The sequence below is a fragment of the Lagopus muta genome, chromosome 23 (genome assembly GCF_023343835.1).
Source record: "Lagopus muta isolate bLagMut1 chromosome 23, bLagMut1 primary, whole genome shotgun sequence".
Taxonomy (NCBI): Eukaryota; Metazoa; Chordata; class Aves; order Galliformes; family Phasianidae; genus Lagopus; species Lagopus muta.
The window spans coordinates 1,527,775-1,596,721 of NC_064455.1; the positions used below are offsets into that span (position 1 = coordinate 1,527,775).

General features: G+C 55.0%; 2 protein-coding genes across 4 annotated transcripts; one reads left to right on the plus strand and one right to left on the minus strand.

The window, feature by feature from the left end:
• Positions 1–15,041: 15,041 nt before the first annotated feature.
• Positions 15,042–36,972, plus strand: SCMH1 (Scm polycomb group protein homolog 1). 2 transcript variants are annotated; one of them, XM_048968930.1, is made up of 15 exons: positions 15,042–15,155; positions 20,422–20,505; positions 21,190–21,258; positions 21,976–22,046; positions 22,317–22,551; positions 24,922–25,010; positions 25,313–25,556; positions 29,437–29,669; positions 30,105–30,231; positions 31,096–31,296; positions 31,808–31,993; positions 33,575–33,706; positions 34,980–35,183; positions 35,436–35,569; positions 35,898–36,972. In XM_048968930.1, the coding sequence occupies exons 2-15, from the start codon at positions 20,481–20,483 to the stop codon at positions 36,021–36,023; spliced, it is 2,076 nt and encodes a 691-aa protein (XP_048824887.1). In that variant the 5' UTR covers positions 15,042–15,155; positions 20,422–20,480; the 3' UTR covers positions 36,024–36,972. The 2 variants fall into 2 exon arrangements, with proteins under 2 accessions (XP_048824887.1, XP_048824888.1); XM_048968931.1 differs by lacking the exon at positions 33,575–33,706.
• Positions 36,973–37,361: 389 nt separating this feature from the next.
• On the minus strand, positions 37,362–51,588 carry CTPS1 (CTP synthase 1). 2 transcript variants are annotated; one of them, XM_048968935.1, is made up of 19 exons: positions 51,480–51,588; positions 51,194–51,363; positions 50,234–50,404; positions 48,061–48,161; positions 47,297–47,413; positions 45,973–46,056; positions 45,579–45,659; positions 44,687–44,838; positions 43,199–43,331; positions 42,444–42,532; positions 41,866–41,960; positions 41,278–41,340; positions 40,674–40,717; positions 39,958–40,054; positions 39,779–39,834; positions 39,598–39,694; positions 39,199–39,343; positions 37,602–37,692; positions 37,362–37,479 (listed from the first exon to the last, which is right to left on the minus strand). In XM_048968935.1, exons 2-18 carry the CDS (start codon positions 51,357–51,359, stop codon positions 37,608–37,610), a joined length of 1,776 nt encoding a protein of 591 aa, XP_048824892.1. In that variant the 5' UTR covers positions 51,360–51,363; positions 51,480–51,588; the 3' UTR covers positions 37,362–37,479; positions 37,602–37,607. The 2 variants fall into 2 exon arrangements, with proteins under 2 accessions (XP_048824892.1, XP_048824891.1); XM_048968934.1 differs by having other exon boundaries at positions 51,194–51,371; positions 51,480–51,586.
• Positions 51,589–68,947: the final 17,359 nt, after the last annotated feature.

The following is a 68,947-nucleotide window of genomic DNA, read 5'->3' on the forward strand; positions in this document are numbered from 1 at the left end:
AGTTTAAAACGATTCCCCCTTGTTTTATCACCGTTAGACCATGTAAAAAAAGTCACTACCCACCCATCCATGCCTCCATCCACCCATCCATCCATCCTTTCATCCATCCTTTCATCCATCCATCCATCCATCCATCCATCCATCCATCCATCCATCCATCCATCCATCCACACACATCCACACATCCGTCTCTCTCTCCCTCCCTTCCTCCATCCATCCATTTCTCCCTCCATCCACCCATCTCTTCATCCCTCTGCCCACTCCTCTACCCACCCATCCGCCCATCCTCCCCCAGTGCTGCCAGAGGGAACAGCCCCATTACTGCACCCAGTTGGGCTCTGGCAGTGCTGGCAGATGGCTCTGGAACTCTCAAAAATGCTTTTCTTAGAGGCGAATAAGCAAGTGTGCAGCAAAGACTTGGACTATGCACAAAGCAAGCGCCCAAATCCCACCGCTGAAATGCACGGCTGGACCTCAGAGAGCATTCCCAAGTTGGAGACTACATTTCTCAATGCTTTGCGATGAACCAGTGCAGAGGATCCTGACTGGTGTGCATTTCCTGACTGGCTTGGGGCTAGGAGGAGGAGTGGGAGGTGATCCCACAGCCCTGGAGCTGCAGTCCCTGCCCAGGTGGGGCACACAGCCCACAGTGACCCCGGTGTCCTTGCCGGGCTCTGCCTCCTTGTTTCCAGTTTTTCACTCACAAAATGCAGTCCAAAAAGGTGTGAAAATTAAACTCAACCCTCTCTATTTCTTTGTTTATTATTATTCTGATTTCCTGGAAATTCACAGTCTGAGTGGGTGCAGGATTCCCCCAGCACACCAGCAGGCAGCACAGAGCAGCACAGCAAATGTCCACCTGCCCAAAGCCAAACAGGGCTGAGCAGAGCTGGGTGTCCACAGTGCCCCACACCGCCCAGCCCTGCCCAGCCACCACAGTCCTGCCCCACAGGGAAGGTGGAAATGGGGGAAAAGCAGCTCCAGCATCCCCCAGGTCACGACTGTTTTGATCCAGGAATTAAAACGCTTTTTCCCTGCTGAGAAACCCATTATTCTCCATATCAGCAGAGCTTCCAAAGCACTTTGCGGGAAGGATTGGATTATTGTCGGATGACGAAACTGCCTGGAAAAGTTTCGGGGACAGATCCTTGGCGTGCATCAAAGCCAAGAGCACCGGATCCAGCGACGTGGATGGGGAGGAGAGCCCCAGCGAGCAGAGCACACAGCAAGCAGGCACAGCACTAAGTTCCATTGAAGACGTAATTCCAAGCACCCGACATGGCAGCATTTCGTGGGCAGGCTGATGGAAAGGGGCTCGGGGATCCAGAGCACGGGTGGTGAGGAATGGTGTCAGAAAGCACGCGTTTGCTTTATTGAGAAGAGTGGTGAGATGCCCATAAATCTTTCCAAGAGCATTTCAGGTGCTTTTATGACTCCTGCAAGGGATTTATTGCATATTTTCAGGGGGAAAAAAAATGTAATTTAAAAGGACGTTGTCGAAGCACTTTTTATGGCTTTTATTTATTTTTTAATCTCTATTGTTTGCAAAGCCTTCCTCGGAGGTGGAAAACGCAGTTCTGCCCCAATTCTGCTTCCCATTCTTAGGACAGTATGACTCTCCCCACCCTTCCCCATCTCCCCACCCTCTGTCTGCAGGGCTGTCCCACCACCCCACAGCCCCCTCCCATGACCCCTCCTGGGCGGCTCCGCAGAGGGGAAGGCACTGAGCAGATGGATCGGCTGCTTTGGCTCTTTTCCCTTCCTTTGACATCACTGCTGGCCCCTCCAATTTTGCTTCTCATGGTTTTTTTTATTATAATTTATTTTATTTTCTCCTTGTCTCCCCCCTAAAACGTGGTTGTTATTCCTTTAAACGCCTGGTGAAAGCTCATAAAGCTACATAGGAAACGAGCAGCAGCGTTCTTAGAAGGAAGCCAGTGCCAGCCAAGCTGAGAAAATCTGGCTTGAGCGACGCAGAGAGAAGGAAGGAATGGAGGAAGGAAGCCAACCAGCAGGGAAGGTCGAGTTCCAAGCGTCCAGAAGATCCACCTGGCCACAGACAACCCGTCGGGGCGCACTGGGACGTTCAAGGCGCGCTGCAGCGGCCCCATGGCCGACAAATGCAACCACAGTGAGCACAGGGCGTCTCTCCTGGCTCTGATCTCTCTCCTCTATGTGCTCGTGCCCAACTCCTGTTGAGCCCCCAGGAGCTGGAGGCATTGCCTAAGGGAACGAGGTCACTCCTGGAGCACGACTCCAAATGCTTCCTCCATTGGTTCCTGTTGCCTTTTATCTCCGCTCTGATCCACCTCCCTGCGTCTTGCACAGTGTCATTGGAAGCTGAAGCTCACAGTGGGCTCAGCAATTAGTGGTAGCACAGAAATATAAGGCAAAAACAAGTCTTGCTAATGAGCTGACACATTAAACAATGAGTCACACTTCCATAAGGAGCCCAAATCGAGTTATAACCCTAAATAAACAAGCTGTGAGAAACAGTTTACAAAATATGAATGTGTTACTTATTTAACTGCTGTTGAGAAGCTGCGATCTGAACCCTGAGATGTATTTAAATATCTGAAATATTCCACGTGCGGTTCGTCGGAGCGGCGCCGAGGGCTGCGCAGAACAGCTGGGGCTGCACAGGGCTTTGGGTGGTGGATTCCCCACCAGCATGGTGCAGGAGATGTCCAGCACGAGGCTGACAGCAGGAGCTGCACCCCTGTGACGTGATCGCTTTTACAAGGAAGATCTGCCTGCTGCAGATGCAAAGGGGCAATGTGACACTTTCCTCACCAGGCCCCACGTTGCACGCCTTGCCAAGGTGCAGCCAAATCCCAAAACTCTCCCCTCATAACGGTGGTGAGAATTGAGCAGGGCCAACAGTGCCACAGTTCTGGCTCGGGCCTTTGCTCACGCATTGCTCAGCTCCTCAGCTTTGCCTGGGTAACGTCCCACCCCAGGGGCACAAATCTGTTCTGCTTCTACTGGTGCTGCGTGCCTGTGTTCCCAAAGTGCTTGGGATGGGATGGCATGGGGATGGGATTGGATGTGACAGAATGGGATGGGATGGGATGGGATGGGATGGGATGGGATGGGATGGGATGGGATGGGATGGGATGGGATGGGGTGAGGTGAGGTGAGGTGAGGGTGTGGATGGGGATGGGAGTAGGATGGAAAGGGATTGGATGTGATAGGATGGGATGAGATGGAAATGGAATGGGGACAGGATGGGAATGGGATGGAATGGGATAAGATGGGACAGGATGGAAAGGGGATGGGATGGAATGTAAATGGGGATGGAATAAAGTGGGATGGAATAAGATGGGATGGAATTGGATGACATTGGATGGAATGGAAATGGGGATGGGAGGGGAGGGGAGGGGAGGGGAGGGGAGGGGAGGGGAGGGGAGGGGAGGGGAGGGGAGGGGAGGGGAGGGGAGGGGAGGGGAGGGGAGGGGAGGGGAGGGGAGGGGAGGGGAGGGGAGGGGAGGGGAGGGAAGGGGAGGGGAGGGGAGGGAAGGGGAGGGAAGGGGAGGGAAGGGGAGGGAAGGGGAGGGAAGGGAAGGGAAGGGAAGGGAAGGGAAGGGAAGGGAAGGGAAGGGAAGGGAAGGGAAGGGAAGGGAAGGGAAGGGAAGGGAAGGGAAGGGAAGGGAAGGGAAGGGAAGGGAAGGGAAGGGAAGGGAAGGGAAGGGAAGGGAAGGGAAGGGAAGGGAAGGGAAGGGAAGGGAAGGGAAGGGAAGGGAAGGGAAGGGAAGGGAAGGGATCACTTGCTCAGAGGAAGGTAATTGATATCCTGGAAATGCCCCTTTGTCTCCAATGTCTGCTGAGGAGCCTGGGCTGATCAGCCCAAGAGATGCTTGTGTGGGAGAAGTTGGTGTTTGAGCACTGGAAGCCTTCCATACACACTGTGGTTGGACTCTGCCAGACTTGAGCTCCATCCGGCCTCTGGACCGTTTCCAACCAGGTCAGCAACAGCTGCTCAGAGATGCAACGCCAGCACTGAGCCATCCTTCCCCATGGTGCTTTTCTGTCTTCAGTGATTCAGAGACTCCAGCACTGCCCACTGCATTCAGGTCAGTCCCGCAGTGCTGTGGCAACCATCACTGCCCTGTTGTGCAGGGATTTGTCCAACCTGCCTCGCCGGGCATCTTTGGTTTTTGTGACACAGTGATGGCAGTGAGTTTCATGGTGTGATCACTGCTGGCCACACGCCGGAAGGTTGGCTGTGGTTTTGGAGTCAGGGCTTTCTAGAGGTTGTGGAAAGTTTTCAGGTGCTGAGAAAAGCCACAGTAATGATACAAGGGCTGGAAAAATACACCTTGTGAGGGGATGTTCAGCAAGCACAGCACACTCCATTGCAAGAGTTCAACAGAGAAGATCCCTCTCCTGGTGCTCCTGCAGCGATGTCTGGGGCTCAAACTGCCCAGCAGCATGGGAGAACTCTGACCTGGGTAGCAGTGGAGATCAGTCTTTCAATGGGATGGGATGGGCCATCCAGCCTACGACAGAAAACATGTCCAGACCAGGCAGGAAGGTCCTGAAGGCAGTGCAGACAGCCACAGCCTGTCAGCAGGGCCTAAATTACCAGAATTTCAAGAATTTTGGTGATGGCTCACACCAGAAAATGCCATAACCATCGGTGTCAATGGTGCAGTGTTTCCTTTTGCCTCCAACCCCAGAACCCACAGCGCTGCAGCACCATCAGAGCTCTGCCATGCAGCACAGCACGAGCCAGCACTGCGTGCACCCACACTGTGCCCACAGCCTCACTGTCCCCAGCAGTTCAGGAGCACTGAAGCCAAGAAGGGCATCCAGAGAGCCAAGCAGTGCTGCCCGAAGCCCATTGCCCATCCCTGGCAGGCAGCTCCAAGGCAGCACGCACCTCGCCTCTTAAGCACACGGTGAGAAGCAGATCAGCACGAGACATCTCCTTAAGCTCATCTGGGAATCGCTGCTATCAACGAGTGCTGCTTTCCCAGTCAAAGATGATTTACTCTGATCTGCACTATTGATTTTATTGTGGGAAATGCGGTGATACCTTGAGAGAGGGAGAGACAGAGGTTTGACTTATGGGAGCGCGTGGGGAAGGCTCCCATCCCCGTCGCTGCGACGGCCTTTTCTGCATCTGCACCAGAATTATTTGTAGTGTTTTATGCACCCATCTGCTCCCTGCATGCTCTCTATAAATCTCGCTGGCTCTCTCTCACACACACATGTTTGCTTTCCATGTAGATTACTTATGATGAGAGTCTAATTAGACCCGGGGAAGCCTGCCTACAGAGTGAGCCTGGGGAGAGCTTAATTAAAGTCAATGGAGAAAATTATAGGTGAAAAAAAAAAAAAAATTAGGGCAGAAAGGAAAAAATATCAAGAATGAAACCAAGGGGAAAAAAAAAAAGAGAAGGAGAAGCAGGGAATGAAAAGCACCAAAAGCATGCACCAGCAGTGGGCTCCCAGAGCTGGTGGTGCTGCAGGGCTGGGATCCAATGGGGTTCCCAGTGGTGTTGGGATCCCACAGAACACCCAGTGGTGTTAGGATTCAAAGGGGTACCCAGAGCTGCGGGGATCCCATGGGGCATGCAGCAGTGTGGGGATCTCATGGGAAACCAGAGCTGTGGGGATTGCATGGGCACTCAGCAGTGTTGGGATCCAATGGGGCATCCAGTGGTGCTCCAATGGGGCACGCAGAGCTGTGGGGATCCAATGGGGCACGCAGAGCTGTGGGGATCCAATGGGGCACCCAGCTGCCCCGCAGGGCTCAGGTTGGCTGGGCAGAGAAGGGCACTACCCAACTCTGTGACTTCTGGTGGAAGGAGAACAACTCTTTCAGAAGGACTTGATTTAAAGACCACAAATGATGGAGAACCCGCCACATCCCTTGGCAAATTGCTCCGATGGTTAATTACACTCCCTGCTTAAAAGATGCATCTTCCTTCCAATTTCGGTTTTTCGAGCTCCAGCTCACAGCCATTGAATCTCATTACATTTTTTATCTCCTAGATTAAAAAGCCCTCCATTATCAGAGCTCTCCTCCCTCCGTCAGTACTGATAGATGTGATGGAGCTGTCTCCGAACCTCGCCACAATCAGCCACACCGCTCCACCTGCTGCCACGGCCCCCACTGTCCCACGTCCCATGTGGGTCCCTGGGCACGACCTTCCTGGAGAGATGATAAACCCTCAGTGATGCACAGCAGAGAGGGTTGGGTTGGGTTGGGTTGGGATGGGTTGGGTAGGATTGGGTTGGGATGGGTTGTGTTGGGTTGGGTTGGGTTGGGTTGGATTGGGTTAGGTAGGGATGGGTTGGGATGGGATGGGTTGGGATGGGATGGGTTGGGATGGGATGGGTGAAGTGCTGACGATCTCATGGACCGTGTTCCAAACTCCTGATGCCTCAAACCCGCAGCATCTTGTTAAACCTCATCTGGTTCCTGTCTGCCCAACTCTCCAGCTGTCTAGGTCTCTCTGAATAGCAGTGCAGCTTTCCAGTGTCAGCCATTCCTCCCAGCTTCATATCATCAGCAAACTTGCTGAGGATGGATGCTATTCCCTCATCCAGGTCATTGATGAAGATGTTGAACAAGACAGGATCATCAAGTCACCATGGAACCTATCAGATCCCAGCCCCCCTGCCGTGTCCCCCAGCACATCCCCACAGTCCTGGTGCACACAGGGATGGTGATCACACTGCTCCACAGTGTCAGTGCATCACCATTGCCACTCTTTCAGAGCAGACGTATTTCCTGATGCTCGGCCTGCAGCACCGCCGTGCCGGGGTGTTGGATGTTCTCTGCCAGCTTCTCCATGCCTCAGTCACCAATGTCTCATCCCCATGGGTAAAACCTGCAGGCAACACAATGCTGGCAGAGTGGTGAATTATTGGAACTGGAATGCATCCTTCATTCCTACGCCCTGTGCAGGAGCTGCCCATCTCCACACACTCACATTCACGACGAGGCCAGTGGTGAGGGCAGCTGTGGGGAGATGTAAACCACCAGGCAAGGGTCCCCTGGGGCACTGGGGCCAAACCCCCTGCTTGTGTCCTCTGTGCCATTGTCCCCACGCTGCTCAGCACCAGCACCCGCATGTAGACAGCAGGAAGAGCCTCAGTGGGATGTGAGATGCCCACTCCCACCAGCAGACCTCCTGCCCCCCACACACCCTCTGCCTGGTGATCACCGGACACTTTGTGAAGGCTGGGAGCAGTTCCCCACACACAGCAGATCCAACCCCTTCCCAGGGCTCTCCAGGCCCATGCCTGCAGCCCAGAGCATGCTAGATGGGAACGAGAGTTTGGGGGGAGCCTGAGTCTGAGCTGACTACGCCTGAAGGAATGCTCTGTGTGATGTGGGGTGGGCTTTTGGGGTCCCCTCTGCCCAGCGCCCACATGTGGCACTTCAGTTGTCCTCTTCCACGTCACAACCGCCAGCATCGCTCCTTGGCCATGGCCCTATGGGGCACAGCTTCACCCCACAGCCCCAAACCCGCACCCCACAGTGCTCCCAGCCCTATAGCATGAGCATCCACAGGAAGAACAGCCTTGGCACCCGCAGATCCACTGCAGGAAGACAAACCAGCACAAACACATTGCATGTGGGGAGGTTACGGAGCGGTGCTCCCATCGCACGCCCCGCGCGTGTTTGTCTTCATTAGCGTGGTAATTCATGGTATGGCCTCGCTAACGTTCAAATCAGAAGGAAGAATATTAAAAAAGAAAAAAAAAAAAAAAAAGTAATTATGCTTTTCAAAGTAAGGCTTTATGGGTAAATTGTATGCAAATCGCCGTCTAAATCAGGGCGGCATATCTTAAGCGGATCTAAAAGTTGCGAAGGCCTCCAGCGCATCATTGATATGTAATCAGCAGAGATGTATGATTCTGCTCCTCACTTAGGCAAATGTGAGTGGCAGTGCTCCGGTCGGTAATTGCTATTTATCACAGCGGCTGATGCCAGGAGCTGTCATCTGGCTGCGGGTGGGACCGGCCCGCCATCCATCAAGCTGCTCGGAGGCGGCTGCTGCACCACGGTGCCACTCTGGGCTTTCCAGGTGCTCTGAATCCCCCATCGCAACCTGGATGCCGGGACGTTCAGGTCCTGCTGGATGGGGCCGTGCTGGGGGAGGCTCACAGGTCCCTTCTAACAGCTCTGACCCTGACCTGCAGTGATTTTTGCTCCTGTGCCGCTGTGTTCCTTGCCATAGCTCAACAAAATGCAAGGCAGAACTCATCCTGAGATGAGGGAAGAGATGTGCTTCTCTTGCCAGGCCGCAGCTCCGGTTGGCTCCTGTCCAGCAGAATGTTCATCTCTGAGTTGCAGCACGTGGGACCATCCCAGCACAGCACTGCAACACACAGCACCCACCCAGAAAACCACACCTGTAATCTTCCCCCGCAAAGTCTGCCCACAGAGCCTGCAAACACCCCCTGGGCAGTTAAAGCAGCTAACCGACCCGGCTGCGTGCAGGGCTGTGGCAGTGGAGCAGTGCACGGCTGTGGCTCTGCTCACACCACTGTGTCCTCACAGCCCTGCAGCCACTCACCCCCACACGGCCCTCCCTCCTCCTGCTGAGCTCCGTCAGGGAGGCAGCAAACTGTTATGTATTTGCAAGCCCCATCATCCTTAAAAGCAGAGTGATGCACGCTCCAGATGAGAAAAGAGCCTCCATCCCATATGTTAATAGATAGCATTAGGGCAATAATGAAAAGCACTTGAGACAAGTAAGCCCCTATCAAACGCTGAGTAATAGAGATGCACAGAGTGAATCACAATGCACCTCCTCTGCAAAAGATATTAAGACGTCTGCTTTAGTGCAGGGCCCATTCACTCCAACAGCTGCTCCGTTCCTCTGATTGAAGCGGGACTGAGCAGCACTTTTCCAGCCATTTCCACACACGCAGAGCTTTGCACGCTGGTCTGCAGCCCCATCCTGCAGCACACGCAGCACGGTGAGGGACGCACAGCGATGGGCGCGGAGCTGAGATCCCACTGCAAACTCCAGCTCCGATCGCACCGCTGACGGAAGGCGCCGTCCTGCAGTCGCAGATGGGCGCTGGGTGCGGGCTGCTGATGGGAGCGATGAGTAACTGCAGCAGAGCCCTGTGCCAGCACTGTGCAGGCCGGGAACATGGAGTGCTGCCCGGCACGGGGCTGGGCTCCTCCACTGCACAACCTGATGGGATAGGACTGCACTGAGAGCCTCAGCACAACCCCGGCTCAACGCCGTTCCCATTCCCAGCCCCACCTCCAACCCCACCCCCAACCTCAGTCTCATCTCCAATCCCACCCCCAACCCCATCCCCAACTCCATCTCTACCCCAAACCCCAACACCATTCCCATTCCCAGTCCCAATCCACAGGTGCAGCCTCACCTCCAGCCCCAACCTCAACCCCAACCCTATTCCCAGTCCCAACCCCAATGCCAACCCTGAAGCAATCACATCCCCATCCCCATCCCCACCCCATCTCCATCCCCATCCCCATCCCCATCCCCATCCCCATCCCCATCCCCAATCCTAATCCACCCCCAGTGCCATCCCCAAGTCCATCCCCAACCCCAGCTCAAAACCAATAACCCCAGCCCCAACACCATCCCTACCTCCAACCCCATCCCCACCCCCAGCCCCAACTCCCCCCCCCCCCCAGCCCTCCACATCCCCATCTGCCAGGTCCCCACGCCTCCACCCAGGGCACAGCAATGCGCCCTGAGCAGAGCAGCATTTGTCACCGTGCTGTGAAACAAAAAGCCGACAGGGGAGGTTGGGGGGGATGGGAGGAGGGTCAGGGACCCCAGGTGTGCAGTGGGGAATGAGAACCAGAGGAGTGGATGCGGGTCATGCAGGAGCTGGGGGGAGAGGCACCGCTGTGTGTGGGACAGTGGGGCAGTGGGACACATTCTGCCTGCTCTGTGCTGGGCTGCACTGATGCCCTATGGCCATGGAACTGCTGCTCCACAGCAGATGGGTCAGCAGTGAGCGTGGTCCGCTTTGCCCTGCTAATTATGGCAGGTGGGGCTGGTTAATTGCCTGCACACCCAGCACTGTGGGGCGGGAGCTGCTGCACATCCCTGGCCCCAATGCAGTGCTGCCCAATGTGGGGCAAGGGCACAGCTGGGGGCACCTCCCAGACCACTCTGAGCACATCCTGGTTGTGTCACATTGCCTCGTTGTGTGGCATTGCGTTGCGTTGTGTCACATTGTGTTGCGTCCCACTGCATCGCGTTCCATTGCGTTGTGTCAAGTTGTGTTGTCTTGTGTTGCTTTGCATCGTCTCCTGTTGTGCTGTGTTCTACGCGTTGTCCTGTGTTGTGTTGCACTGCAATCTGTCGCACTGCGTTGTGTTCTACTGTTGTGCTGTGTTGCAGAGTCCTGCTGTGCTGTGTGCATTGCGTTCTGTTGCACTGAGTTGTGTTGCATTGAGTTCTGTTGCACTGAGTTGTGTTGTGTTGCGTTGTTGTTGTGTTGCACTCAGTTGTGCTGCACTGAGTTGTGTTCCATTGCGCTGCATTGCTCTGCATTGCATTGTGTTCTATGTGCTGTGCTCTGCTGAGGTGTGTTGCATTCTGTTATGTTCTAATGTGTTGTGTTGTGTTGCATTGACAGCCCCACAGTCCCACAGACCCACACCCCCAGTGTCCCCACTTCTCCCATTGGCCCCACCGCTCCCAGAGCCCCATTGCTCCCAGTATTCCCACTGCTCCCACTGCTCCCAATGCTCTCATTGCTCCCACTGCTCCCAGAGCCCCATCGTTCCCAGTGTCCCCACTGCCCCCACCCCCCCAGTGCTCCCAGTTCCCCATTGCTCCCAGTTGCCCCCATTGCTCCCAGTGTCTCTGCTGCCCTCACTTCTCCCGGTGCCCCCAATGCACCCAGTGCCCCCAGTCCCGCTCCCCCCTCCCCGTTCCTCCCAGCACGGACGCGCCGCATCCACGGACGCGCAGCGCCCTCTGCTGGGGCCACGGGGCCGCCGCCGGAGCCGCTCGGTTGCCACGGAAACGGGGCCGGACCCAACAGAGATGGCTCCGCTCCCCCCTGTATCCTGCATCCTGCATTGTGCATGCTGCATTGTGCACTGTGCATTGTCCATTGTGCACGCTGCCTTGTGCATTGTGCACGCTGCCTTGTGCATTGTGCATTGTGCACACTGCGCTGTGCATTGTGCATGCTGCACTGTGCATTATGCACGCTGCATTGTCCATTGTGCACACTGCATTGTGCATTGTGCATGCTGCATTGTGCATTGTGCATTGTGCACACTGCACTGTCCATTGTGCATGCTGCATTGTGCATTGTGCACGCTGCACTGTGCACTGTGCACTGTGCATGCTGCACTGTCCATTGTGCATGCTGCATTGTGCACTGTGCATGCTGCACTGTCCATTGTGCGTGCTGCACTGTGCATTGTGCATTGTGCACGCTGCATTGTACATCCTGCATTGTGCACGCTGCGCGCTGCACACCGCTCCCCTGGGGACACGAGGAGCGCTGACACCGTGCTCTCCCCGCTCTCCCCGGCGCTGCCACGCACGGCCGCACGCCCCCCTCCCCCCCGTGCTCTCCCCTCGGCACAGAGGGCTCGTTTCCTTTTTAAGCACTGAATGTGCGGATCAGCAGCGGGGAGATGAGCTCCGAACACAGGGAAGGGGGCTGGGGGAATTGTCCTTTGGTTCTTCCAGAGCGGCTCCGCTCCAGCGCGGCTGCGTGCCGACAGCTGGGACGGGAACACAACCAGCAGCGCTCTGTGCTCTGCCCCCTGCAATGTCCCCTGGGCGGTGCAAGAAGCTGCAGGCAGCACGGCGTGCAGGCCAGGCATGGCACTGCAGACGGTGCTCGGTATCGGTGGTACACAGTGCACACACAGTACACTGCGGGGCAAAGCACAGTGCTGCAGGCAGAGTGGTGCTGCAGGGAATGCATGGTGCTGTGGGCAGTGCACGGTGCTGCAGGCAGTGCCCTGCAGATGCACCATGCTGCAGCACTGCATGCAGTCTCTCTCCTGACTCCACAGCTCAGGACTGTTGCACATTTGTTCCACTCGCAAAACCCCGACTGCTGTACTGAAGAGGAAGTGAGAAGGTACCCTGAGGAACAAGGAGGGTGTGCTGGTAGTGGGGATGCTGAGGAGGTGGAGATGCTGAGTGCTTTGGTTCTCACTTCCAAGATCACCCCTCTGGGACCCCTGGACTCCGGGGGGAACAGAGAGAGTCAGGGAATGGAGAGCTGCCCTCTGGGTGAGGGGGGATGGGAACAGTGTGCAGGTCTGCAAAAGGGGCAGGAAGGAGGATCCAGGAAACCACAGGCTGTCAGCCTCACCTCTGTGCCTGGAAGGGCCACAGAGCAGTGTGTTCTGGGTGCCATCTCCAGGTGACTGGAAGAGAAGATCATCAAGAGTAGTCAGCATGGGTTCACCAAGGGGAAATCGTGTTTGACCAACCTGGCAGCCTTCTATGATGGCATCACCAGCTGGGTAGGGGCAGGGAGAGCAGTGGAAGTCATCTGCCTCAATGTCAGCAAGGCTTTTTGGTTTTGTCCCCCATGGCATCCTGATAACGGAGCAGAGAAGGCTTGGAGCATCCCCAGGGAGGGCTGTGTGACCTGGAGCTGCTCAGCCTGGGGAAGACTGAGAAAGAATCTGATTAGTGCTCATGAATATATTCAGTGTGGGAGACAAAGGCACATGGCCAAGCTCTTCTCAGTGGTCTGTGGGGACAGGACAAGTGGATGTCCCAGCCCCCCAAAGTCCTGCCCTGTCTGATCACTGCCTTTATTTACAGACTGCTGTGGGGGGAGAGGCAATGTGGGTTGTGCTTTGATCTGAGGACTGATCCTGTTGGTTTTTCCTAAGGGCATTCCATGCACTGTGGTCCCACAGGATGGCTGCAGATCAGCCAGAAGCTGCTTGGCCCTGGGCAGGACCCTGAATATTGCAGAGGCTGCACCAAGTGCACACTGCAGCCAGGACAGCACTAGCACTGCTGCTGTGCTGCATCCTGCCACCAGCAGATGGAGGTCAGCCACCCGTTCCTGCCATGCAGAAGTGGGCATTAACTTCCCCAAAGGAAAAGAGAGAAGCATCATAAATGAGCTGAGATGTCTCAGACCTTCCTGCAAGGGTCCCATCCCATCTCATCCTATCTCATCACATTACATCCAATCTCATCCCATCCCATCCCCATTTTATCCCATCCCCATTCCCATTCCATCTCCATTCCCATCCTATCACATCCAATCTCATCCCGTCCCCATCTCCATCCCCATCCCCATTCCATCCCATCTCATCCCACTCCCATCCCATCCCCATCCATCTCCATCTCCATTTCCATTCCATGCCATCCCATCTCATCCTATCACATCCAATCTCATCCCATCCCACTCCATCCCGATTCCCATCCCATCCCATCCCACCCCCATTCCATCCCCATCCATCTCCATTTCCATCCCATGCCACCCCATCTCATCCCACCCCACCTCAACTCATCCTATCCCAAACCATCTAATGCCACCCTACCCCATACCCATCCCATCTCTATCCCTCCTCATCCCATCCCATTCCATGCCACCTCATCCCATCTTATTCCATCTTATTCCACCCCATCGCTGACTCCAAAGTGACGTTGCCATATCCCTGCTGAAATCTCTCTGCTGTGTTCATTCCTCCTCAGCCATCTTTTACATTCACTGCTGACACGAGCAGCTCTGAAGGTGACAGCGGGACCCGCAGGGGAGCCAGCAAGCAGAGAGTGGGCAGAACCTGGTGCTGTGTGTGTGTGTGTGCCTGCCCCATCCCTGGAGGTGTTCAAGGCCAGGTTGGATGGGGCTCCGGGCAGCCTGGGCTGCTATGAAATGTGGAGGTTGGTGGCCCTGCGGGGGGTTGAAGAATCGTGATCCTTGAGGTCCCTTTCAACCCTGGCCATTCTGTGATTCTGTGATTCTGAGGTGTAGGGGCTGGATGGCTGCAGGGAGCTCACACAGACAGAGCTGCAGGATGGCAGGGGATGCCTTTGGAGTGCGTGGCTGTGTGTGCTGCAGGGCAGGGGAAACCCAGGGAGAGCTGGTGCTCTGTGTGCGGGTGGGTGGGAGAAGAGGAGGCTCAGAGGAGACATCATTGCACTGTACAACTTCCCCTATGAAGACAGGCTGAGGGAGCTGGGCTTGTTCAGCCTGGAGAAAAGAAGGCTGCTGGGTGACCTCATTGCAGCCTGCAGTACCTAAAGGGAGCGTACAGACAGGAGGGGAATCAACTCTTTGAAATCATTGATAACAGCAGGACAAGGGGAAATGGTTTCAAGTTGAGGGAGGGCAGATTGAGGTTGGATGTCAGGGGGAAGTTCTTTACTATGAGAGCGGTAAGGTGCTGGAACAGCTGCCCAGAGAGGCTGTGATGCCCCGTCCATCCCTGGAGGTGTTCAGGGCCAGGTTGGATGGGGCCCTGGGCAGCCTGGGCTGCTATGAAATGTGGAGGTTGGTGGCCCTGCGTGTGGCTGGGGGTTGGAGCATCGTGATCCTCGAGGTCCCTTCCAACCCTGGCCTTTCTGTGATTCTGTGAATGGGGGTTGTGATGAGGAGGGGTTTGGCCTCTTCTCCCAGGCAACAAGCAGGACTCGATGCAATGGCCGCAGTTTGCAGCAGAGGAGGTTTAGGTTGGACATGAGAAGAACTTTTTCTCTCATGGTCAGGCGCTGCAATGGCTGCACAGGGAGGTGGTGGAGTCGCCGTCCCTGGCAGCGCTCAAGAGGCGTCTGGATGAGGAGCTGTGAGATCTGGTGCAGTGCCTGTGGCAGCGGTGATGGGAGGGCGGCTGGACTCGATGATCCCGCAGGTCGTTTCACGATTCCATGATCCCATGCCGGGACCACAGAGCGTCAGTAAAGCCGGAAACCTCAACCAGAGCACCGAGCCCAACCGCAGCGCCCGCGCTGCCGAGGCCGCGTCCCGCAGCCGCCGCTCATCCCATCGGCCTCAGCGCAGCGCCGGGCGCGGAGCGGCGGGGGGCGCCATAACCCGGCGCGGCCCGGCAGGGGGCGGCTGAGCGCCGCGCTGTCCCGGCGGCCGCCGCGCTCCCCCCGCGCCGCCCCCCGCCTCACTGCGCAGCGCAAACATGGCGGCGGCGGCGGAGGCGGCGCGGCGCTGAGACGGAGCCCGCAGCGCTCGGGGCCGCGCAGGTGAGGGGCGGCGGGGCGGCGAGCCGGGCCGGGCGGGGGGCAGCGCGGCCGTTCCGCGGGGCGGGGCGGGCCCGGAGCGCGGCTGTCACGGCGGCCCGCTCTGCACGTCCTGCCCGCCCGCGGCCCTCCCTCCGTCGCTCGGCCTGCCGTGCTGCGGAGCTTCGTGCCGCTCCCTGAGGCCCCGCAGCGTTGGGTGCGCGGCCCCGAGAGGTGACGGCGCGGGACGGAGCCGGGAGCGGCGCCGCTCAGACGCGGCTCTGTGCCGTGACCCCGCGGGGAGCATCCCGCACTGCTGCACCGGGGAGCGACGGTCCTCCTCCACAGCCCCTCGGGATCCGCTGCTGGAGGGGAGAGTTGGGTCGGGGGTCAGGCAGAGTTCGGGCCGAGGGCCGGGCTGCGTTTGTGCTGAGGGTCAGGCAGGTCGGGGTTGGGATTCGGGGCAGGGTTGGGACTTTTCACGCACAGCACGGTGTTAAAAAAAAAAAATAACCGCCCTGGCAGGCGAGCTGCTGCCGCGCTCAGGTTTGATCCCTGCGTTCTTCAAAGCCGCTGCGTGGAACTGCGGCCTCCTGCAAGTGCTGGGATGGCCGTGCTCAGATGTGCTGCAGGGCAGCAACCATCGCAGGGCCTGCAACCGGCTGCCAGCCCGGCTCCCAGCGGCTAACGCAGGCACCCAGCGCAGGCCCCGGCTTTGATTTTTGCCTCCTTTTCTGTTGACTGTTGTTGTTTATAGCGAGCAGCGGGCGCTGAGTGGCTGCGAGCAGCCATGTGGCAGCTCCTCCTCAGCAGCAGCGGGAAGCCGCTCCCCCGCCGCTCCATGGCTGCACTGCTGGCACGGCCGCAGCCTCTCCTGTGTCAGATGCTGCACGCAGACCTTCGTGCTGTTGGGTAAACCGTGTGATGGGATAATTAAAAGAGAGCAAATGAGCACGAGTGGCACCCGCTGCAAGCCGTAGAGCCGTGCTGGAGCCCAGCCAGCCCCTCTGTGCTGCCTTCCTGCGGTACTGTTGGGTAGTGTTGACCTCTGAGTCACCGGCCCAGGAACTCGATGAGTTCTGCAGTGTGGTTGGTGTGTCACTGGGAGATGCTGCTGGGGTGCAGAGCGCCGATGCTATCTGTCAGCTGGCTGCTGTCAGCAGCCTGGGCTCGTGTCCTTGCCTTACGTTTAGTTTACAAGGATCTATAAAAGCTGATGTCAGTGCTGGGGCACGGCGTGCCCGGAGAGCAGCTGGAGCAGCCGCTCGGCTCCTGGGTGAGCAGCAGCCCTTCTGCTTCACATTTCTTCTTGCACACATCCTCCCGCTGCCCAGGTGCAGCACTCAGCCATCCCTGCTGCGTTCCTCGGGGCTGCACCTTGCCCTGCTCGTGCTTTGAGCCTGTTCCTTTCTGTCACGCATTCCAGGGCACGTTTTGCTCTTTCCATCTCCACGGCTGAATTTAACCTCTTCAAAGGCTTTTTTCTCCTACCCCAAGCTCTGTTGCTGTCCTCATTTTGTACAGGCCTTTTTTTATATTCTGCAATATCTCTGCCCTTCTCTGCATGCTGCTGCTGACCCGTGCTGTGGTCAGGCTGGGCACAGCAGCACTGCACTGCATGGGGCTCAGTGACCCCGTTCTCAGTAGGTCTGAGTGCTGCTCTGGGACAAAGGAGTGCAGCTCTGGTGTTTGTGTGCATACTGAGCAGTGGGTTTGTGGCGAGGGAGCTGGCAGCACTGTGAGCCCCAGCGTGCTCCGTCTGGAGGAGCTGCTGGCAGCACCCAGTGCAGGGTTCCCAACAGCATTCTGTTTGCACTGGAGCTCTGATCACTTTCCTGCCTTTTGCTTGCTGCAGAAGTTGAGCTTGTGATGAGACGAGCAGGTTTGGAGGCGCGAGTTACACATATATGTATAAAAACTTCCCTGATCCGATGGCCGTGAGAAATGGGGCAAGGTGTGCTGGGTGGAGCAGCAGCTCCAGCTCCTCTTGCAGGATTGGTGGCCTCCTCTGTTTGGCAGAAATATCCAAAAGGAAAACCATCCCCAGCAGCAGGCAGCAGGGCTGTCTGTTCTTCTGTCCTCAGTCCCGAGCTGGGGCTCTCAGCATTGAAATCCCACTGAGCTGAAGGAGAATTCGAGGGATGCAGCACTGGTGACAGGGGACGTTCAGACTGGATGACCTTGGAGGACTTTTCCAGCCTTGGTGATCCGGTGATCCTGTGCCTTCAGGGAGGGGCTGCAGTTGCTGCTGTGCTCCAGCCCTGCCCCATTGCCGGGGGTTACGCTGATGGCTTTGCGGTTTGGCTCGTGCTCCTGCACTCTGGGTTCTCTCTGCCCGCTGTGCTGCTGGCACAGCTTTGGCAACACTGCTGGCCACGTGTGTTCAGTGCAGCCGTGTGCCTCACCGCCCTGCAGCCGCTCTGTCATTTCACACTGCTGTCAGCTGGGAGTCTGTGAGTGCTGCTGAGCTCTGCTGGCATTAGAAACAATGCGAGTGCCCAGCACGGAGTTTAATGGCTGGCAGCCAGGCTGAGTGAGAGCACCATGTCTCAGTGAGCTGCTTGGCAGGCTCTGAGCACGCCTCCATCGCTGCAGGACGGCCTGCTGGTTGCTTGTGGCCACAAATTCTGTTTGTGTTGGTGTCTGCAGTCTCACGGCGCTGCGCACAGGATGGTGGAAGGCCTCATGGTGCACTGCGTGCTCTGCACTGTTGGTTATGTGAGCAGGAGCTGCTGGGTGCCGAGCTGCCTGCTCGTCCTCTAGGGGTTCCATTGCTGTGGTCTGCCATATCGCTCCTTCTCCTCTGGTTAGGAGTGCACAGAAGTTCTGCTGAGCACTTGCTGGATTGCTCTGTTTGCAGCGCAGGGTGCGTCGCCTCTCGAGAGATTTGAGTTCCTTCAGTCGCAGCTGAGCCTGGAGTTCTGCACAGGATAAAAATAGCAGGCGGTAATTAATGCACGTCCTCGGCGAGCCCAGCTCTGCTGCTCTCTCCTGACATGTTGCACTGCTGCAATTTCCTCTCCTCCTCTGAGGGAAGAGATGAATTAATCTCTGCACGGGTAGGAAGGAAAACGAGGAGGTCAGGAGCGGGACGGGAGCAGGGCTGTGCAGCGGGACAGAGCAGGCTCTCCCTGAAGTTCAGGTACATTCATTTCATTAATTACTGCTGCCAAGCTCTCGTGCACTTATCCACCACCTGATACTTTTTTTCCCCTATCTCCCATCCCGTAAGGAGCTTTGTTTTTAACCAGGAGATGCCCCGGCAGAGAGCGAGGCTGATGAAGCAGGTTCTGTCACACAGAGCAGTGAGGGCTGTGCTGCAGGCTCAGCGATGTCAGCATCCCACAGCACAGGGCTCCCGCTCTCCTGGAGCACCCAGGGACGTGTTTGGGACGTGGCACTGTGAGCAGGGTGCTTCTCCCAGCCGCCTCAGGCTGCCCATCAATCAGAGCTGCTCTTTGCTGCTTGCTTTGCTGTCTTTCTGCTTTTTGTTGTTACTCCTTGAAGCTGTTCCCTCCCATTTCTCAGCCTGTTCCTGGAATGCACCATGTGTGTTGGTTTTATTGAAGCTCGGTGGAGCAAGGGCTGCTCCTGGCCGGAGCTGTGGCCCGCCTGCATCACTCAGTTGTTTTTTGAAGAGAGAAACAAAGCGCTGTGGGCTTTGCCAGGCTGTGTTCTTTTCTCCCTGAAGCTGAGCTCTGCCCAGGCTGTGTCTCAGGGCTGGGAAGCTCACTGCTCACGGTCACATCATCAGCACACCTCTGCATCCTAACGTCTTTCCCAGGAGTGCATTCCTGAACATTCTGGCGTTTATCAGCCTGCCTCTCACGTGGCAGAAAGATGGAAATTCATCCTAGAGAGACAGAAGAGGAGTTGGGAACGGCACAGAATCCTTCTGGTAGAAGAGAAGTTGTGGTTTGCTGCCATCCCACCCCCCCAGGGATCGCTGCCCCAGATGGAGAGCTGCCTTTGGCTGTGACAGCACTTGCTTGGCAGCTCCTGCTGTGATCCATGTGGGCTCCGGAGGGGCAGCGAGGAGAGGGGCTGCGCTGTGCTGGGCTGCGCTCCCTTCATGCTGTCCCTTATTTCTATGTTTCTCCTGAGCTCTCTCCTTTTTACTTCTAATCAGACTCATCTTTTAAATCCTTCTTTGTGTGATAGTTTCGTTGTATGAAAGCTGACCTCGTCTGTTTCAGCTCCGTTGATGTGGTTGTGCCCATCTCAGCTGTGTGCCAAGCGTGGCCCTGTGCGCTCTGAGCTGGGCTTACAGCGCGCCACGCTCTGCGCTGCTGTGCCAGGGGGAACATTTGTTGCAGCAGGCTTTAAATTTAAACTTGGGGTGTTTCCAATGAATTAAATATGAACATAAATAATGCAGCTGGTAACGTAGCTTCTCTGCAATTAAATGCAGACGCTCTCATTTTGTCTCTGTGCTTCCAGGTTTAGATGTGCTGCGGCATCCATCCCGACTTTGCTTCTGGTAGAGGCTGGGGGGTGGAGAGCTGCTGACAGCACAGGGGTCTCAGTAGGAGGGGTTTTTTGGAGCTGTGGATGGGGCACTCAGTGTGCCACAACAGCAGTGGTTGGATGGGGCAGCATCCCATTGCAGCAGGTTGGGGCCTTTGGAGTTTTTAGGGCAGTTCCCATCGCAGTGGGTCTGTCCTTGGTCTGTCCTTGCTGCTGGGTGACACTGGGGCTGGGGAGTGCCCTGCCGTGCCGTGATCACTGCCTTCAGGGGGAAGCAGATGGAGAAAGTCAGGAAAAAAAGCATTGTACATGTACACACCTACATTGTGGATGGCTTTTGGGTATGGAAAGGAAGAGAAGCTTTGCCCTTCTCTTAAGCACATGCAGCCACTCCGCTTAGGAGATGAGCAGTGAAGGACTGCCACATACCTTCTGAGTCAGAGCTACAGACAGCTGTTGTTGCCTTTTCCCTGTGGTCTTATTCCAGTCACAAAGCACCCAGGCATTGCTTGCTGGGGGCCCTTTGGCTGCACTGCTGTGGGAAGTGGGGCTCTGCCTTCCTCTCCAGCTGCATCAGGGCCACACTAAAGCTGTACCCTATGGAGCAGAGCACTGAGCTGCTCCTCTTGTGCCTGCTGTCCCCGTGGGGAGAAGAGCTGCTGGTTCTGGGGCCAAGGCGATGGATCTGTGTTCATCAGGAGGCGTTTGTGCAACGTGGGGTGAAAACATCGCTGTTCTCCCAGTGGTGCCATCAGTCAGCATTGCAGATGTTCACATGCTCTGCAGCTGGGGGGTTTTCTCATGGCTCTTTCTTTTGTCCTAGGCGTCTTCAGTTACGTAAAGGCGAGTCGCTCCCACGATAAAGACGGCAGCGGTGATAGAATGCGGAAACCAGGGCCTCAGAAAGGTGAGCAGTGCTGCACAGGGCTGAGCAGAGCCACGGCTGGGGGCACAGGGAACGTGCTGGCAGTGCCCCACTAGGAGCAGAGCAGAGCGGAGCAGGAGTGTGCGTGGACATGGCCACTGCCAAGGTGCCCTGGCTGGTGCTGGGTCACAGGATGGTGCACAACCCCTCCTGCAGACCCAGTGGTGCTCCAGCCGTGTGCGTGGCCGGCAGGGAGCTCATCTCAGCACTTGGAGCATGGGGGAAGGGAGCAGCAGAGCAGGGCGCATCCTCCACAGCCCTTTGTTCACAGCTGTGCATGCACATGGGGCTTGTGGCAGGAGATTGCTACTCTCAGTTTATCTCCTTCCTTTATTTTTCTCTAGCATCTCCTTGGCTTCTCTTACAGTGGTGTTACCCTCTTCCCAGCTGCTTGTCCTTTAATGAAGTATGAGCTGCAGGAGAGCAGGATGGGGCTGGCTGCAAGGCTGGCTGCAGTGTGAGGGCAGCAGGAGTAGGTTCTCCTTTTCCTTTTAAAAACAGTCATCTTTTGGACACGTGAAGACAGATTTGCCAACAACAACAGTGCTTATTCTGTAGTGAGCTGTACCCCAGTGCAGTGCTGCTCTTACCAGGGTTGTCACTGCATGTGGGAGGCAGGGATAGCTGTGACCCTCACTGACACAAGTGCTCTGTTTCTTGTCATAGCCATAGACTGGAAGGATGGTAAGAAGCACAAGTACGGCCGCCCGCCAGAATCCCCCTCCCAGTACCAAGGTAAGAGCTCACATCCCTTCCTTTCCCTTCCTTTTATTCCTTAAAGCATCGTTTCAGGAGGTTGATGCCCCCTCGGGGGCTGAAATGTATCAGTGGAGCCCAAAGCAGGAGAAGCTCCATTTGCATTCTGAGCTTCAGACTGAGTTTAAATGCAGCAGGACAAGAACATGGGCATGAGATGCAGAGCTGCACTGCTCACAGCTGCTGCAGTTTGACCTTTGGGTGCCCAGAGTGCTTTGCTTGTGGGAAATATTTGTGAAGGTGAAGACGTCAGAGCACAAAGCTGACGCTCTGCCTGTGAGCACTGCCCATCCATATCGTACTTGGTCTGCTTAGAAGTGCTCCAGGATCAATCCCTGCTCTACTGAGTGTCAAATGCCATTTGTGGAGGCACGTGGCTGCCTCTGAAACTGACACTGCACCGTGCTGGATCGCGCTGAGCAGTGCCTGACAAACAGCTCTTAAGGGACAGCTGTTGGGAGGGCTCCATGCAATCCCATCCGTGCTGGGCCAGGGCAGCTGTTTCGAAGGCCACTGGGCATTGCTGGGCTCTGTTCTCCCCATCGCTGCAGCAGTTAGTTTTGTGTGGCCATAAATGCCAGAGGGCCACAGTGAGAGGGCACTGCCTGCGAGCAGCTCCTGTGCCAAGAGCACAGAACCACCCGCACTGCCTTCTCTCTTCTTGGCTCCTGTTTGAACTCTGTTTTCTCCCCTCAGGTCACTTTACCTGGGAGAAATACCTGAAGGAAACATGTGCTGTCCCAGCGCCCGCCCATTGCTTCAAGCAGGTGAGGGGCTGAGTGAGAACAGGAAACCTGAGGGAGGTGGTCTGCAGCCCGGGAGTGCTGTGCTGGGGGTGGTCACCCTTTTGGCACGGGGGGATGCTTCAGGGTCTCAGAGGCTTAACAGAAATCAGCATGTGCTGAAGCAGAGTCGAACATTCAGGGTTAGATGCTGCAAGTGATAGCACAGCACCAAAGGGCCGGATGGCGGGGAGCTGTGCGGTGCTCGCAGGGCTGGATGTGCTGGCTCTAACGGTCCCCTCTTTCCCTCGGCAGTCCTACACTCCTCCTGCCAACGAGTTCAAGATCAACATGAAACTGGAAGCCCAGGACCCACGGAACACCACGTCCACGTGCATTGCCACAGTGGTGGGGCTGACGGGCGCCCGCCTCCGCCTGCGCCTCGACGGCAGCGACAACAAGAACGACTTCTGGCGGCTGGTGGACTCGGCTGAGATCCAACCCATCGGGAACTGTGAGAAGAACGGAGGGATGCTGCAGCCTCCTCTGGGTGAGCTGAGCTGCAGTGAGCACCCGCGTCGTCCCTGGGGAGAAGCAGGATCAGTTTTCTCAGTTTCTGTCCCTGGGATGGAGCCCAGCACTGTCACAGCAGTGCCATCCCCTGCAGCTCGCTGAGCTGTTGGCCAGGGGTGCCACAGCTCTGAGTCCTGCACACACTGTGGAGGTGCTTTGGGTTGGAGATGCAGGAGCTGTTGGTGCACAGATGAGCAGCCTGCACTCTCGCAGCTCAAGCTCAGGCTCAGCACGTGCAGGCTGCACTCCTGAAGCTCTCCCTCTGTGCCTCAGAGGAGAATTGTGTTCTCAGCTGTTTGTTTGGAAAGGTCCCAGTGCCGCTTACATCTCCTGGAAGGCACAGAAGCAAAGGAACTGCAGAGCCTGGCAGTGCTGGAGGTAGAGCAGCTGTGATGGCCTTGCCTGGGCGTTGCCTGTACACAACCAAGACAAGTCCAGGTTCTCCCTCCTTGGGCTGTGTTGGTGGCAGTGCCACAGCCTGGCTGCAGAGCCTTGGCTGTGCCCACAGTACGTCCCCTGTGCTTCCCCTCCAAGCAGAGCTCTGCACCGGCGTCCATAGAGATGCTGTGCCAGGGAGCTTGAAATCCTCGTGCACAGCACAGCCAGGAGAGCTGTTAGGGCTCAGGCACCCACACCATCACTGCTGGCCCTGCCACTCACTGCAAGAGCATTTCCACTTTCATTTTTGTGCCCAGGGGGCTCAGCAGCTATAGAAGGTTGGCTGGGGTCTGTCTGATGGGGGAACGATGGCTGGAAGTGCTTCCAGTGATTTAAGTGCTGCATAGAATGAAGGGATGCTTGCAATATTCCATCTCTTGGTACTCATTGTACTCATCTGCAGCTTGATGAACAACCGGGGTAGCTGCTCTCTGCTTCCAGCCCCATCTCCACTTACACACATTTTCTGATGCTGGCCCAACAACGGGCTGATTTCCCATTTTTCTAATGAAGCACAAAGATTAACATGCTTTTAACCGTGGTCTAGTCTGGTCTGGAGGTTGGTGAGCCTGCACACAGCAGGGGGGTTGAAACTAGATGATCTTTGAGGTCCTTTCAACCCAGGCCATTCTGTGATTCTTTCACATTCTGCTGCCAGTCGCTGTTGCAGTGTCTCCTTAAAACCCTCTCAGGGCCCCCAGATAAAATCAAGCCCATCTATAGCCATGGAAGAAACCTTCAGTGGAAAACCTTGAGTTAGAGGGGTTTGTTTTCTGCTTTCCCTGGAGCATCGTTTGTGAGCTGTGCTGGAAGCACAGTGGCCCCAGGTGCACATCTGGCCCACCTGCCATGCAATGTGGGATGCAGGATGCTCACATCACACCTTCCTCTTCGTGTTTGCTCTGGGTGGAGCCTGCTGTGAGCCTTAAAGCTGCCGTGCTCTGTGTTGCCTCCTCATGTGCTGTTGTGTGCTTGCAGCCCAGGCCCAGGTGGAGCTCAGAGCTCCAGCACAGCCAGCCCTGCTCCTGCTCAGTTCTTGCTCTGCCTGCTTTGAGTTTTGCCAGCAGATGGCAAAAGAAGTAATGGAGCTGCAGAGCAAAAGTCATTTCTGACTGTGCCAAAGGAGGTCAGTGCTGTGTCCAGCTCTGTGCTGTGCCCCCCGCTGGTCCCAACAGGAGTGATGCTCTTGTGCCTGGCGAAAGCACTCAGCAGAGCACTGTTCTTCCTGCCTGCAGGGTGTGTGAGCCTGCAGCTCATGCCATGGCATTCCTGCACCCCATGTAGCACTGTGTGCACACACCGCTGCTCCCTTTCCTTGCACACTTGGTGTAAGAGGTCCTATTGGTTTGTCCCTGCGGTGTGTGGCAGCTGCTGTGGGTCCCACGGGGGTGGCAGAGGGTCTGTGAGATGTGCCAGGAGGTGTGTGCTAAGCAGCAATGGGCTGCATGGCATCAGGAGGCTGTTGTGCACACACTGCAGATCTGTGTTGACTTCAGGGGGATGCTGTGTGCAGGGGCTCCTTTGTGCCAGATCCTGCTGTGCTTCTCATGATCCATTTCTGCTTTCTCTTTGATCTGAATTTCCTTTTCTTTTAATTATTTCTTTGTGTGTATGTTTATGTGTGTGTGTGTGTGCGTGTGTGTGTGCCTTTTCAAACAACAGAGCACTTTGGGCTCTGGCATCTCTGGACTGAGTGCCCTCAGCCTTCCTGGGGTGCTCCAGCAGTGAGGGGTGCAGGAGGAGCAGTGCTGAGCAGCAGGCACAGCCGTTGTGCACTCACTCACACACTCAGATCTCCGGGATTTGCAGTTTCCTTCTCTCTGATTTCTCCCCTCTCTGTCAGAGCAGCTGTTTGTGGCTGCAATCTGGGGTCTCAGTCTCAGTGCCCATCTCTGCTCTCTGCCCGCAGGCTTCCGGCTGAACGCCTCCTCCTGGCCCATGTTCCTCCTGAAGACTCTGAATGGAGCAGAGATGGCTCCCATCCGGATTTTTCACAAGGTACTTGGCTGTTTGGGAGCACATCCCCCTCCTGAATGGGGGACAAGCGCACTACCAGCACTGCCATGTGCTGCTCCCCCTGGCAGCTCCGTGCTGCTGCTGCTGGCTCAGGGTAGGGCTCAGTGCTTACACAGCACCGTGTGGGCTGTGCCCAGCAGCCTGGGGATGCGAGCTAGGCAGCTCACAGGGCTCACAGCCACCCCATCTGCTCCATCTGCTCGTGGAGGTGAGTGGCGATGGAGGGGCAGCCCTGCTCCAGCTGGGCACCGCCGCTCTCTGAGCTCATTTTCCTTTTCTCATAGGAACCACCATCTCCATCCCAAAACTTCTTCAAGACAGGTATGAAGCTGGAGGCGGTGGACAGGAAGAACCCTCACTTCATCTGCCCGGCCACCATTGGGGAGGTGAGAGGTTCTGAGGTCCTCATAACATTTGATGGCTGGAGAGGTGCCTTCGATTACTGGTGCCGATATGATTCCCGGGACATCTTTCCCGTAGGCTGGTGCTCGCTGACTGGAGATAATCTGCAGCCCCCTGGAACAAAAGGTAAGGCCCCCTCACTGCCCAGCACTCTTGCACTTGAGGATACGATAAGGGAACCGTGAGCATTACTGATTTTGTGCCGTGGGGCTGCTCCTGTTTGCACTCCTGGTGGTTTCCTGGCGTGCCTCGTGCCGTGGTCTCCTCTGTGAACATGGAAAAAGCACAGGCATGAGCAGGAGCGAAGCGTGAAAGCTGTGTGATGCTCCTGAAAAGGCCTTTGTGTGTGCTCTGCTGTTGCTGAACTCGCCTTTCCTCAGGGAGTCTGAGCAGCTCCAGCTTTCATTGCTCTTAACTGGGGTGGAGAAGCAAGCTGCTCCGGGGTCGTGGGCAGCAGTGGAGCGAGAATCCAGAGAGCCCCTCTCTATTATGAACAGAGCAGAAAGTCGATTCTGAGGGTCAACCTAAAGAAGGAGGGTCGTGGCTCACCTCCTTAAAAGTCACATCTGGAGAGGGCGACAATGAGTGAGATGTATGGCTCAGGGCACAGCAGAATGGAGAGGGAAACAGTGGCTGTGATAAGAAGGAAGAGATGAGGGTGGGTTAACGGCTGTTCTGGGCAGCGTCCTGGCAGGGGTGGGTGTGGAGGAACCTCCCTTTACCAGAGCTCAGCCTCGCAGAGAAGAAATGTCTGCTGCTGGAATGGCATTCCTAGCTCTGCTTGTGCACACGGAGCACGTTGCTGCTGAGGGGCAGGGAGGTGCTGCAGCCTTCCCTGCAGTGTGCCCCCCCTGCTGCAGCACTCTGATGGTGGGCAGTTGGTGTAGCACAGCGTGCTGGCCTGGGCACAGCGCTCAGGGCAGCTCCATCTCTCAGCACCCTCGCTGCCCTGGGATGTGTTTGTTAAGTGCTCAGTGTCTGCAGGTGGAGCTGATGCTCAGGCACCAGGCTTTCCACTTAACGTGATGCAGCACTTCTGGTTGCTGCTGCTTGGTTTCTCTCCCTCCTGCAGAGATGCTCGCTGGGAACACAGGCGAGCGCTGCTCTCAGTGCTGGGAGCAGTGGCCCCACAGAGCTGCAGGTCTGTGGCTCAGTGTGTGCAGCAGAACCCCTGTTTGGGAGCTGGTGTCACATCAGCATCATAGCTGCACTTTTCTTCTGTGGTCTACCTTGAAGTTTTCTCGTAACCTGCAGAGTTGCAGTGCTGACTGGGCTGGGAGTGCTGCTCCCTCCCTAACACCATGGTGTAGAAGACAGAGTCCTGGCTGCTCGATTCTCTCCTGCAGTTCAGACTGATGCTGCTGAAGAAGCAAGTCATGCAGCCCAGGTGTGCAATGCTGGCTGCAGTGCTTCCAGGTGCTTTGGAGGTCAGCCTGCATTTGCTCCATCTGCAGAGCATCCAAAGCTGTGTTTTGTTTGCACCCCGTGTCTTGGAAGGGGGAGAAAAGTGCTTTGGAGCCCAGGCAGCCTCCTGAGCCCAGCTGTGGCACTCGGAAGCGCTGCTGCAGCACGTGTCCTCCTTGGTGCTTGGTGCTGAGCATTCAGCCCTGCTCACTGCACAGAGCAGCGTGTCACAGTTCTCCTGATCCTGGTATTTTTATAACTTCTGAACGGCTTTAAAAAGAACAAAAGATGGAACAAAGCACACCCACCCACTGCTCTGCTGGCTTCTTGTGCTCTGAGATATCAGAGATGCCCGACTAATGTTTAACCAGGAAGCCAAGGCTCAAAATGCACTTCAGACAAGAGCAGAATGAGCAGAAACTGCAGGAATGCCCCAGAGTGGCCTGAGCACCACGGGAGTGTTTTGGTTTGACCTGGGGGGTCAGAGTGAGTGGGGATGACACTGCAGTGTGCTTGGGGTGGGGGGCCATGGGGTGCAGTGTGGGGGAGACCTGCTGTGAAGGTGACTGCAGGCAGGCGCAGTGTTTTCTTATCCCTTGCATTGGAACCGTGTGCCCCGGTGGGCTCAGTGCTCGTGGGTTGGGTTGGAGCTGGGCTGCTGGCTGCTGCTGGCAGCTGCAGGGCTGGGCCCAGGTGCTGTGAGCTCCTGAGCAGCACAAGCTGGGGCTGCCAGCACTGAGAGCTCCTTGCAGGGCTGCAAGCACAGCCGGCTGCAGGCTGCTGCAAACCAGTGCTGCTCACACACTGAGAAGGATGCTCTCTGCAGAGCAAATAACAGCAAAACACATGTTGAGTTTGCTGGGAGCAGGAGGGGAGCTGGCAGGGGAAGGGGATGCAGAGATGGGTGCTGCTGGCAGCAGGAGGTGTTCAAGTGGGCTGCAGGAGTTTTTGGGGAGGGGGAGGCTGACGGGCAGCTGTGGGGACGCCCGCCTTGTCCCGTACCCAAACACTTCGCCTCTGTGTTGTGACAAAAAGGACACGTGGCTCAGCTCACCATTGATTTCCTATGGAAGGTGGTTGATTCGGTGGGCAGGGTTGGGTGGGTGGTCGATCTCCTGGTGCCCTGCTACCCCTGGAGCTGCCCGGGGCTGCAGTCATTCCTTTCATCCCTCATTCTGTGAGCAGGGCTGTTTGTCCCCATCTCTTTGACACCATGCTCACCACCTGTGTGTGCGTGGAGGTGGTGCTGAGTGCTGTCCCCAGGGCTCTGTCTGGGAGCAGTGCTCTGCCAGCCCAGGGGGCTGCGGGGTCCCTTCCAACCTAACCGAGCTGTGATTCTGTGATGTCACGGTGCTGCCTGGCGGGTGCAGAGCACTTAAGTTCTCTCCTGTACCCGGAAGAAATGGAGAGCTGGGTTTTGGAGTTAGGCAGATCTGCGTGCTCAGCAGAATGCCTGCACTGGTGACAGGCGTTTGGACGTCCCCACTCGGCACAGTGCTCCGTGCCTGGTGCCCAGCTGGTCTCTCGTCTCACCTGCCTTGTTGCTGTGCCATCCCCAGGGTGCTGGGGTGAATCCTGCTGTTGTGCTGTGCGGCCATCCCGTGTGTTGAGCCACTCAACACCCTGTGCTGTTGGTTCTGCCGTTCAGTGACACAGGAGAAGTCCCTTCAGCTGTGTGCTCAGCCAGAGCGGTGCAGTGGGACCCCTCAAACATCAGCTCTGAGCAAAGGGCTTCTACCTGTGCTGTGCCCAAAGGAGCAGCCACAGAGCTGGGCTTTGCAGCCCGCTAACAGGAGCGTTGTGTGGATGCTTCTGCTGTGACATCCAGCGTGCTCAGCTCGCTGTTCTCCACAGCTGTGTTTCTCCCCATCTCCTGCGGGCTGCACTGATACCCTCTGAGCTCCTCCTGCTGTGTGGCACTGCAGGGCCCTGCTCTGTGTCGGTGGGGAGGAGCGCTTTGCTCCACTCACTGCTTTGCCTGGCAGCAGCAGGGCCTCGTGATGCCCTGCTACCCCTGGAGCTGCCCGGGGCCGCAGTCATTCCTTCCATCCCTCATTCTGTGAGCAGGGCTGTTTGTCCCCATCTCTTTGACACCGTGCTCACCACCTGGCAGCCCTCTCCTCGTCCCGTGGCTCTCAACCTGTGCGAAAGCTTTGCAGCTGCTCTGCAGAGCCCTGAATTGAAGAGTGGCTCTGTCAGGCACACTGGAGCCAGCTCATGCTGTCCTGCTTCTTTTACTCATCCCTTTGGTGTTTAAAGTCTGTGTCAGGGTTCCCCTCACTCTGGCAGCAGCCCGTCACCTCCTCCTGTGCACAGTTTTGTTGAGCACACAGCCAGGCTCCCAGCTCTGTGTGGTGCCAGAGGTGTCCATGTGTGTCTTGCAGTGCAGCAGGGGTTGCTGCTGTCTCCTTGCAGCAGCAGTCGGAGCAGAAGGGCTGTCCTGCACCACCAGCCGCAGAGGGGCTGAGGGAAGGACTGAGCAGTGCTGGGGGCGGCGGCCGCTCCAGGATTTTCCCAAATGACGCTGTTGGAAGATGGAGGCTGCTCTTGTTTTCATCCTCGCCTGATTTAATTACATTTGCTTTCTCTCTTTTTATTTCAGTTGTGATTCCAAAGAGCCCTTTACCTGCCTCCGAAGTAAACTCGGAGAAGCCTAGCATGCACAGTAGCACAAAGACTGTTTTGGGGCATCAACAAGGGCAAGGGCGTCGCAAAGCAGGGAAGAAGCGTGGTCGAACGACCAAAGCGCTCATCCACCAGCCCATGCCTGCGCCCTCCAAATCAGTGGAGCCTTTGAAATTCCCCAGAAAGAGAGGCCCCAAGCCTGGCAGTAAGGTAAAAGCTGGTGCTGACGCAGGCGGGTGCAAGGCAGTGCTGCATGCGTGTGTCTGTGCACGTCTGTCGGCAGCAGTAGGAGAGCAGAGGGGAGCGCGGGGCTGGGAGCTGCCGTGCCCTCTGGGGCCTCCCCATGGAGAAGCCGTGGCTCCTGAGCCCTGTTGGCCGTGGGGTAGCACGGCTCGGGCTGCAGTGTTGGCAGGGCAGCCTGGCGCAGGGCGGCTCTGTGCCCGTGGTGCAGGGCTGGCAGGTCTGGGGCTCGTGTCCCGTGTGTGGGGCACACAGGTGTTGAGCGCGTAGATTCTCGAGGCTCCCCGTCGTCGCCGCGCCGTGTCCTGTGGTGCCTTGTTGTTGGATGCACAGCAGCATGTAGCGATCGTGGGTGGTGGAGGAGAGCGGGGGTAAAAGGAGAACTATCCTCCTCTTTTTCTGCAGAGGAAACCTAGGACATTGCTGAGCCCAGCACCCACCTCTCCAACCACCAGTACCCCTGAACCCGACACAAGCACTGTGCCCCAGGACGCTGCTACAGTCCCCAGCTCTGCCATGCAGGCTCCCACAGGTAAGGCTCTCGGGCCGCATCCCTGGAAAGTTTGCACACATGGGACTGCAGCCATCGGGACGCCGCAGGGCACTGCTACTTCTTGGTGAGCGCATGCGCCGGCAGCAGGAGCAGAGGAGGCCCAGCTCTGCGTAGGGAGGATGGGAGAGAGACGTGAGCTCAGCTCAGCCTTTCCTCTGCCCCCACCCGTATCGGAGATGTGCGGTGGCTGTGGGTCCGTCCGATGGGCACGGGGCTCCCAGTCCCTGAGCTGCCCCCTGCTTGGCAGTGACACAGAGCCCTGCAGGGCCTGCACAGCCTCAGGGCAGTGGGCTGCAGAACCGGACCTGCTGAGAGCGAGGCTGTGCTCGGGGCAGGGAGTTGGGGCACACAGGGACAGGAGGGAGCGGAGCAGTGGGAGCTCTGTGTTGCTGGGTGGTAAAGCTGGGTAGAAACACAGCGCCGGTCCTCATGCGTTTGAGCAGTGGATGTGAGTAGGGCCCTTTGTTTCCCCAGAGCAAAAGCAGCTCATTCTCAGGCACCTGAAGCATCCCGCTCCCCTGGAGCTCGGGCTGCATCCCTTTGCTTGCTGTGCGTAGTGCAGCTGTGCTGCCTGGCTGAAGCAGGCCTCTGGGGGCTGAAAGCTGTGGAGCAGCCCCAGGAGAAGTGGCAGCAGCAGCAGAAACACCTGCAGGAACACTCCAGAGTGGTTCCCCAAAGCGAGACTGCTGCCAGCTCATGGGCAGTGGCTGTGCTGGATTCACTCACGTTTTGGGAGCACTTTGACAGTCTTTGAAACCCAGGCATCCCTCGGGTTGGACGTTAGGCATCTTTCCTGTGCGTTCTTGAGTGGGTTAATGGCAAACACGTTTCTCATCTTGGCAGTTTGCATTTACTTGAACAAGAATGGCAGCGCTGGGCCCCACTTAGACAAGAAGAAAATTCAGCGGCTGCCGGACCACTTTGGACCAGCTCGAGCCTCTGTTGTCCTGCAGCAAGCAGTGCAGGCCTGCATCGATTGCGCTTACCATCAGAAAACAGTCTTCTCTTTCTTAAAACAAGGCCACGGGGGAGAGGTCATCTCAGGTGAGAACTGGCCTGCAGCACTTTGCCTTCGGAGATGTTGTGGCAAGAATCTGCTCACTGGAAGACGAAGCTTGGCGCTGTCCCGGGCCAGGAGCAGACAGAAGATTTCTGTCTTCTCTTCCTTGCTGAGCAGCTGGTGCAGGGCAGGGGCATGTCCTTGGGGAGCAGGCATCACCTCCATCCCAGCACTGCTGGGCCCCAGGAGAGGATGGCACAGCATGGGTGGGCGCTCCGCAGCTCCCAGTGGAAGGAAGAGCCGTGCCACGAAGTCTCTATTCCCCAAGCCCCGGTTTTTAATGCCCCCCAAGCCCCTGCTGAGCTGGCCATGGGAGCGCAGCCCCCCTGGATGGCCATTCCTCCCCCCATCCCACAGCCCCACTCCCACAGCCCATCTGGGCCGTGCTGGTGGCTCTGGTGCAGAGCGGCGATGCGGAGATGCAGCAGCTGGTGATGTGGCCGCCTGCCCTTGCCAGGGCCTTACGTGTTGGGCTCTGTTTGTTTCTGTCTCCAGCTGTGTTTGATCGGGAACAGCACACTCTGAACCTGCCCGCAGTAAACAGTATCACCTACGTCCTCCGCTTCCTGGAGAAGCTGTGCCACAACCTCCGCAGTGACAACCTCTTTGGGAACCAGCCTTTCTCCCAGCACAGCCACGCACCGCGCTCACACGAGTACGACCACGACAGGTATCTACCAGGTAGGAGCTGGGGCGGGGGTGGCACCGGGGGGACCCCAGGTCCCGTACCCAGCTTTCCCCATCGCTCGGGAGGCGGCAGTGCGTTCTGCAGCGACGCCGTGCTGCTGCCTGCAGCTCAGGGTGCCGTGCCGGACTGGGGGTACATGGATGAGCAGCAAGCACAGCTCAGCACTGAGCTCTGCAGGGAGCAGGTGCTCCAATATCCTCCGAGGCGCCCAAATGCTGTGGTTTCTGGTGAGGGCGAGGGTCGTTCCGTCGTTTGTAAAGGTTGTGTGAAGATGAGGACGTGCTGAAGTCAGGCTGAGCGTGAGGGATGCTGCTGTGTCACCTCCCACCCTGTGTGCCGCCGTGGGGCCGAGCAGGAGCGTGTCTGTGGGTCAGGGGAGCTGCCAGCAAACAGAGGTGATGGCTGCTGGTAGGAGCAGGGCTGGTGTGCAGTGCTATGCATGGGTCAGTGTGAAAGCAAGGGCAGGAGGAATGCCAGGACCACTGTTACGTGGAAGCTCTGCTGCACAGCAGCCAGGGCTGGTTCCTAGCCTGCATCTGCTCTTGGCAGCTTGGTAACCACATCTTCTCGTCTCAAGCAATGCTCAGGGCCACTGTGTTCCTGCACAGCCACTGCCATTGCTGTGTCTGCAGCGCCAGCAGTGTGCCCTGCGCCTTCAGTGTCTGCATTGGCTCTGGTGCTCAGCTCCTCATTTCTCTCTGAGCAGGCGCTGTCCTGCCTGGCCCAGCCTGGGAAGGCAGCAGCAGGTCTCTGCAAGTGTGTGCCACACTTAACCAGCAAGACACCGAGCGGTGCTGCTCTGCAGTGGTGTGCAGGTTTGTTGGTGGGTGCTGCTCGGCTCTGCTCGGTCAGTGGAGCAGCACAGTGCTCCCACTCTGCCCCATGTATGCCTGCTGCCTGCACAGCTGTTGGGGCACAGCTCACAGCACACGGCACTGCGCCCTGCAGCCCACTCTGCAGCATCCTGGGGGCTGGGGGCTGTGCTGAGCCCCCTCAGAGCCACCTGCTGCTCCGTGCCTGCCCAGCGAGCGTCTGTGTCCATCGTTCCCTGGGTCCTCCTGCCTGATCTCCCCCGCTGCTGGAGGGTCTTCGTAGTGTTAAGGCGTCCGTTGCACTGAGGGTGTTTTCCTTCTGTTGTGTCCTGCTCTGCCCATCCCCTCATCACCCCCATCCCTCCTTTGTTGACTGTAACACGTCTCCTGCTGGGCGAGCACCCGTCCTCTCTGCCACCGTCCTTTATGCCGCTGTGTGGTGCCAGCCCCGTGCAGCTGGCCACCACGGGGTGACTGACTGGAACCTGCAGAGCACTGCTGGATGGCCTGGGGCTGTGAGAGGGAGAGATGGGACGGGGCTGAGCTGAGCAAAGGTGGCACTTGGGGTGAAGATGGCAAAAAGCACTGCGGCCCCTGGTGAGCTTTGGCCCTGCGCTTTCCGTCTCTAGAACTCACGGAGTGAAATGCAGAGTGCTGTGTGGGCTGGCTGCAACCTGGGGGGTGGTGGGGCACATGGGTGCCTGTGGCACAGCCCACCTTGCTTCCCAGCAGCTCTGAACAGAGCTTGTTCTCTTTCCCTAGACAGAAGCAGTTCGTTAGACGGCACTCTGCAGGGACCAGGCCGGGGCACAAAGCGCTATTGCCAAGATTCCCCTCCGTACAGTGCTCCTCTCTCCCCCAAGTTACCAAAGAATGACCGTCACCCACTGGAAGGTGAGCACAGCATCTCTTCCCAGCACTGCAGGCACAGAGCTGGGAACAGGAGGGGTGCAGGAGGGGTGCTGCTGGCATGGGAGCTGCATGGAGAGGGACGGAGCGGTGCTCAGGGCATGGAACCCCCACAGCAGGGTCAATGGAACATAGTGGGGGTCCTTCCCAGCTTGAGAGCTGGCAGCCAGGAGCACTACAGTGGGGCAGTTAACCCACATCTGGGTGCCATTGCTGTGTCACTGCTCCTAATGCAGCCCCATTGCTTCAGTCTGTCTGCCTCTGAGGTTTGCTGCAGTGTTGTGCACGGGGCTGGTTGTGCACAGGTTGGTTGTGCAGTGCAGCCTCGTGGCTGGGAGCTGCCCTTCCCCTCATGTTCCTTGCAGCCACGCTGAGCCGTGTGCTGTCCCTCCTTGTTGCACCTCCCAAAGCAGCCGCAGTTGTTGGTTTTGGGAGAAGTGGGAGTTTGTCTCGTGCTGGGGATCCATGCAGCCTCGCACTGCTTCTTGAGCACACCACTGTAATGTGTGGGAGAGTGGCCACATCAACACAGTGACTCTGTGTTCATTGTTGGACTGGAGGCGTTCTGAGGGTGAGCTTTGCACCCTTCGTGCTGCACCACTGTAGCCCTGCGTGGCCACTGTCCCTGCGTGGGGGTGCAGGGCCTAGCTGCAGTGTGGCAGCCTCACGGAGCCCAGATGGATGCTTGGGTGACAGGAACGACTTCAACTCTGCTCATGGCAATGTTTGTGGCATGGCACAGCGCTGTGCAGCTGATGGGGTGCAGCCACGAGCAGCAGCAGTGCAGGCAGAGGGGCTCCTGGTGCACAGAATGCCCCACTGTGACACGGGGCACCATGCGCTGCTGGGACTGGCCAGGATTCTTTGACACAGAAATTGTATCTCACAGGGCAGCTCATGCAGCACTGGGTCTGCCTGGGGGTTGGGTCATGTGTGATGTAGTAAATGCACAACTGCACTCCTCCTTTGTGCACAGAGCTGAGCAGCACTGCCCGGTACCCTGCAGGTCCGTGCTGCCCTGCAGTCCCACAGCTTGCACTGCTGCCCTCAGTGCAGGGCTGCAGTGCTCAGGTTCCTCTCTGGGAGCAGTGGCAGGATGCTGGGCTGCAGGCAGGTCAGCTGAGTGGCCGCTGTGTGAGTCTGGCTGTGGGGCAGCTCTGGCTATGGGGCACTGGGCCCAGAGTTGGCCGTGCTGCTCGCTGCCCTCAAGGAGGGACAGGATGGCCACATGCACTGACTGCAGCCTGCTGCATTCCAGGTGAAACCTTCGTGCTGGGAGACGGCCCTCCTGGGCCCCTGGAGCCTCGCATGGACCCCATGGACTCGGCCCTGAACGCCGTCAATGCCTCTGGTCACAGCCGAAGCTCCAGGGAGTTCCGCCTGCAGGGATACCGGCACCTGCACCAGCCCTGCAGCCTCAGCCAGGGCAGCACCTCCACGCTAGGCAGGCTCGGCTCCACGGGTAGGAGCACGCGGGGGCACTGATGGGCACAGGCTGGGGGAGGGAGCGCTAGGCAGTGCCAGAGCTGGGATCCATCAGGGGGCTGCAATGCGTGCTCTGTCCATCCGGGCTCTCGCTTCAGGCAGGTGGGGAACGGGAATGCACGACTGCAGGTGCTGCTGCATGCATGTGGGCAACAGCGCTCTGTGTTTATGGGAAGAGTGGTGCTGCATGGGCGTGCATAACTCTGCCCCATGCTGTGCTGTGCCCCAGGCGCCGAGCGGTACCGCGAAGGCACACGGCTCAGCAGCCGCGACCCCTCATGCTGGACGGTGGAGGAGGTGATGCAGTTCATCCGGGAGGCGGACCCGCAGCTGGGACCCCACGCTGATCTCTTCCGGAAGCATGTGAGTGTGTCTGTCTGTAGCAGGGCAGGAAGGGCAGAGCAGGGGTGGCAGGGTAGGGCACAGCCCAGCCTGAGCTCCGGTGCTCTTTGTGTTGACGGAGAGCTCAGCTCACAGCAGCACTGAACCACACAGAGCTCTTCCTCTTGGAATCCTAAAATTCACTTCGCTGCAAACTTCTTCCAGCAAGAAGCACATTGCAAGTACAGCTTACAGAGTGCCCTGCTCTGAAGCTCCTGTAGAAGGGCTGGCCTTGTGCCACTGTCAGTGGGGGCTGGGACGGCGCTGGGTTGCCCGGCTCTGATGGCACTGCATTTCCTCATCCCGACAGGAGATCGACGGGAAGGCGCTGCTGCTGCTGCGCAGCGACATGATGATGAAGTACATGGGGCTGAAGCTGGGCCCGGCGCTGAAGCTCACTTACCACATCGACAAGCTGAAGCAAGGCAAGTTCTGAGGACGCCCAGCAGGACGGCCCCCGCGCTCACCCGCAGTCCGTCCACACGCACCCACCCACGCCACCGCCCGGCTGCAGGGACGCAGCACGCAGAGCCCTGAGCCCTCAGCCCCTCCTGCCCCCCTGGATGCTTGGCCACGTGGAATAGGGTGGGTGTCCGTCCCCAGCCCCCAGCACTGCCTGTCTTCCACGCCAGCACGGAGCGGCTCAGCACCGGCCTCCCCTGGGGGTCTTCCATATTTATTTGGGACTGGGGAGGCCCAGGAGATGGAGCGAGCTTGGGGGCGGAGGAGCAGAGCTGGGCACCGTGGGACTCATCAGCCCTTCTCTCCCCCTCGCATTTTTTATGAGGAGTTGCCCATTGAAAACTGACTTTTTTTGTACCTGATGTCGAACTCACAGCTCCTGGGGATTTATAGCTGGAGGTGCAAAGCCCATCTCCCCGCAGCCGTCCTGCTCCCTGCAGCTCCTTCCCAGCTGGGCACGGGGCTCTGTCTGATGTATTTATTTGCGATGGCACTTGGGCTCTGAGCAGCAGCAGGCAGGACCACCGAGCAGAGCCCCCGCACTGCCCTGGGAGCAGCCAGGGAGCTCCCCTGAGCTGCTTCATCCCTGGGTCACCCCCAGTGCTGCCCCCCAGTGCAGCAGGGGGAGGCCGGGGGCTGGGGGGGGAGGGGACAGGTTTACCCCTAAGGGGAAAGTTGCAAAAAGAAAAGAAAAAACAAAAGGCAAAACCTGCAAACCCAAAGTGACAGAAAGGCTTTCGTCATACAGCACTGCCAGCACTGCGCTCCCTGCTCACAGGGGGGGTCCCACAGATGGGGGTCCTGCACCCCCACCCATACCTGCGCCGCTCCCGCTGCAGCCAGGCCCCCACATGGGCTCAGCCCGTGTTTTCCTCTGCACTTATTTTACGTCAATTTGTTTATAAATAAAAGAATAACGCAGAGCTGCTGTGTGTGCAGGCAGGAGGGGAGCAGGGGGAGAGGAGACACTGCTGTCGGGAACTTCCTTTCTCTTCCGTGGCCACAGAGCAGAGGGTGCAGTGCTCACACTGCAGCAAGAGGCAGGAAAAGAAAGGAGAGCACAGCTGCTGCCCCAGGAGTGCAGAGCAGAGCTGGGGGCACCCTTTGGTCCTGGTGCACTCTCCTGGCAGCTGTGCTCTGTGTGCTCTGTGCTAACAGCATCCCCCCAGAAAGAAGACAAGATTCCCCCTGTACCCAAATCTCCCTCTTGTACCTTAAGGACGGAGCTCTCTGTGCTACGCTGAGCTCTTTTCCCATTATGATTCAACATCAACGCTGAAGTACAAAAGAAGAGCTGAGGAAACGGAGGGGATGCAGTAACAAAAGTGTATAAACCATAAGTTAGGGAAGGCAGAAGCGGAGAGCGGCCACGTATTGCTGTGAGAGGGCCCAGAAAACCAAACGGGGGCTCTTCTTCAGCCACGACACAGCTGAAGGAAAAGTAAAGAGGAAAAGAAGGAATCAGTGATGCTGAAGGGCAGCAGACACACTCAGAGCAGAGCAGCTGAGCTTTCCTTTCCATAAGGGAAGGGTTGGGAGCACTGGGAGTTACCGAGCATCAGTCGTGGTTGAAGGATGGAAACTTGAGCTCTGTTATCTCCGAGTCAGGGGAGCTGCTGCCGCTCCTGTCGCTGTAGGTGTCCCTGCAGAGGACAGAGGCAGTGCTGTGGGACGAGTGCTGAGGGCTCTGCAGTGGGAGCAGTGCCTCCTTCTGCCCGAGGATGAGCAGTGAGGCATGCAGAGCTTCCCAGTGCCGTCCCTGTGGGGCTCGGCCACGTGTTGATTTCGACTGGCAAACCCTAACATTATTTTTGTACCAGATCTTTTAAGACCCCACTGATCAACACCAAGCTAATAGCAAGTAGACTGGTTAGCCACCTGCACTGTGCATTCCCTTTCAGCCTCCTGGTGGCAGCCAGCTGCCTTTAATCCATCAAACAGCTTTCAGAACCAATCGGTGGCTCTGATGGGAAGCACCCTGGGAACAGCACAGCCAGCAGTTGGACCTCACATCTCTGCCTGCTGCCTCATCCCATCCCACACGTTTTTACAGGGCTATAAAAACCTGTTCCTGAGCACTGCTGGGATGCTGTCAGGTCCCTGTAAAGTCCCCGTGAAGGGAATTTCTCTGGAGCAAAGCCTCCTCCCAGCTGCTGGATACCCAGCACCAGACCTGCAGGGTGAACTGCTCCACATGATGCACACACACCACGCATGCTGCAGTCTCAAACCATGCAGGGATTCTTCGGGACGCTCCCCCAGCACTCTGCATTGTCCCTGCTGGATCCCTTCCAGTTCTCTCTGCCCAGCCCTGTACCCACATCTCTCTGAAGCACCCTTTGGTGCACAGACTGTTGCACCCCCTGCTGCCACCTGCACCGGTGTGCAGAGAGGAGCCTTGCTGCTAAGAGCTGTGCCAGCACAGCAGTGAGGAACGGAGGCTGTGCTGAAGTGACCACATGTGTTTTGTTATCTGCTCACACCAGCACAGAGACTCTCCAGATGTGCAACGCTGCCTTCAGCTGCTGCAGGAAGGATGGAACTTGGTCTCTCTGGATGGAAAGAGCTGCCTCATCCCCATGGCCAAAGCAGGAAATTAAAACATCCCCGCAGCTGCAGGGCACTGAAATGGGGCGTCATGACAGCGACTGTGCTCAGAGATCAACCAGAGCACAAGGGGTGGCTGCTCCCCATGCAGCAGCACAGAACTGCTGTGATACAGCTGTGCTGCAGCTCAGTCTGGACAGAGCAGCGCTCTGCATTACCAACTCTGCATTACAGCTTGCACTGCTTTGGTGCTTTAGTACTCCCTGCCTTTGGCACTGTTAATGGCCTTTTGTTGTGCTGTTCAGTGAGCACGAGCGCTCCTACTGTAAAAGCAATGCTCTGCATTGCTCTGTGCAAGGAGAAAAGATCTAAAAGGGGAAAATCATCCACAAAAGCAGGCCTGGCTCAGTTTCCTTACAGCTCCCAGCAGGGCAGCAGGCTGAAGCTGGCACATCACAGCGGGGCACTCACACAACACAGCGTGAGCAGCAGCGCTGCACGCCCCATTACCCTGCAGCCCCACAAAGCCCCCTCTGTGACTCTCCATCCAGTTCATCAGCTTTGCTGCCCCACGAAAGGCCTGCTGTTGTCCTCCAACCCACCTGGGCGAGAGCCTGCAGCCCTTCTGCAGGTAATGTGCGAGCCTTCCTGCAGATGCCAGCAGCAGCCCGAAGTACGGCGGGGACGGCTTGATGGGTCTGGAGAGGAATTCAGGGTGGTACTGAACACCCACAAAGAATGGATGCTCTACAAGGAAAAAAAAACAGGACACATCACTGACAAGACTGCAGGCCTGCAGCTCAGTGTGCTTGTTGATGACAGGGTCTTCCCTACCCCGATTCTTGCTCCTACAAGGGCAGGCCCATGGCACTCAGGTTAGTGCAATTCACCATGCAAGGAATGGTTGTGAGGGAGCGTGGCCCCATGTGGGAGCATGCTGTGTCCCTCAGCAGGTCCCCTGCAGGTGCTAACACACACAGGTCACCCTCTGACACACTCACCTTCTAGCTCAACTATTTCCATCCGCTCTCCTTCCTCATCCTGGCCGACAAACTTCAAGCCTTGCTCTTCAAAATATTTCTTCAGCTCTGGATTGACCTGGAGGACAAGCAGCAAGAGAACCCATCTTCTTTTGTGCCTGGGTTGTAAAGGGGAGCCCAGCACCCACAGCAGCAATCGTACCTCAAACCTGTGCCTGTGCCTCTCTTCCAAGAAATCGTGATCGCCGTACAGCTTCCCTGCAGCAAAAGACAGGTGAACATCTGTGAGCAAACATCAACCAGTGCATACAGTGCCACGTTTTGACACGTCCCTGTGAGCAGCAGGAAGCACTCAGAACACACAGGTAGGAAATGCCTTACTCATGACTGAGTTCTTCGTTTGGAAGAGCGTTCTCCTCTTGCCAAGCCTCATGGTTCCACCCATCTGCCCAGGGTTGTGTTCTGGCATGTCGATCACCTGGGAAATTCAGAGCAGGATGAGGCTGAGGGACACACAGCCTCACAGAAACACTGAAACATTAACAGGGGACAAGCAACATGCATGCAGAAAACACAGACAGCAGCCCAGGGAACACTGTTCTGACTGGGCAGAGCAGCAGAGTGATGTTCCAGAAAGGCTGTTGGAACACAGTGTGGGTGTGGTGGGACTGCATGCAGCCTGCAGGCTGAGAACACAGCTCAGAGACCACCCACAGACTTTCCAGGCAATTCCTGTCTGCTTCTGTTAATTACTGAGGTCATCAGTGAGCGATACTGATGGCACTGGACCCAGATATCACCACACGTGGTCCCATGAAATCAAACAGCTTTCCAAGTGCCCTTGAAGAGGGGCAGCTTTGTCCTTCCCCTCTGAAAAAACACCTTGGTTACCTGAAGAAGTGCAATGAGATAAATCACGTTTTAAAGAAATCCCTGTTGCAGCCCACTGAGCACTGCAGAGCCCTCAAAAGCAGCAGCTGCCGTACAGCCAAGCAGGAAACAACACTTTCCATGCAGATTAATAAGTGATGAAAACCAACTCGAGCACAGTGAAGATGCAGCAAGCAAGTACAGCCAGCAAGTCATGGCATACTCACCACTGGATGAGTGGTGTTGGGATCAAATTCTGTTGAGTTCGCATCTGTAACGTTACATCCAGGGGTCAGAAACACCATTAAATCCCTCTCACAGAAGTTCACAAACACAACTTAGGATGTTTCTGCACAAGGTGCAGAATGGGGGAGGGAGGAGGGCTCAGAAACACGTTCCTCCCTCTCACCTTCACTACCTGTGAAGGTTCACAATCAGCCTGAAGCACTGAGTTCAGTTTGGCACTCTGCAGGAAGGTCTGACAGCGGGGACCTGCTCTATTTGAGCCCAGAAAGCACTTCAAGGCAGCAAAGCTGGCACTGCTGCCTGCCCAGCTGAACTGCTGCTCTCTGTGGCCGTGGGCTGTGAGGGCCCTGCACACACAGCTCTGCTCAGGTCACTCTGAACACTGAGTGAATGCCCCCACTGCATCCTGCCCGAATGAGATTATTCTTTTTCCTTTGAGCTGGCAGAAGGGGAGGGGAATTTTCTACAAGCCCAGGAAAAATAAAATGCAATCTATGTGCCAGTGAAAAATGGAAAGCATTACAGGTGTTACCCAAACAGCCAAAAGGAGATGTCTGTCGCCTGGGGACGGTTCTGTGCAATTACCTGACCAACCAAGAACGCTGCGTGCAAACTCCACAACTGCTAACTGCATTCCCAAGCAGACTCCTGCAGAAGAAGAGGCAGAACACAGATGAGGTATTTTTGAGCCCACGTGGTGAAGCTACAGACACCATGACTGAAAACACAGAGAGACCACGGCCTCGTCTGCAACTCAGACCCCAGCACAGGGATCTGCCATCACAACCCACAGACTCACAGCATGGCCTGGGTCACAAAGGCCCACAGTGCTCATCCAGTTCCAACCCCCTGCTGTGTGCAGGTCACCAACCAGCAGCCCAGGCTGCCCAGAGCCACATCCAGCCTGGCCTTGAATGCCTGCAGGGATGGGGCATCCACAGCCTCCTTGGGCAACCTGTGCCAGTGCCTCACCTCCCCAGCCAGCCCTGACCAGCCTGCTACAGGTGGTGGCACAGCTCAGCACAGAGCACTGCTGCCCTCAGCACTTATCTCTGACATTCTGAAGTCTGGGTAGCAATGGGAGTCAGCAAAGCTCGTGCTGAAGTCCATTACACTGTTATTCAGTCTCCTTCTTTGCTTTACTTCTTCATACGGATGAAGAACATTTCTCACCTAAGAAGGGTTTCTTCTGTTTTCTTGCCCAGGAAATAGCTTGGATTTTGCCTTCTGTGCCCCGAACACCAAATCCACCAGGAACCAGCACGCCACTGCACCGGGATGAAAGACACCACTCACACCACCAGCACAGCTCCCACAGCCACACACCACTTCTCCTCCACAACATGTTGGACCTGCCCCTCTGCTCATTTCCTGGGATAACTCCTGGCATTTCTGCACATTGCAAAACAACTCTTCCCCTCCTCACACCTCCCTGCAGAACTGCATGGCACACTTCCACCCTCCCTCCCTCTCCCTTTGGTTTCAGCAGTGCCCACCACTTCCCTTCACCCTCTGATTCCCTGTGCTTATCAATTTCCCCTCCTGCTGCCCTTGGCAGGATCCCCACTTTGTTAACAGCTCTTCTCCATTCCACCTATCATCTCTTCTGCCTCTACCCTGAATTCCATCAAGAGGACTTGGGGCAGCATGGCTGTGCACAGTGCCTAAGACACAGGCTTACAGTGCAGCTCTTCATCCCCAGAGCATCAGCAGCAGCAAGCTTATCAGCCAAAGAAATGTAAGGATCTTACTGAGCACCACACAGCTTCTGCCACGCCTCGTGGTATCGGACAGGTTCCTCCTGCAGGGTGGCAGGCTCCAAGTCAGCAGAGTCGATGTACTGGGGAAAAAAATCCAGAAAAGACAATGAGAGGGGCAGCAAGACCAAGACTCTTCAATTCTCCTCCTTCCCTGCCCTGGATAGCCCTCAGTGTGTGTCCTACTCAGTGCTTTTGGGCACTAACTGAAGCCATGTCTTTGTATCCTCCTCTCCCTGCTGCAAGAGAAAACCCCAAATCCACGTGGCTCAGTGTCACATCTCCACACAGCACCACGAGATGCTGACAACCACAAGGCAAAAGCATCGTTCCACAAACACACCTCACCTGACCTTCAAGAGGTACCAGTGAAACAAGAGGACGTTGTGAAACGTAGGTCATTATGGTTAAATAATGCTGTCATCAGTGCTAAGCATGGGAAAACTGCAGGTTTTCCAGTTGCAACAACCATCCTGCTCTTTCTGAAGCCTGGAAAGCAGCTACACAACTCCATAAGGCCATGCAAGGCTCCATGCGTGGGCACCAGCACCCCTTCCCCACCATCAAACACAGCTGCTGGGAAGAACCCACAGATTTTGCTGTTCTGTGCCCGACTGCAGATGTCTGGATGCTGTAATCCAACACAGCTTCAAGGCTCAGTGGCAGAACCAACCCTCCCACATGGTTTATGAGACACCTCATGAAGAGGGGTGGCACTGCAGGTGGATTTGGGAGGGGGAGACACACACCTTGATGTCAAGTTTATGGTTGATAGCCAGTGCAGAATGTTCCAGTGCTTTAATGACGGAGGCGTAGGAGTCTGAAAACTTGGTGTACTTGCCAACAAGTGCAATGGAGCACGTCTCAAGGAGACGGTCATACCTGAAGGAAAAGCAAAACACGGGGGTTACGAGGAGAAGAAGGGGGTAAAAATCACTGATGATCTTTTCCAAGTGACAGAAACAGCTCAACTTCTACAAGTCTGTCAATGGGAAGAGAAACCTGTGAAAGAGAAGGCCTCCCGTGGCAACTGGGACCTAAAAACGTCAAAGCAAGAACGTAAGAAACAAAAAACAAAGCGAGAGGAAAAGCTGTTAGGAATAGATCCAAACTGTCTTTCTTTTCCAAAAAAGTCAGCAGTAAATCACGAGGAGAGAAGATCAAAGCACAACTGTGCATGTTTCTCCTGTTCAGCATCCCCACGCTGCTGACAGAGCTCACTGCAGCAGCCAGGAATACAATACAAAAATCTTATGCTGTGCTGCCTGCTTTGTGCCCCCAGCACCTGATGTGGTGACCTTCCTGCTAAGGGGTTCTGTTGGAAAGTTGTGCCAGAGTTGCTAGTGCCTTCCATCACGCTGCTTAACGAGGGCTGTCACAGAATCATAGAATCACCAAGGTTGGAAAAGACCTAAAAATCATCCAGTCCAACCAACACCCCCAGGCTCGGTGACTCCACCACCTCCCTGGGCATCCATTCCAGTGCCTGACCACCCTTTCTGACAAGTAATACTTCCTCATGTCCAGCCTGAATCTCCCCGGCCGTAGCTTGAAGCCATTCCCTCTGCTCCTATCACTGATGACACGAGAGAAGAGGCCAACCCCCAGCTCACTGCAGCCTCCCTTCAGGAAGTTATAGAGAGCAATGAGGTCTCCCCTGAGCCTCCTCTTCTCCAGGCTGAACATTCCCAGCTCCTTCAGCCTCTCCTCATCAGCCCTGTGTTCCAGACCCCCCACCAGCTTTGTTGCCCTCCTTTGAACACGTTCCAGGGCCTCAATGTCTTTCTTGCAGTGAGGGGCCCAAAACTGGACACAGTAATGAGACATTCTTTGCAGCAGTGCTCTGGTACAGTGGGAGGGAAGCATCGCTCAGCTCTGCTCCTTCCCAGGGCAGAGACGTGCTGGGCAGGAAGCACTCAGGTGTGGACTGAAATCCCTCAGCTTGGTGTTTCACGAGGACAGAGCGCTGTGGTTCCTGCAGTGTCTCAGCATCTCAGTTACAGAACAGCTGCCTCACTCTCTGGAATGCACACCTGAAAGGCCCTGCTTTTAATCCGTGCAGCCAATGAGTGCCATGCACACCCAGAGACGGATTTCAGCGCTATGCAGTAACAGCTTTTCCACCTCCATCCTCACCCCCAGGAGGAAAATAAGGCAGGAGATGGCACTGCCGAACAGGAATGAATGGAAACAGGGTAACACTCATAACCCGACGGGCTCCCAACCCCGCAGCTCACCTGTCAGCCATCTCCTTCCACTTCATGAGCATCCTGCGGGGCTGCTTACCAATGGGGAGGTCCAGCCTGCGCCTGAAGTAGTCCACAACCCCCTGCTCCTCCAGCAACAGAGGAACCCGGTAGATAGAAGAGACATCATGAACGCAGATGACCTGTGCATCAAATACCAGCAGGGTTAGAGCTGAGCTGAGCGCCCTGCAGATTATTTTTAGGCAGTTATATAGATATAGGCACGGCTATTTTTAAAGTATCGCTTCTCCTGAGTCGCATGAAAGCAGAGCTCAGCACCTGACTGATAAAACTCCTGAATTGTGACTCCTCTCCTCTGTATTCACTTTAAGTGCAACTGCAGATGGGTAACAACCAGGGGAAGCTGTACTAAACTTCCTGGGAAGCGTGTGGTGAGATCCAGCTTACTCACAGCTCCTGGCCAGCAGCAGGTTGGCCAGCCAGAGCTGAGAGCCCCACTTAAACTCCTGTTTCTTCACACAGGCTTGGGTGGAAGAATAACATCATGAGAGGAGCAGCAAGCAGAAATGCATTCATATCCTCTTAATTTTGGGCAACTGCCCTCTGGTCTCACAACACTGAAAAATACTCATTCTTCTGTCTTTGTAGAAGGAATAACTGAGGTCAAAAGCTATTCAGAAAATACCTTGGATGCCACTGAATTCCAAGCCTAAGTGTATTTACTTATTAAAAAATGCTGGCATAAAAGGGACCATTGTTGTAATGTTTACTGATGTAAAGAATGCAGGTAAGACAAAGAAGCAGATGAATTATGCAGCTCCCAGAAAGGCAAAGCTGGAACACATCAGCTCTGCGCTCAGATACAGCGCCCAACAAACAGCCACAACATTTACTGCATGTATCTGCAGACAGCAATCCTTACCTGTTCTGGTTCAACATGACAGAACATGGAAATCTTTTCTTTCACGGAGGTATCCAGGGGAGTGGAGCACCTGCAAACGATCTGACAGAGCAGCAATGTCACCCTTGTGAAGCAAAACAGCAGCACTCAGGCACCCACAGAACAAAGCTGAACAAAGCCATGGTTCCACAGCCTCTGACTTGGGAGAGAAAACAGCTCCACTCTGTGCTAAAAGCTCCCAACCTCAGCATGAAGGAGGCCAGGCTGCAGCACAGGGACACGCTGTCACACAATGGCTTTGGATTGGAAGGGACCTGATGGATCACAGAGTCCCAACCCCCAGCTGCTACACTGAGTGCCAGATCGCACTGCCAGCGCTTCATTCCCAAACCCAAAGCCACAGAACAAAGCTTACCAGATCTGGGGAGAGACCGAGACCTCTGAGCTCCCGGACGCTGTTTTGGGTGGGTTTTGTCTTCTGCTCTCCTGTGGAGCTCGGCTGGTCAAAGAGGAGAATTGGCTGCATTCACTGCTGATGCTACAGAGCATCACACTGCTCTCCAACTTTACTCCACCCTTATTCATCTTCTAAAACTTTGATCTGGCTTTTAGACAATTCACATCAGCTTCAATTACTCCTCTGCATTTTAATCCCAAAGGCTGAGAGCAACCAGAAAAACAGAGCTGAAGTCTGCACACTGAGCAGGAATTCATCCCACTGCAGGATGGAAAGCCCAATATTTTTTTCCCCACTGTTCCCTCTGAATACTTCACATTTTCCACTCCTTGTTTTCTCCCCCTAAATCACCCAGCCTGGATGCAAAGGAAAGGAAAGAAAGGACAGCAGAAAAGGGAGCAATCTGCACTTCAGAAACTCAATCCAATGACTCCAAATCCAGTTCCATGATGAGGAACTCTCATCTACAGAGTACTAGTATTACAGAAGATGCTCTCTGGTACTGTCAACAACCATGGAAGAATTGTTTTTTCAGCAGTGATTCATAATAGAGCATTTCTGGGTGGGTAAGATTGTAAAATGCCTTCAAAGCCAGGTCAGATAACACAGGTGAGGTTGTACCACGCATTGCATACCATGAAGAAGCTCCATTGTGCTTTAGGTATTGACTGGAGCTTGCACCACCAACTGGGAACATAAGAAAACTTTGTTTTCCTTTGTGATTTCTAGCTACATTTCTCTTCTCAGAGCACTGCTTCACAACAGCTTGTTGGTGGCATTTCTGAACCAAGCCCTACAAAGCACGTTTACCTACAAAGCTTCCCGTGTTGCCATAAGGAAAAGCAGCAGTTAAAGATGGGAGAGGCACAAAACTCAGGCTTCCATTTATAACACATTTAAAAACTCTGAAAACTTTCTGTTCACTTCCTGTTTATAAAATACATAACCAAATATTCTCTGCATTTCACAGAACCATAGAATGGCCTGGGTCACAAAGGAGCACAGTGCTCATCCAGTTCCAACCCCTGCTGTGTGCAGGTCACCAACCAGCAGCCCAGGCTGCCCACAGCCACATCCAGCCTGGCCTTGAATGCCTGCAGGGATGGGGATCCACAGCCTCCTTGGGCAACCTGTTCCAGTGCATCACCACCCTCTGGATGCAATTTCTTCTGCAGGTTTCTACGTACAGAAACCCAAATACAACATGCATGCAGAGAAGGTGTTTCAGAATGCAGTTCTACAGGTGGCTCAGAAGCACCCAGCCCACAGCTGAGCTCCATACCTGTGGAACGAGGCTGACATGAATGTTACAGAAATTCTCTCTCCTGGCTTTGAATTGGAACTGGCGGAAGGCCTCGATGAAGGGCATGCTCTCAATATCACCCACCGTGCCTCCGAGCTGGGAAAGACAAAGGTGTTTAGAAATCAAGTTAGCATCGTGACATCCTCTGCTACAAAGGCCACTGAGGTGCACTAACACACACAGCCACACCAACACACCTCCCAGCACCACCGCGATTCCCTGCGGAGCATCAGCTGAGAAGCACAGACAGGTGCCTGAGGTGACTGCCCTGCCCTTCCTCCACCCACCAGGTGCAAAGAGGGCACAGCATGCTTAACTCAGCCTTCCAAGCATCAGCTTCTCATTAAAATTCATTCTGTAGATTCATCTGAGGCAGAGGGCTTCAAAAATGCAACTGTCACAGAATCACAGAATGGCCTGGGTTGGAAAGGCCCACAGTGCTCATCCAGTTCCAACCCCCTGCTGTGTGCAGGTCACCAACCAGCAGCCCAGGCTGCCCAGAGCCACATCCAGCCTGGCCCTGAATGCCTGCAGGGATGGGGCATCCACAGCCTCCTTGAGCAACCTGTTCCAAGACCCAAGTCTTTCTGCACATGGATTCAGACACCAAGCACTGAAAAGCTTAAGGCTAACAAGGAAGATTTGTAAGAGCCCAACAACAAGCAGCCAACTATTCCTGAAAGGTGAGTTTTGCTGAACAAAGCATGCATACAGTTCGGTTTAATGTCCCCAGAGCTACGCACCTCAATCACACAAACTTGGGGTTCCACACCATCTTCATCCACAGGGATGCGTGCCTGCCTCATCACCCACTCCTGGATGGCATCCGTGATGTGGGGGACCACTGAGGAAGAAGCCAGGAGAAGAGTCAGACCACAGCTTCACTGACTGAAGATGCAATTATCAAAAATAAACCGCTCCTGCTTCCTAGATCACTTCCCAAAGCACCAACGTGCATTTTTCAAGGATGAATGTTTGAAATGGTTATTTTTGGCTGCCATTTTCAAGAGGTGCCTTGGCAGGAAATGCAGCCCCACTGCTCACATCTGTTTAAATGGAAATGTTTCTTTTAAGCTGGAAGCTTCCAGTACAAACAGTTCCACACACTGAGCTCAGAGAGTCAGCTTGTTTTAAACTGCCTGCAGAAATCTTTATCCAAAACGGCTGTGGAGGGTTCTTGAAAAGGACAGAGACTGATCAGAGATCCTCAGAGATCCTTTTGGTCTCCTAATGACACCACAGTATTACTTGAATGAGTTAAGCAGCAATAACTGTCTTAACCAGCTAGCGAATTATCCACATCACTCTGAAGTTCCCATTTAGGATTGGTGTGTCAGGAAGTCAGATCCAAGCCCAGGATACAGGTCAGGCAGCACATCCATAGGATCATAGAAGGGCTGGGGTTGGAAGGGACCCCAAGAATCATCAGGTTTCACCGCCCTGCTGCAGGCAGGGCTGCCAGCCCTTAGGTCAACTGCTAGATCAGTGCCCAGGGCCCCATCCTACCCTGCCTTAAACACCTCCAGGGATGGAGCATCCACAGCTCCGGGCAGCAGTGCCAGCACCTCACTGCCAATCAGTGGAAAACCTCCCCCAACATCCAATCTAAACCTTCCCTCCTCTAAAACCATTCCCCTCTGTCCTGTCACTATCTGTATATCACTATATATCTATAGCATAAACGGCTGATTACCTTCCTGTTTATAATCCCCTTTTAAACACTGGTCACCCCACAGCCTTTTCTTCTCCAGGCTGAACAAGCCCAGCTCCCTCAGTCTGCCTTTGTAGGGGAGGTGCTCCAGCCCTCCGAGCATCTTTGTGGCTCCTCTGGACCCTCTCCAACAGCTCCACATCTTTCCTGTGCTGGGGGCTCCAGACCTGGACACAGCACTGCAGATGGGGCCTCATGAGGGCGTAGCAGAGGGAACAATCCCCGCTGCCCACTGCCATCCATGCTGATGGAGCCCAGGACACCATTGGCCTAAGCACACGCTGCTGGCTTGTGTTATATTTTTCATCTACCAGGACCTTTAAGCCCTTCTCAGCAGGGCTGCTCTCAAGGAATTCTCCCAGCCTGTATCCATATCTGGGATTACCCCAACCCAGGTGCAGCACCTTGCACTTGGCCTTGTTAAACCTCATCAGGTTCACAGGGACCCCGCCTTTGAAGTTTAGCACAGTCCCTCTGGCTGGCATCCCTTCCTTATTCTGCATCAACTGCACCACTCAGCTTGGTGCCATCAGCAAAGTGCTGAGGGTGCACTCCATCCATCATTAATGAGATTGGTAAAGATGCTGCAGAGCACCAGTGCTGAGATGGAGCCCTGGGGACAACACTTCTCCTCACCCCCACCCACACACACAGCTTTTGGCCACAAGATCCAACCAAATCCTTACCCACCAAACAGTCCACCCTTCATATCTCTCCAATTTAGAGATGAATTCCCAAGCAACAGTCTGCAGGACTACAGCTAACCCACAGCATCTGTCCCTACACTCACACTGCTGTGCCTTCTACTTATCATAGAATCACTGAATGTTCTGGGTTGAAAAGGATCCCAGTGTTCATCCAGTTCCAACCCTCTGCTGTGTGCAACCAGCAGCCCAGGCTGCCCAGAGCCACATCCAGCCTGACCTTGAATGCCTGCAGGGATGGGGATCCACAGCCTCCTCGGGCAACCTGTGCCAGTGCATCACCACCCTCTGGGTGAAAAACCTCCTAATATCCAACCTAAACCTCCCCTGTCTCAGTTTAAAACAACTCCCCCTTTTAAAAACAAATCATACGTATCACAAGGACAGGACTGACCACAGAAAGGCCTCAAACTGAGATGGAATCCAAAGAAAGAAAAAAAAAAAAGCAGGATAGAAATACAGAATACATTCCCCAGCATCAGAAACAAAGCTTCACATCACCTTGGACGGTTTTGCCGAGGTAGTCTCCCTTCCTCTCCTTGTTGATGACATACTGGTAGATCTTCCCAGTCGTCAGATTGTTGTCTTTGGTGAGGCGGATGTCGAGGAAGCGCTCGTAGTTACCGAGGTCCAGGTCCACCTCCCCACCATCATCCAGCACAAACACCTCTCCTGCAGCACACAGAGAATCACACACAGCTCAGAGCAACACAGCCCTTGGTTGGAGGCTTTGTGTGACAGGCAGGCAGGGGTCTGCAGCAAAAGCGTTATGGGGAGCAGCTGGGTGGTTCGGTCTGGAGGAGGCTCACAGGGACCTCAGTGCCCCCTCAAGGGAGGCTGTGGATCATAGAACGGTTTGAGTTGGAAGGGACCCATAAAGGCCACGTGGTCCAACGCCCAGCACTGAGCACAGGCACCCACAGCTCCATCAGTGCTCACGGCCCCTCTGGTCTCACCTTGGTTGTCTGCAGGGATGGGTGCTGCCACCCCTCTGGGTGACCTGTGCCACCGCCTCACCGCCCTTACTGCCAAAAGTCCTTCCTTACACCCCATCTCAACCTCCCCTCTTTCAGTTCGAAACCATTTCCCCCGTCCCATCACAACAGACCCTGCTGAAGAGTCTGTCCCTTACAGCCCCTCAGGCACCGAAAGGATCGGGCTGTGCTCCCGGGTAACAGCAACAGGGTGAGAGGCGACAGCCTCAAACTGCACCAGGGGAGGCTCAGCTTGGGCATTAGGAGCAATTTCTTCTCCGAAACAGCAACGATGCAACGGCACAGGGCTCAGCATCCCCGGGTGCGGTGCAGAACCACACGGATGCGGCCATCGTGCACGGAGGGGGGGGTCGGGCCGGACGGTTCTGTGCAGCCATCGCGATTCTGCGGCAGCAGGCAGAGCTCCGCCCGGCACGGAGGACGCGCAGGGCAGAGCCGTGCTGACTCCCCCCGGCCCGGCGCTCACCGTGCTCGTACGGAGAGAAGGTCCCGGCGTCGATGTTGATGTAAGGGTCGATCTTGATGGAGGTGACGCGCAGCCCGCTGGATTTCAGGATGGTGCCGATGCTGCTGGCGATGATCCCTTTGCCGATGCCCGAGATCACCCCGCCCGTCACCAGGATGTACTTCATCTGCCTGCCGGTCTGACAGCGCGCCTCAGGAGGGGCCGCGCAGCCCCCGCCCCGCCGCGCCGCCCCGCCCTCCAGCCGCCTCGCCCCGCAGATCCCCCCGCGCTGCCGGGCGGCGCTCACCTGTTCCCGCGCGCGGGTTCCTGCGGGGAGGAGCGCACACGCACGCCGTGCCGGCGGGGCGCACAAGCGCATGAGGCCGGCGGGCGGCAGGGCGCATGCGCGGTGCTCCTCGGGCGCGTGCGCAGTGCGGAGGAGGCGGGGCTTAGGGGGCGGGAGCGTTCCCGCCCTGCGGGGCTGCCTCAGGGGTGCGAGTCGTGGGATCGTGGAATCGTAGAGTCATAGAAACGTAGAATCATAGATTCATAAAACCACAAGATTGGAAGAGACCTGCGGGATCATCGAGTCCAGCCGCCCTCCCATCACCGCTGCCACAGGCACTGCACCAAATCTCACAGCTCCTCATCCAGACGCCTCTTGAGCGCTGCCAGGGACGGCGACTCCACCACCTCCCTGTGCAGCCATTGCGGTGCCTGACCATGAGAGAAAAAGTTCTTCTCATGTCCAACCTAAACCTCCTCTGCTGCAAACTGCGGCCATTGCATCGAGTCCTGCTTGTTGCCTGGGAGAAGAGGCCAAACCCCTCCTCATCACAACCCCCCTTCACAGAATCACAGAAAGGCCAGGGTTGGAAGGGACCTCAAGGATCACGATGCTCCAACCCTCAGCCACACGCAGGGCCACCAACCTCCACATTTCACAGCAGCTCAGGCTGCCCAGGGCCCCATCCAACCTGGCCTTGAACACCTCCAGGGATGGACGGGGCACAACCCCCCTTCAGGAAGCTGCAGAGTGCAGTGAGGTCTCCCCTGAGCTCCTCTTCTCCAGGCTGAACAACCCCAGCTCCCTCAGCCGCTCCTCATCAGACTTGTGCTCCAGACCCCTCACCAGTTTTGCTGCCCTTCTCTGCACACGTTACAGGGCAGTGTGCATTCAGCTCCATGTGGGGCAGATGCACTGCTTCGCCGTTCTGCCCTTGCAGTGCTTTACCCTTGGGTGCCTCCCAGCAAAACACAGACCGTGAGCATCTTCCTCCTAGATGTGTAGGATGCGGTTCGCAGCAGAAGGCTTGGATTGGAGTTGTCCCTGTGGGAGGCAGCCTCAGGAGCGATCAGACGGCTCTGCTGTGGTGCAGAGCCCTGCTGAAAGGCTGCCCAGCAGTGCCAGCTCTCTCTTAGCAGAGATGCATGCAGCCCGAGCTGTGATGCTGCTCTTTCATCTGCTGAGAGTGAAAATGCCGATTTTGATGCTTTTCCTCTCCAGTTCCCATCCATGTGTGGATCCCATCCGCAGCCAGCAGGATCACAGAATCACAGGATGTCACAGAGCTGCTCCTCTGCGTTTGGTGTCTGCTCTGTGCTCCCCAGGCTGTGCCTGTGCTGCATTGCAGTAAGTTTAGCAGAGGGGATGCAGAGCTATTGGCGAGCAGAACACACAGAAACGATTTGGGAAAGTCTTTTGCAAAGCATCCATTGGGGGTCTGCCCCACATTCCCACGGCAGGGGCTTTTTGTACCGCTCCTTCATGCTTTCAGACACCTGCGGAGTGCTGGGCTCCTTCCCAGAGGTGAAGCTGAGTAAACTTGTGCTCTGAGCTTGGTCAGGTGTTCCCCAAAACACGAAGTTAAGTGACAAGGGAATCGGGCAGGTTGGACAAAGGATGATGTGAATGTATGAGTAAGAGCTGTTCGTAGAGGATGCATAATGCACTGCGAGGGTGCCGTGTCTTCTGCAGAGATTCCACTAGATGGTGGCATTGAACAGGGAAAGAAGAGTTTCTGCAGCAAGGAAGGAGCAGAGCCAGCAAAACTGAGCAGCACCAACTGTGGAGATGAACCCTGTTGTGCCTTTGGGCAGAGCGCAGGACTGAGCCGACCTGTCCTTGTATGCAAATTGTGTGATTGAGCTTCCTTAATAACCCACAGTGCTGGGGCAGGTCTGCCAGTCCTCTGCTCCAGGGAGAACAAGCACAAGGCAGTGCAAGGGTGGAGAAAAGAGACCTCCTGCCCTCGCAGGGGTCACAGAGCTGATCATCAGACATGGGCACGGTGCTGAGAGGTGCTCTGGTGAAGGGAGGTGAGAGGGCAGGGAGGAAGGTTAGGCATTAGGGTTACGGTTAGGGTTAGGTCTGCTGGGTCACCTGGGGGGTGACTTCTCCCTGCAATGCTGTGCATGCCAGCAACTTCCGCAGGTGAACACAAACCATCCCTGCTACTCGTGTGCTCACCAGTCATGTGTGTCTCACCTTTGTAACAAAGTGCAGGAGGGCTCATCTGTCCAGGTGTCAGCCAGCACTGGCTGTGATGGTCTCTTCTGCGTGGGGACAGAGAGGTCTTCGCTGACCACAGAACAAAGGGGCTCAGTGCCATAGGAGATAATGCAGTGCCTTGTTGAAGAGCCAGATGTAGAAAACCTGACGTGTGGTGTCTGCATGGCAGCACAGGAGCACTCAGCAGAACAGCGAGGTGCCAACAGGCAAAGCAGGTCCTGGTCTCGTTATTTGCAGCATGCAATGCATCAACGCTGTCTGGGCAGAGCCCTGTCCTCACGCTGTGCCTGTGTCACACCTGGACATGGCACAAGCTCACAGCTCATTGCTGCTGTTACAGAGCTGAGAAGAGCAGTGTCACAGGAAACCCCTGTGAGGAAGCACTGATTCTGAGCACAGCTCCAGAGGAGGTAAGAGAGACAGAAAGTACACCTCCTCTCATTCAGGAGGCTTCCGTGGGTGTGCCAAAGACCTTTTATGTCACTCACTGCAGCATGGCTGTGTAGGGGTTACCAGCCACAAGAAATGATCCATTTGGAGCTCATTCATAGCCCTGCAGTCATGCATCTTTATTTCTGCACACATCTTCAGACGTTTACTGACAATATTTGCCTTGTAATGATTGAACTCATGTTTGCCTGGCAGCAAAAGCAATTTTTGGATGAATCTAGAATGCTGAGGCTTCCTGATTCCCCGCAGGAGTGTCAGTGCAGGATTCAGCTCAGTGCACAGCACAGGGAACCGCTGATTCCTAATGGCAAGGAAAGGTTTGGTGCCACAAAGAGCTGCCGAGGTGTAGGAATACCTTCCAGGGACTGGTGTCAGGGAAGCAGCACCAACTTTCTCCCCCAGTTTTGTGGTAACGTGGGGCTGAAGGCACTCAGACCTTTGCTGAATGTCACTTGAGATTTCTGGCAGAGCTGAGGGCTGAGGTCAGCTGTCTGTGCTCTGCTCCACGATGTAAACCTGGTCACATCGCTCCTTTGCAATGAGAACAGGAGATACGGGCTCTCACCAAAGTGTCACCTTCCCTCAGGTTCTTCTGACTGGAAAAACAAATAGCATCCTTCTTCCATTTCAGGAGCAGAGCATATGTGATTGTCAGCAGGAGGGCACGCACCACGAGCACGGCAGCGTGCACAGAGCGTGGGGATCTGACCTTGGCACAAGGACAGCTCAGCACACACAGGGAGCTCCGCTGCTCAGGTGCAAAGGAAAGAGAACTGCTGTGAGAGGACAGCAGTGTGAGCAGAGGGTGTGAGGACTGGAAAGGCAGGCAGGAGATTTGCAGGGCAGCGCGTCTGGCTGACAAACACCGAGTCACACGGCGATGCTTTTGTGAGGTGCTTCCAGGTGGGGAAAGGAAAGGAGAAAGGAAAGGTAGACAAGAGAAGGAATGAAGGAAATCCAAGTTGGCACTGAATCCTGAGAGAAGAGTGCCCTAGGGCAGTGGGATACCTGAGAAACGTGGTGACTTCCAGCTCATTTGATTCTCACAAAATTGGAACTGCTATTTATTGTAAGGCTCCTGAAATAAAGCTCTCTGTATTCCTGGAACGAAGCCATCTGTGCTGTTTCTCCTCGGCTGGTGCAGCTGTAAGGGGATTTCTCATTTAGAGGCCACTTTACAGCTAATTTTTACCTTGGTTTTGCTCAACTGTCAATGAAGAAATATGTGCTCGAGGTACTAATTTCTGCCTAAATTAAAACATTTCCCTGCGCAAAGTGAGTCGTTCTAGAAGAAACCTTCAAGTGCAGCCAGAGGACTGCGGCGTGCTGAGCTGCAGCCAAACAGATGCTCCCGGCTCCTTCTGTTCAGCAGCAATGCAATGCACACCCCATGCCTGCAGGTGAGGCGAGCAGGTCGTACGCATGGATCCTCACTGAGAAGAGAGCAACGTTAGGAACAACATGGAGAAATCGAGAGCTCAAAGGAAAGGAAGGTGTGGAGAAAGAGGCAGCAGCTGCGTGCTGAGCCACACAGAGCTCAGCGCAGACACTGCAAGAGCAGCTGCCGGCTACACGGCAGGGGGAGCAACATTTTTCAGTCTGGGACAGCAGGAGAAGCTGGGTGAGGAGCAGCGGGGAGCTGTGCAGGAGCACACTGGGCTGTTCTGGACAGAAGTGAGTGCTGCTCGTCGCCTTTGTTTTAGGAGTGGTCCTGCAAAGCCAGGTGGCAGGACTGTAAACTCAGCAGTATTCACAGCCCGGTGAAACAGCTGGCATTTGTATCTGATCTTATCTCTTATCTCTCTAGGGTAAGGCTGAGCGTGGCCTCAAGTGTCCAACAGTGAGAAGGAGATGTGCTGCCAAAGCAGAGGAGAGGGCAAGCTTTCGTCCTGCCAGCACCCGAGGCCGCTCTGCTGCTGTGTTTGCAGAGGGACAATCAGGATGGGCCGGAGGAATTTTAATCCTGAATGATTTCCACATTCCTTCCAGCATGGCAAAGGATTCTGCTGAGGCATCAAGCACCTCGTCCAGCTCAGTCTGTCCTACATCTGATAAGCTAATTGAGGATCTAATCGAGGAATTAATGAAGGCATTCTGCCGGTTACCATAAGGTAATCAGTCAACTTCCCAGAGCCAGAGCTTCCCAGGGCGTTTGGACACAGTCCTGTAAGCTAAACAACGAAACCTTCCACTGCAGTCCTGGGCACTGGAAGCTGCAGTGCTGGCAGCACTGTGTGCCCCTCTTGCAGCGATGGCTCGGCTGCTTTGTGCTGCCCACAGCCCAAGGGACAAAGTTAACTTTGGAAGCAGAACTGCTGAAAAGTCCTTTTTCTCTCCACGTGCAGCTGCGGCTGATTGTGCTTTTTGTTAGATCTCATTCTGGCCTTTGTCTTAGAATCACAGGGAGATGTTCAGCTTTTGTTCCGGGGAGGTTTCTAGCTTCATTGTGCCAATTGCAGCTGAAATATGTGACGCAGCTGTAAGCTAAGAACTCTTCTTTGATTCATTTTGGCTTTCCAAGGTATAACACGTGAAAGTGGAAATTTGAAGGGATTATCTGAGAGCCATAGCAGCTCTTTCTGGTCTCACTCCGGTTGGTGTGAATGGGAAAAAGATGAGAGGATGGGAAAAAGATGAGAGGATAATGGTGGGTCAGGGCAGAAGCACGTGTGCAGTCTCTCTCCTTTACTGGTGTGCTGTGGTCCAATGCAGAATGTTGTCCAAAGTAATTTTAAAGGATTCTTTTTGTCTCGTCTTTACAGTGCATTACAGCGTACCCCAAGGAAGCTGAAAGTGGGAGCAAACTTGGAACTCACCGGGTCCTTGCCACAGTAACCCACCTGTCTGAGAGGTTTCTGTCAGCTGACACCACGAGTGCTTTATTAGCATTAATGAAACGTCTGATGCTTTCCAACTTTGCATCACCCAAGCTATAGCAGGCTTTTCGCAGCCCAGCTTGTTTTGTCCTGCTGGCAGCACGGAGCTGTTGCTGCTGCTGGTTCAGGTACGGTACCCAGCTGTCTGAATTTGAACAACCCAGAAACATTTTGTCTCCTAGCAAGTGATAAACGAAAACTTGAAGAGTAAAACTGTGAGTCCCAGCACAGGTTTTCACCTTGATGATTTCTAATGGAGCGTCAGAAGATTTTGCTTTCAGCTCCTGAAAGAAAGAGACCGAGTTTCTCACCAAGCCTCAAAGGTGAAGCTGTGTGTCTTTGTCTCAACTCTTCCACGCTGGTACAGTCCCATGGGACTGCAATGAAAATCTGAGATTCCAGGAGGCCCTCAGCAATCAGCGTTGCTTTTTCTGTTTCTGCCCCTCAAGGCAAATCAGCCTGTTTCAGGATTATAGGAAGTGAAAAGCCTGTGTCTTCTCATTTCTGTGCTGTGGCCCTGAGTGCGCTGTACTGAAATAACATCATCTTCCTTCCATGACCGTGTGGCTCTTCCCATGACCCCGCACTGTGCCCCAACCTGGGGTCTTCAGCCCATCCGTACTGCAGCCACTCCTCACCCTACACTGCACCACCGGGTGTCCCAGTGCTGCTGTGTAGTAACTGCCCAACCAGGGTGAGTATCTTGTTGGCTGCTGGCTGCTGCCCAGCAGAAAGCAGTCCTTTAGCAGGATGCTTGTGTGCTAGCCAGCTGCTTCTGGTGTTGTTTTTTTATCTTTGTTTTGTATTTACATGAAGTGAGGGTCTTTGAGATCATGGCCTCAAGCTGCCTGAGCTCAAAGAGCATTTGAACACTGTGCTCCCAGTCATAGGGTTTGATTTTTGGGTGGTCCTGTATGGAACCAGGAGCTGGACTTGGGGAGCCTTCTGGGTCCTTTCCCTACGGTCTCTTCCCTCTGGCTCACTGCACCTTGCAGTGCTTGCAGGAGGGGAACTACACTTTAATCATCAGATCATAAGCAGAAAGGCAGCCTGAGGACTGGGGAGTTGATGCAAAGTTGGAAAGCATCAGACGTTTCATTAATGCTAACAAAGCACTCGTGGTGTCAGCTGATAGAAACCTCTCAGACAGTGGGTTACCATGGCAAGGACCCGGTGAGTTCCAATTGCTCCCACTTTCAGCTTCCTTGGGGTACACTGTAATGCAGGAAGGAAGGAAGACAAGGCAAAAAGCCTGAGGACTGGGGAGCTGATAGTAGAGACGTGTCCTGCACACAGCGCATCATCCCTGTACTTCCCAGCTTGGCTGTGCAGGAGCCCTGCTCTGACATGGATTTCTTTTCAAGGAACACTACGAGTGACTACTCACATGTATTTGCAGCAACGCAAAGATTTGAAACGAAGGTTCAAACCAGGATCGCAAGAGAAGCTTCGTGCTGAGCTGGAAAGCGCTGCCTGCGTTCTGCCTCTGGAGGGCAGGAATGTCTGCAGGAGCTGCAGAGGAGGGGAAGGCCTTGCGCCGAGCGATGGAGCGGCTGCTGAACGGAGCTGCCAGAGGCGCTGCTGGCACCAACACTGCCGTGCTCGCTGAGTGCTGCCTGCCCTCCCTCCAGCTCTGCACTATTGCTGCGTTTCAGGATCTGCTGCCGCTCATTTGCAACCTTCATCTCCCACCAAATTCAGGCTGACAGTCTCATAAAAGCGGATCAAAAGTAAGAAAAATGAAAGCGATTTTTTACAAGCCCAGTCACTTCACGCAGCGGTTACATGCATCAACATTTTCATCTTGCCAAATTACAAACAATCACATTATCCTTACCCAGGATGTGTCATCACAACCACCTTCTCCAGCCTCGAGATTAATTTTCTTTTCTGTGTTTCTGTTATTTGGGTTTCAGGAGAGCCAGGACATGGACAAATGGGGTTACAGAGCAGACCTGCTCCACCAGGCGTTGAGGAGCAGGAGCAGCTCTCAGCCTGTGGAACAGAGCAGCTGGATCCTCAATATTTATCACTATAATTAACTGCTCTTGTTGTCTATGATACGTTTAATATGAACATGACTTACTAGGTGATAGTTTCGTATTTTTTCCTGGTTTGCCCATTCTTACATCTGTAGAAACGTTCACTTCTTAGTGAGCTCACATAGATCCTGTTGGCCCAGTCCCCACCTCCCGAGCTCCCTGTGGGCTGAGCTTATCCCATCTGGTGCATTCGGCACACCAAGCGCTCCCCCAGTTTTGTGTTGTGTAAGCGTTTGGCGAGGGGCAAAGAAATGAGGCCTCCTCATTCCTTTCCATGTGTTGAAGGACGTAAACCCCACAGGGTAACACCATGGGTACCAGCCCCTTGTTGCTGAGCACTGGGCCCAGACTGCTGGCCAGTTTCCAAGCACCTCAGTGCAGCTCTGCCCAGCCTGAATCGCATTGCCTTCCAGGTGATCCTTCTGCACAAGGCAGCACCAGAAGCTTTAATGAAATCACGACACGCTGCATCAACACTTTGACCTCATCCAGATAATTGTTTAGCCATAGAAGGCACTGCTGTCGCCTGGCCATGGTTTGTCTGTGGTCAGCCCCTTCTGTTTCTGGCTGCTGCCTCATCCCACACAACTTTGGATGAGGACTCCAGGAGGCCGTTCTCCATGACTTTCCATGCATAGAGGTGAGGCTGGCACGTCGTTTCCAGTCTCTCTTCTTAGACCAGCTGAAGAACATAAAACCCAGGAATATAAAACCCTGCCCAGCTGTCTGAGTGTTTCTTGCTTCAAAGTAATGCCTCTCTGATGAATACATCAAGAACATGGCCTGAAGTTTGCAAAGCTCTTCTGTGTTGGAGGTGCTTCTCAATCCTACTTGTTCTTTCCTCTCTCTTCAGCCAGGCAGCTGCTTCAGCTGTGCTTGTTCCAGACTGCTGTGTGATGTTTTTCTAAGATCTGCCTATCAAGGAGGAATTCATTTCGGTTGGCGAAAGACAATGCACTGAAACAGCTACAGCTGAGACAAAGACGGAAATTAACATTTGTAAAGGAAGAAAGGGACAAAAGAAGTGTTGGTGAGGAGGAAGAAAGTGAAACAAAAATGAAATCATTGCCATTATCCAACTGCAAAGGGGAGGGATGCTGCTCCAGAGATGAAGACCCCCACCGTGCAGCCTGCTGCCTGGGCCCTGCTCCAGGGGAAGAAGTTTGTCCGTGTGCAGCAACGGATGGGGCACGGCTGTGAGCACGGAGAACTGATTCACCCATCATCACCACTGGTGAATGGTCTGTTCCCATGGTATTCACCAACAGATTCCCAAGAGGAAGGGAAGTGCCCCAAACGATTGCCCAAGTCTGCTTGCACACTGATCCTTCACCCTCACTTCTCTCTGCGAGGCCTTGAATGACTCAGTCCTAGGGCAATGCAAGGAGAATGCAGCTCACGCCCTGCGGCGGTGTCTGATGAAGCTCACATTGCTCCTTTTCTTTCCAGCAGCTCCTGGAGGTGCCCATGGTTGCTGCTGATGGCATCACGGCATCCATCGTGGCACTCACACACAAGGCTCTGTTGTCATCCCACCACGGCTGGCTGCTCTCTTGCAGGTTTGCAGTTATGGCCGTCCTGTTGGTGCAGATGAGAACCTTCGTCAGGGATCAGAAAACACTTCATTTGGGGGTAGGTTCAGCAAAACCACGGGCGCCAAGCCTGGAGTGTACAGATCTCCATATGTACAATATGTATTGCTTTGACTCCTGGCTGAGGACTCACGGGCCGGCTGACTCCCTGTGACTCCCACTGGTTGTGGATGATAAGGGCATTATTTTTCATTCCTTTTCTGTGCTATTGAACCACCTCAGCCCGTGAGTTTTGCTTTCTTACAGATTCTCTCCATGCTGCTTTGCTGCCCTGGGAGGCAGAAGCTTGCTGGGCACACGACGACAATATCTGTGTTTCCAGGGTGCGGTGGACCTTCTCAGTCCATTTCAGCTGAGCACAAACCATTGCCCAGGGACCAGCTGGGGCCCTGCTCCAGGATCAACAAAACCTTTTGGACCTCAGCAGCAATTCAGCAGTACATCCACACGCTTTAGCAGCGAAAGCTCCGCCAAAGGGCAGAGGGGAGGATTCCTGCACAGCTCGGAATGAGCTTTGCCAGGGGAACCGTGCAGACTCATTGACAAGTAATGAATCATGAAGCAGCAGGAAGCAAGCGAGCCAAGAAAAAGTGTGAGCTCTGCAATTAACTACGGGGTGCTTAGGTGAATAACGAAGGGATATGATACTAAGGCACAAAGCAGTCGAAGCTGGGAGTGTTGCAAGGCTCGTTGCTGTACACCATAGCTTTCCCAAAGAACTTTTAGAGAAAGAAATTGCTTGCTTATCTTGAGCAGAAGCAAACCCTGTGTGTGTGTGCTGATGGGGCAAGGCAGCGCAGCTGAGAGCTTCAAACTCATGTTTAAATTGATGAGCGACCCAGATGAGTGGAAGCTAGGAAATTATCTACACCGAGACAAGGCAGCAGGCACGAGAGATGGCAGCAGAGCAGGGGAAGGATGGGTTTCCACTATGTAAGAGACACTTGCTGTGGGCGATCAGCTTACAGAGCAGATGGGAGAGAGACAAAGGAGAAACCCGCGTTGTGCCCTGGATTTGGGGAGGGATTGTAGTTTGGGTGGTGAGATGCTGCCGGAGCTCCGCTGTGGGCACCCTGCAAAACGGGACCCTCGCTGGAAGGGTCTTGGAGGTGCAGACAAACTGCTCATTCAGAACTCCTCTATTATTCATGTCACCCCAGCCCCACTACATCTGGGACTCTTTCCCTAATGCACTGTGCCAGGAGCAGCTGTGTCACAGCAGCCAGCTCCCAGCCATGGCCACAGAGGAGGAGACTTCTTCAGAAAACATTAATTTTGGCAAAAATCCCCTGTGTTTTGTGTCCTCGCCTCCCATTCCATGTAACCCCAATGATACCAATGAGTAGAGGTGTCTCTCCTGGGCAGGGAGCTTTACGTGTGCCTCTCAAGAGGAACAAGGGGAGAGGTCACAGGAAGAGCAGAGATGGTTTCTTTTTCTTTCCTTGATGCAGCATCACCTTTGAGAGAGATGTCAGTGTGTGTGTACGGATCAGGTCTTTGCCTGAGCACTGAGGACAACCTGGATAACTCTGAATGCCCATTTGCTAGAACAATTTCCTCCAAGCATCCAAAGGATGGAAGGTTCAGCCAGAGGCATCACTGCAAACTTGGTGGAATCAAGCATTCAAGAGACCTGAGCAGAACACTGAGCCCGGTGCCTGTGGCCTTGCCTGCGTGGGAAAGGCAGGATTGTCACACTGTGTTCACGATGCTCCACTGCCCTCAGTGACTGCGCTGCGCTCGCTGCTGCTCTGGTGCCTCCTGCTGCTGCAGCACAAGTGCTGGGTGCCACGTCTCTTCCCCATTGTTTCTCACTCTGCTTCTTCTCTAAGCTCCTTTTGTTTGCCCTGCACCCTTTGCCGGTTTCCCAGACCCATGAGGCGAGCAGATCAAACAGATGGATGCTCCCTGCTTGTCCCCAAGGACGGCTCATCTACCAGAGCCAGGAAGTTAGTGCTTGTGCATGGAAGTCACTCAGCCTCCGTGCAGAGGCTGTCACTGAGAAGCAAAGCAGCCCTCGCTCCCTGTAGCTTAATCCCCTGACCTCAGACCCGCATCGCTCCAGCTGGAGCAGTAATTCCTGCTGTTTACATGGGTCAGCAGCTAGACAAGGACTTGACTTAGATTTTCTCAGCAGGTCACACGGCTGTTTGCTAATCAGCGGTAGCACAAACACTGCCGGAATCCTCACGGGTCACTTGTTAGGGACAGGCTGAACAAACCAGCACCAGATGAAAAGCAGCATGGCTGACTGGGTGAGGTTTGAAGCAACTGCACTGGAGCCCCGGGTCTGTGCCTGGAGGGCTTCCAGAGCTCACGAAAGGGAGAGGTGGTGCCCAGGAGACCCATTGCTCAGCCGTGGTCCTTGACTAGATCAGAGAGTGCATGTGGGGCAGCTCCCAGCCAGCATCTGCAGTGGTGTGAGCTGCCAGCAGCACGAGGCCGGACCTTGGACACTGCAGGAGCAATGGCTGCAGCTCTCATCACACTGCCATCTGTCATCCACATCCTCAGGTGCAGAGGGATTCTTGCAGTGGACATGTATAATGGAAGGGCAGCTCCCTGCATGGGGACTCGCTGCATCATGCCAGCCCTGTCCCTGGGGATCGGTTCTTCCACCAAGGAACCAGAATTGCTCCTCCAATGGTAGGACCTGGGAGTTACTGCCATCCCGATCCTTTAATAATAACACAGTTGTGGGTATAAGAACCAAGAGATTGTGTCACACCTGTGTCCAGTGGCTCACCAGTTCTGTGAACCAGAGAGGCCAGGAAGGGTTTCATGGGGCGGAGTGGTGTAACAGTCCCTGCAGGAAGGGATGCCCTCTCTTCTTCCCTCTGCAAGCTGCTTCATACCTCAGTACCCAAGGATCTAGGGCTTATGCTTTTATAATGCTGTCAAACAAAATTGCGAGTCAAGTTCAGAGTAAGTTATATCTTGATTTTGTCTTTTTCCTTCTGAAGAACCCGTGGGAGTGGTGGTGCTGGTGTTGGGCAGCGATGGATCTTTTCAATCTCTCCTCCATGCTGACCACGTTATGGCCTGCCCCAGTTTTGCTGTATTTCTCAGCACTGCTTTACGCAGCAGCTTGGTGTTCCAGAACTGAGGGCAAACGCAGAGGTGAAATGCACCACATGTGCAGGCTTCCAGCCCATCACTGCCCTGCCCACCACGATCCTGCAAGCTGGAGCACAGGCCAGCCTCGGGTTTCCTATAAGGGCAGCACTGACCTAATTAGTGTGTGAAACAAACAGCGGAGAAAGACCCGCAGCCCTGTGGTGCAGCACGAACCCCCTCCCTCCTTTCACTCTCCCAGCCCCGGGGCTCCATCCCAGGCAGGTGCTGCCGCGATTGCAGCAGGTTGTGAATCCTCTCCCCTCTCCTCACGGCGATGCCACCTGCTGTCTTCTGACCTCGTTAGCTTCTCCTCCTGTTCCACTTCCCCACTCCCAGCCGCACGCTGCAGCTCATTACTGCAGAGTGATCTGCAGGATTGTGCTGCACGGAGCAGGGTGAGCAAGGAGCTCCTTGTCCTGCCTGGTCAGCACAGCAGAGGGATGTGCTGATATCAGGATGATGCCCTTATCCCATCTGTCTCTTTTTTCCCTCTTTGTTGCTATCTTAATTTTTCGCTTGGTGCTCCCCCTCAGCCTCTGCCCTTCTTGGCCACTTTATGCATTACCCATTACTCAAAAAGCAGATGTTGCTCTGCCCACCTGCATGTACTCACACCCACGTCGCCCCTCTTTATTTCAGATCGAGCTTTCTTGCTGTTCATTCCATATTCTCTTCTGTAACTCCAGGGCTGTGGGCTGCATCCCAAGGTGGCAGAAACCACGCATGATTCAGGACGTTGTGCTTGCTGGAATCCTGGGCACTTCTGATCAGGTTCTGCTTCTCTTGTAACATTTCTACTCTGCAAAGGGATCTCAGGTCTGTGTCAGCCTGCTTGCATGAGATCTTTGCCTGAGACTGCTGCAAGCAATTCATTGCAGAGGCCTAAGAGGGCTGCAGTGGCTGTTCTACCTACTCTTCATTCTCCTCCAGCAACCAGCCAGCTGCTCTCCTTCTAGAGATCCCCCTGAGGACATCTGGGGCTCTTCATTAGGAGGCTGTGGCTAATTTTAGCCATTTCAGTACACAAAGACAAGAAAATCTTAAGGAATAGCGTGGTGTTGTGAGTGGTGGAATTTAAGAGACAAGGTGAATCTCTTTCCTATATTTCTCCATCAGTTCTCTCTGGGCTGAATATCAGATGGGAGCTCCTTTCTCCATCATTCGTGTGGAACGTGCCTGCACAGTACAGGTTTCTCTTAGACTTGAATTTCACACTCTTCAAAGAGGCACACGGAGCCGAGCCATAGGGAAGGCAGGGAGCACTTTGCAGAACAGCAGTGCGAGGCAGGAGAGGTTCAAGAGCTGGGGAGCATCTCCATGTCTGCAAAGGACAGCACCTTCATCCCTGCACTGCATCCTCTCCTCCTCGGGCCATTTTCTGTCTCTCCCCAGCACTGCAGCTCCCCAGGCAGCACAGAAGGTGGATGTGCAGCAGCAGTTTGTTCCTTGGAGATCTCTGCTTCTCATGGAGGCGCGGTGGGAGCTCTGCCAGATGGCAGAATTAAGCACCTGCCCTCTGCTCAGACTGTCTTCGCTGCAGTTTGCCTTCCAGACAATTAAGGCATTCTCCTTTTTGTGACATTAGCTCCTTCAAGATGGCAAACTGTAATTTTTCAATTCGAGAGCACTGATGTAGAAGCCAGCTGAACTACCAACGAGTCTTTGGAATATCTGTGGCTGTAACTTACCCAGGGTAATCCCAGCGAGGTTTTCTGAGCCCTTTCCCATCTCCAACCTGAGCCACAACGCAGCTGTGTCACACCATGCGCACACCTGGCCGTGGACCCACTGAGCCCAACCTGAAGACTGACTCTGTGATGTTTTAACTCTCTGTGGATGGGGCAGCTTGCTGCTCTGCCCTCGGAGCTGAAGCTCAGCTCCTGAGCCCACGGGGTGCCTCACCTTTCTGGCTGGAGGGGCTCTGAGCACGGATGGGGCTGCGGGTGTCTCTGTTTATTGCAGGGACTCAGACCAGATGGCTTTTGAAGGTCCCTTCCCACTCAAACCATTCTATCATCCTATGACTATTGCTGGGTGATCCCTTTAAGAAAAAATTGCTTTCTCTTTCTCTTTCTAAAAGCTTTCGCTTTTGCCCACCCCATCCCCACAGCCATGGGCACTGAAGTCTTTCGCTTCAAGAAATGGACAAATTATATATTTTGGTACCAGAATCGCTGCTTTGAAATTAAGGACACGTGGCTCCACTACTATTGGTAAGTCGCTGGAGAGGGGAAGCGACAAAGGGGCTGACCCTGGGCAGAGCCCAGCGGGGCTGGAACCGGGCTGGAGCTCCGTGCGCCCTGCAGGAAAGGCAGAGAGCTCGCTGCAGCAGGGCAGAGGCGTTCCCAGCCGGGAGTCGAGGCGGTGCTTTGCTCCCTGGCATTTTTCTCACTCTCCTTTCACACATCACAGGGACAGAGATGACATTGGCATCGTTATCCGGGGCAGCATGAATCTCCACAACGCCACTGCACGGATTGTCAACTCGAAAACACTGCATCTGTCCAACCACAACCTCACGTACTACCTCAAGTCAGACAGTGAGAAGGACATGAGTGAATTTCTCCACAAGCTTCAGGAGCTGGGTGTCTCCATCACTGACCAATAGAGGTGCTTCTCGTGCTCTGCCATGCAGTGCTCCTTTTCTTCTTGAGCAAACAACCATTTCGTCAGGTTATATCTGTGTTTGGAAGCAGTGATTCCTCCAGCTGAACGCTTGAACTCGCCTGTTGTACCTTTGAAGGAAATTCTCCCATTACGTGCTGTTTATTTGCAGCACAGCAATGAAAGGGCACGAGGTGTGCTGAAAAAGTTAGGATCTGAGCGAGTGAAAAATGTCTTCAGCTCTGAAAATATCACATTATTTGCAGTGGCTGACACTAATGCTGCCTGCGGGGAGCTCTAGGAATTACTGGAAACTGAAAGTGAATATTGCCTTTCACTCACATACTGCAAAACTGCTGCAAAATAATAATAAAAGAAAAGCTGCCATCTGGTTTTGAATGCTTTGTGGTGTCTTTTTTTATTATTATTTTTGGGCGGTGTTTCTGCGAGTCCCTTCCAATCCACAGCATCCTATGGTGCTGTGACTGCAGTCATCGTGGCATCTGATTTTCTCTGTTTTCCAAACTTTTCAGGCATCCGGGATTTAATTTTACAGATTTACATTTTAATTTTGAGATCCAATATTTTAAAGTTTTAGCAGAGACTGATTTCTAGGCCCTGTTTTCGAAAGGCTGTGAGGCACTCTTTAGGCACTCTTGCTTTCTGTGCATCGAGGTGCTCGCTCATCATCCTGCTTATCACAGAACCACAGAACCACCAAAGTTGGAAAAGACCTACGAGGTCATGCAGTCCAGCTGCCCACCATCCAATCCAAACCTCTTCATGGAGGGTGATGGAGTCCCATTTTGAGGGATCAGCACAGTTTGTGTGTTGCGCTTGGGACTCCTGCGCTTCCCTTTCTTTTTTGTGCAGGGAGTTTCTTGCGTGGGTTCTTATCACACTGAGACAGCGCTCCGTGGGAGCATCCCTGGAGGTGGAGCAGAGCTGACCTCACCAGCGCCATTCTGTGAATGAGATGGAAAATTACGCTGCCTTGGAATGGGAGTGAACAGTAGGAGGCACTTAAAGGAGCGGGACAATGTCTGAGGTTGCACAGACAGCACTGTGGAAACGTAGATCCAAAGGAAAACCATGCGCTGTACAGGGGATTTTTACCCCTCCAAAAGGAAGCACTTGTGGGACTGCTGCCTGTTTCCAAGGGATTCTGAAAGATACAGTGATTTTTGGAGCAAATGTTTTCCTTCTGACATGCTCCTGACAAGAAACACCGCTGTCAAAGGGCTCATGACTTATTGACAGATGTGCAGCACGTCCCAAGCACACGCTCAGCCTTTTCTGCAGCACTTGTGTGCAAGCTGAGATGGAGGGGGGGCCTGGTGCACAACACTGCTGACAAAACTGCCCCTCTGGTCTTTGTGGGTGGGCACAGTGGGCGAGAGTGTTGTCATGAAGCAGTGAAACAAATGGCAAAACCAGTGCCCCAAGAGGAGTATCGGGACCCCGATGGGTCCGTGTGTCCATCCGCCCCACACTTGGCTCCAGCACTGCAGCTGGGCATCAATCTCCAACTGCAGAGGGAGCACCAGGGAAAAACACGCGTCCCTTCCAATGAACTGTGCTCAAATCCACTGAAATGAGTGGAGGGAATGCAACGCTCCATTATTCCCAGCAATCAAATTAAATTGATGCTTGTCATTAAAGAGTCACCCTGTGCCTTCGGCTGCCTTGCTCTGATCGTGGCTGCGTTGTCACCGCGGGGTGGTGGTGAATGGATTCCTGCACGTGCTTTATCCCACTCAATCTCTACAGACTTCATTTGCCAGCATTTTAACGACGTTCTCATCACAGGATTTGGAAAATACCCGGCACTCTGATGTGCTGTAAGGATGACCCGGTGCACTGTGTGATTTGTAGTCAAGGGGGGGAAAATCAAAGCGCCGTCACAAAGAAAGAAGAGACTGAGCAGCACAAGTGGTTTGTCTGGGACGTTCGTCTTTGCTTTGCCAATCTGTGGTCATATTTAACAGTGATGACCTTCGAGATCATTAAGTCCAACCACAACCTAACCATGCTACCCTAACTCTAACAACCCACCACTAAATCAGGTCCTTTTCACCACACCAAATGGTTTTTAAGCGTATTTATGGGTGGTGACCCAACCACCTCCCTGGGGAGCCCACTCCAGTGCTTAACAGCCCTTTCTGTATAGAAGTTTTTCCTGAAAACCCATTAAACTCCTGTCTGTTCTAGGAAAATTGCTATCTGGAAGAGAAGTGTGCCCACAGCTTTCCTCCAGTAAAGGTAGCAAATCAAGCAGGCATTCATCAACACATTAAATTACTGTGGCAGTGATCGTTCATTGGTGTTTCCTTCTGTTCTCAGCAGCCCTGTGAAATGCATCCACCAATTATAGGAAATACTTCTAAAATTATGAAACATCTCATTTCTTGCCTGGATGCTCCATTCTTGAAGGTGTTCAAGACCAGGTTGGATGGAGCCCTGGGTAACCTGGTCTGCTACCAGATCTGGAGGTTGGTGGCCCTGCCTGTGGCAGGGGGTGGAACACGATGATGAGGTCCCTTCCAGCTCAAGCCATTCTATGCAGCAGCAGGACTGGTGGT

Coding starts and splice junctions, on each gene's coding strand:
- SCMH1 (XM_048968930.1), top strand. CDS start 20,481: ATGCGGAAACCAGGGCCTCAGAAAG. Junction 25,557..29,436: donor GCAGCCCCCTGGAACAAAAG/GTAAGGCCCCCT, acceptor TTTTTATTTCAG/TTGTGATTCCAAAGAGCCCT. Junction 35,184..35,435: donor AGGCAGGCTCGGCTCCACGG/GTAGGAGCACGC, acceptor GCTGTGCCCCAG/GCGCCGAGCGGTACCGCGAA.
- CTPS1 (XM_048968934.1), bottom strand. CDS start 51,551: ATGCGCTTGTGCGCCCCGCCGGCACGGCGTGCGTGTGCGCTCCTCCCC. Junction 44,839..45,578: donor GTCATGTTGAACCAGAACAG/GTAAGGATTGCT, acceptor TTTGATGCACAG/GTCATCTGCGTTCATGATGT. Junction 43,332..44,686: donor TGGAAGGAGATGGCTGACAG/GTGAGCTGCGGG, acceptor CTTTTCCTTCAG/GTATGACCGTCTCCTTGAGA.